Source organism: Pristis pectinata, chromosome 8 (genome assembly GCF_009764475.1).
Source record: "Pristis pectinata isolate sPriPec2 chromosome 8, sPriPec2.1.pri, whole genome shotgun sequence".
Lineage (NCBI taxonomy): Eukaryota > Metazoa > Chordata > Chondrichthyes > Rhinopristiformes > Pristidae > Pristis > Pristis pectinata.
Genome location: NC_067412.1, coordinates 66,873,648 through 66,945,736, shown reverse-complemented (window position 1 = coordinate 66,945,736; position 72,089 = coordinate 66,873,648). Strand labels below are relative to the sequence as shown.

Sequence of the window (72,089 nt, the reverse complement as noted above, 5' to 3'; positions counted from 1 at the left end):
GTTCAAGAACCATATGGTTGAAGGGAAGTAGCTGTTCTTGAACCTGGTGATTTGGGATTTCTGGCTTCTGTACCTCCTGTCTGATGGTAGCTACAAGAAGATAGCATGGTCTCTGATATGAGGAAAATTTTCTTGCAGTCCACCTTATCAATATTATATTATGTACCTCAGTCATGTTCCTCCTTAATCTCTTCCACTCCAGGGAGAACATTCCTAGCTTCTCCACTCTCTCCTCATAGCTGAACTGCCCCACCCCAGGCAACATACTGGCGAATCTCCTCTGCACCTTCTCCAGCACCATCACATCCTTCTTATCGTGTAATGACCAGAAATGCAAGCAGTACTCCAGCTGAGGTCTAACCAAGGTTTTAAAAAGTTGGAGCATAACCTCCCAACTTCTATATTCAATCCCCTGACTACTGAAGGCCAGTATCCCATATGCCTTCCTAACCACGTTATCTACCTGTGCTGTTATCTTAAAGGATCAATGGACTTGATCCAAGGTCACTTTATTCCTCAATACTCCCTAAGACCCTACCATTCATGCTGTATGTCCTAACCTCATTAGTATTCTTAAAATGCGTCACCTCACATTTGTCTGGATTAAACTCCATCTGCTTTTTTCAACCCATTTCACCAACATGGTGATACCTTCTGCAGCCTAAGACTTCCACACTATCAAAAACCTTGCATCATCCACGAACTTACTGATCATGCCTTCCACATCCACATCCAAGTCAGTCATGTATATTACAAACAGCAAGGATCCCAGCACCAACCCTTCTGAGACACCACTAGTCACAGGTATCCAATCACAAACACTCTGCAACTCCTTCCTATTGCGAACCTAATTTTGGATCAGTTTGCCAACCTGCTGTTGGAATTAACTCTCACACTGATTCTGAAGAATGTTAAGTACCTTTCCAACTTGGTACCTAGAGACCAGCCCCTTTACTTGGTATGAAGAATCAGCAAAGATTCTGGCCAGACTCCTGAACAAATGGTGTTAAATATTTGAGCGAGACTTGTGGAGCAGCACTTGTAGACACAAGTTCAGGTTTCTATGGTACTTTCTCTTTTCAGGACAACCGATCTGTTGGTTGAATTTAGTATTTTCTGTGGGATGTTCCAAAATAGAAGTGACTTTACATTAATTTCTTGTCTCTAATCCAAGTTCTTCAGTAGTGATGAAGTGTGCGAGAAAAGTGTACAAGAGGAAAGACAAAAAGAGTACTGTATCTGAGTCATCTAAGCAGACATTGGACCAGTAAGAAAAAGACTGGCTGAGAAAAGAACAGGAAAATAACAAAGAAAGATTAGCCAAAATCTGAAACAAGATAGAAGAAGAAGTTTCAAGAATAAATAAACAGCCAGGCAGAAAAATTTAAATCACTCAATCATCCTAACAAGGCAAGGGCAGAAAAAGGGAAAACATTGAATGATTTGGAATAAAGATGATGAACTAGAAATTGTATTGTGCATGAAAACATATGCTGAAATGGCACTGTATAAGGAACGTGGAGAATTTTCTTCTGGGGCAGGAAGGATGAAATTTTCTCATAAGCTGTGCAATTTCTGACCTTCAGCTCAAGTGCGTAGAGTACCTGAGCATCACAGTGGTGGGATTGTCCCCAAACAAAGGCTTACCTTGAATTGGAGACAATTTATGCATGTCTATATGGTTATAATGTAGGCTTCCTGATAGCAGTCAGGGAAGAATGAGCTCTTTAACTTGCACCCAGTCAAGCTTTCAACCACATTTTACAGCTGAAGCCCAGATGGCATCTTTAGCACATCATCATGTCCATTCTCACAGCAGCAACATAAAGCAAGCATTTTATGCTGATTGAAATCATTGTCATGCATCAAGTAGCCTCTGTGCATGGATTGGCCACACCCAGAGACCTGTAATTCTGCTTCCCATTCCCATTGCACCATTTGCATTTTGCAAATGATTTTGCTCTTTGAAACCATATGCTGCACCATTTAACTTATAGAGTGATTTGCTAAATGACTGCCAAGGACATTGATCTTACATCTAATTCAATTTGGAAATTTTAACCTGACTCAAAATCATACTGTACCTGATCTGGAAACATTTGAGTTCCCTCTGGTGAAAGTTTTTACCCGTTTCCCTTTGATAAGCATGAGTTCCTCAAAAATCATGAAATCGTGCAGGAGAAATGCATTTAAATGATGACATCCCATTAATTTTAGGATATGGAATCATAGCAACTACAAATAGGCTCATCCATTTTGTGCATATTTCATTAACATTGAATGGTAGAACTGCTCTCTGCAAACACACGTAAACTTTATTATTACAAGCATTTCTGAGATGAAGGGCTTCACTGCTAGTAATTTGGTGGATAAGGCCATAAATTTGGAAAGATTACTGGAGTCATAATCCTGTCAGACTTTCCCAGCAATTCAACACTGAACATTCAGTCTTACTCACAGCTACGGGAATGAAAGTAGGAGGCAGCGGGCAACACTGTAATGACTTGTGGCTATCACACAGTTACCACAAAGTCACGCTCAATTTGCATATTAGGAACCTGAAACCACTGGCAAGAATAGAGAGCCTGCACAGCCTGATCTTGTGTCATGTACTCATTGTCCCTTCTGCCAAATCAACAGTATTTTTTAATTGGTGTTAAGTGTTAGTGTGGTTTTTGTATGTAATTGGAATTTCACAACTCCAGAACCAGGTGAGTCACGAGCAGGGGAGAGGAAGGGGGTTTCTTAGATACAAGTTGTGTGATAGGTGTGTAGGTATTTTTAGAAACAATGACCTCACTGGTGGGAAAGTTCAAAGAGATTTCGAATGTCAAAGCTATTCATTTTCTTTAAAGCAAACGTACCTAATTTGCATTGTTTTTTTTTGGTGAATCATTTTGAAGCTAGTGGCAGACAGACTAAGAAAGGTTATGCCTCAACTATACAAGAAGTATTGTAAACATAGACATGTGCTTCCCCACAGTAACTGCGACCTTTTGGACTCAAGCTGGAAACATGGAACCACAACGAAAAGGATAAGGCTACAGCATCTGATTTATATATAATATATATTATATCATCTTCAGTCCTTTCCTGATGGGATGAAATTTTATTCAGATGCTATTTCATCAAATTTACTTGCTTACAACAAATCATTTAAGAATGACTGGAAATGAAATTACTTCAATCTCTGACGTGAACCCTCCCACATTTTGCAAGTACAAGAAACATCCTGTTCTCTGTTCTCTTCACAGTGTGTGCAGTCACATTGTTGCTATGAAATGATGTTGTCATTGGACATTTGTCATAAGGCTTGTGAAGGAAATTGAAGAATTACTGTGCCTGGGTTAATTTCATGCCTTGAATAACTTTTACATTTAAATTCAGCTTGTTCTGAATTTGTTGACTTCAGCCAAGAAAGCAATGAAGTTTGGAATCCAATTCCAGATCACTTTGTACATCACCAATTGGAAAGTGCATTCTGTGGCTAAACACGTCTATTCCAATGCAGTGCCAGCTAGGCTCCAAGAGGCTTCATCACTTTGAGTGCTCCAAAATGTTTACTACACATGTCCAACTTCCACCAACTGCGAATTTCCCCACTGCTACTTAATATGTGGACCACACTGCCGTCCCACCTCTTCCTACCAGGTTCAGTCATGATTCAGATTTAAAATTCTCACCCTTATTTTCAAATTCCTGCATAGACTTGCCCTTCATCATTCAACCTTTGTCTCTGTAATCACCTCCTAGATTTCATCTGTGCCATCAGTTGTGAAGCCCTTAGCTCTGGAACTCCACACCTCCCCAACCACGATCCTCTCTGCACTTTCACATCTCCCTCCTTTTAGATCCTTCATAAAACCCACCATGCCTTTAGTCACCTGTCCTAACCTCTTGCAAAGTATCTTGGAAGTTTTACTTAATTTAGTCCAACATATAATTGCATGTTGTTCTTGCTGCTGTTGTTGTCATCAAGCAAGCTCTTGAAGAATAAAATCTTTCTGTTGATCCTCAGGAATTGTAACTCCCTATGAGAAAACCAAATCAAAATCAGTAATAAACTTAAAGAATAGGCTTATAATCAGCAAATAAATTTTGACAGAGAAAATGATGATGCATTATAATTTGATAAGAAAAGTAAATAGCTAACATATTAAAATGTAAGATTCTAAGTGGGAGAGAGGAAAGGGACTTAAGAAAGCAAATACATAAATCATTAAAATTAACAACAGATTAATAAGGTTACTAAAATATAGCAAAGCATGCACTTGGGTTTGGTTCTAGAGTAATAGAATTGTGGAGTTATACCACAATTCTATTACTTTTAGAAACCTTGGCTAGAGTACATTCAAAGTATTGAGTGAAATTCTGGTCACCAAGTTATAGAAAGGATATTGAGGCACTGGAGTAGGGGCATACAGAGGGTTCCCAGGTTACAGAGGATCTGACTTAAGAAAATCAAACTTTATACAAGTTATCCCAGACTCTGCTGTCAGATAACAGTATTCAACTCTCCTCACCAGGAAACAATGTAGAGATCACCCATAGAAAAAAAAACAATGTCTTCTCCCAACTGTCCTTCAGGTAAGATCAAAAAAATATTAAATTGCTGATAGTTTTCTTGCTGATTATCACATTAGCTACCACTAACCCTTACACCACCCCCCCCCCCCCCCACACCACCCCCATTAGTCCACCTGGGCTGCACTCAGGGAGACATTTCTTACAGCTCACTTGCTGGTGACAACTCCTATCACTTACTCTCACCTACCCAGAGACTCCCTGAATGAGGATTTACACAGATAGTGTTGGAAGAGCAAGTTCATGTCTACCAAACAAGTATGAAGAGATGACCTAATAAAGGTCAATTAAATTATCAAAAGTTTTGATAGAGTAGCTTCAAAGGGACTATTTCCAAATATGGGGAAAAGCAGAATTTAGGGGGAAGTCAACAAAATAATGCAGAACTCAGAAGCATGTTCTTTATTTAGAAAGTGGGAAGAATAAGGAAGAGATTGCCAAAAGGAATGGCTGGAGCAATAATATGATGCATTTAAGGGGAAGTGAGAAGGATATGAAAGATTATAGTGATATAGACAGTGAGCGAGGATGGGAAGAGATTCGGGTGGAACATATAAGCCACGATGGACTGTTTCTCTGAGGTATATTCTATGTAGTTCTATGGATTAAATCAACCAGCACTAGATGGTACTGTGAATTAATACAACTTCCTTACATCACCATCCGTGTGGATTTAAATCAAGTTTTGATGATGAGATGATAATCTTTTCTGGGTGTTGGTTTCCTAAGCTAAGAGTATTCTCAACCAAATTTCTAAGAAATGCTCACAGTTCCAAATAATTGACAATTTCAATGCAAAGGATTGGTTTAAAAAAGGGAAAATATTACAATAATAAGCAATCTGGGTCTCTAAAACATGAGGCATGAAAAGTTACAGTGTCTGTACTGTAAGTAATTAGGAAGGCTAATGGAATGTTGGCCTTTATTCCAAGGGATATGAAGTATAAAAATAGGAAACTTCTGAAGCAATTTAACAGAATAAGAATGAGAACACATTTTGATTCCCATATTTAATGAAGGATATCCTGGCATTGGAGGCAGTGCAGAGGAGGTTCACTTGTTTGTTTCCTGAGGTGAAGGAGTTGAAGTATGAAGAAAAGTTGAAAGATTGGCCTAATTCACTAGATTTCTGAAGAATAAGGCATAATCTTAATGAAACATATAAGCTTCTGAGGGGGATTGGCAGGGTGGATGTTAAGAGGATGTTTTCCCTGGTGGGGGTAACTAGAACTAGGGGCCATAGTTTCAATAAAGAAGTTGCCAATTTAAGACAGAAATGAGAAGGAATTTCTTCTCCCAGAGAGTTATGAATCTTCGGAATTTTCTATCCCAGAGAGCTTGGAGGCAAAGTCACTTTCTATATTCAAAGCAGAGACTGACAGACATTTGAACTGCAAGGAAGTATGGGGAGAACACAGGAAAGTGATGTTGAAGATCAGCCATGTCCTTATTGAATGGCAGAGCATTCTCAAGGGACTGATTGGCCGACATCTATTTCTTATGCTCATATGTTCCTTAACTGATCCAAAAGACTCTTACACTGGTGCTCATCAAAAATAAAATTAACTCCCCCAATCTAAAATACTTCAACTTGACAAGACAAAGCATTAAAAAAATCTTATTGAAAATGTGTTTTTGTCATTTAATGCTTGACTCCAAAATGTACATCCCAAAGCTCAGATTAAGTTGTTATCACGAATGACATCACTTGACTTTCACGCAGCTTCACCTCAGAAGCCAAATTTTCATGAACATCAAATTTTTCTTTCTTCGATAAGTAGGTATGAAGCCTCTCCAACTCTGCTCCTCATTCCTTCCAACCCTCCAGGGTTCAGCCCACTGTTGAGGCAAATCCTTCTAGTTGTTCAAAAATAGCAAACCCTTGTATTCAGCTCCCATATAAGGAAGATCCAGGCTTATGTGGATCTATTGTAAGCCTGGGAGCACACTGAATGATAGAAGCAGGCTCACTTGTCACACCACTCTGCTGATGGACTCCACATGGATTCCAACAGGGTAGACTCACCTTACAAGGATTCTGCAGTATTGTGTTGGGGAATCCACCAATCTGCTCTCACACCTGTCAGGTCTAGCATAGGATAATACACCCCATTCAATTGTTTGAGTATTTTCATTCTGCAGAACTGGGTAGTGTTTTTGTTAAAGTTGTTTTACATTGATCTAACATCTTATTGATTTGTAAATGCTTCAAGTTGATTTAATTAACTTCAAAAAAAATTAAAAATTAAGAAATAAATTATTTACAGCAAATTTAATAGTTTTAAAATATCTCTGAATATCAGACATTTAAAAACTGTTTTAATATATCACCTGGCTCTGACAGGAGGTAAGTTCTGCCCAACTTTTCTTCTTGTCAAAAGTCTGAATATTCTGGGAACATATCTTCCCATGCACTACCTGAGGCCAATACACCTCTCAGATCTCAATCTACTTCACTGGACAGCTCCGTGGTGCTAAGTGCCAGCTTGATAGGCCCTCTATATCCAGCCCAGGTAAGTGCAAGCAGGCAGCCATCCAATCCAGCATGATTCACCCCAATCTCCTCTACATCTTGATCATATTTTGAGGGTTAGGCATCTGTGAAGCACTAATGTTCTGGTGAATTACAATAAATCACTTCTTACCAAAGTTATCATTGCTTTCAGAGACACTCTTGTGGTGATATGCGGGATTTCAATGTCTAGTTCATGCATGAAAAATAGTCATTGATGCAGCCCATTATCAGATAATGGATATGGAGCAATGCACTCTTTATAATGTATGGTCAGCTATGAAAGAGATAATTGACACTGAACCCAAAAGAAGCTAATAATTTGTAATACTGGCACTTTCACAGCTTGAAGGAAGTTAATAAAAGCTTCTGTAAAATAACATTCTACAATTCATTTTTGGGATTTGTGCATCCCTGGCCAGGCCAGCATTTATTGCCCATCCATAATTGCCTTTGAGATGCCTCCTTGAACCTCTGCAGTCCTCTGGTGAAGATTCTACCGGGATGGAATTCCAGGACTCAGACCTAGCAACAATGAAGGAGCAGCTATAGATTTCCAAGTCAGGATGGGGTGTGACTTTTAGAGGAATCTAAACATGGTTGTGTAACGGCAATGTCCAATTGAGGGGGTTGTAGCCCATTCCAGAGTTAACTGTATGGGGTGGGTCTGGGATAACACGTGGGCCAGACTGGGTAAAGACAATAGACTTCCAGCTCTGAACATTGTAAGAAAGAGAGAGAGAGAGAGAGAGAGAGAGAGGGAGAGAGAGAGAGAGGGAGAGAGAGAGAGAGGGAGAGAGAGAGAGAGGGAGAGAGAGAGAGAGGGAGAGAGAGAGAGAGGGAGAGAGAGAGAGAGGGAGAGAGAGAGAGAGGGAGAGAGAGAGAGAGGGAGAGAGAGAGAGAGAGAAAAAGAGAATGAAAGACTGTGACTGGCAGACACATTCTGGCCAATATTAGCTCTGCACCATTCTCTACAGTACGGTTGTTCTGCATTTGTGTAACCAAGATTACCACATTTTGCATCCTAAAAATTGAAAGGTGTCAGTTAAAATGCATTAGTGGGGTGATGTGTGCTGGACTAATGAAGTTCCTTCAAGGGCCTTCTGCCACAAAATTCAGCAGTGTAAGAGGTCTAGGGCATTGTGAGCCATTGAATAGGCCTTACATGGGAAAAGGCCTTTTGTTCATACATTCCACCATTGCAGAGAGCGTGTGGAAATCAGGTAGGGTTGGAGGGGTGTCAGCTGAGATGTCCAAGGTGGGAGGAGAGTCAGGGATCGGTAGGTGGTTTGGTTGGGTTTCAGCCATAAAATGGTAGTCAGAGGGGATTGATCTGGCATTTCAGTGGTGTGGGAGTGAGGGGGGTTGGGGCCAGAAGGCTAGAGATGCAGGAGTGTGGTGGGGCCAATTGGGCAAGGGATGCAAGCTAGGTGTGGGACACGAGGTAGAGCCTTCATGACTGATGGCAGTGTTAATGAGAGGAGGCTTATCTGGGTGCATTCCCAACTCCAGACTCTACAGCCTGAGCAGAAATTCTTTAAGTATTACTGAAACATTCCTGTGAAGGCCATCTATGTATGAGTGATCAGCACCGTCTGTGGGCCATGGTGCATCAATGAAAATTACAAAGTGGCACCCAAGCTTGTGTTACAGACCACTGGGCTTCACTGTGTGTGTCCGTCACTGCATAACTGCAGCAGATACAGAGGAACCAGAAAGAAAATCACAGACTTTAAACCACTTCTGGTAAGCCCTCAATTATTCTTTCTGATTGATTCTTTATCAAATTGTTTCAGTTTCTGGGCACGTATGTATTGGGGATCACAGCTAATAGAACATCTACTGCTGGGCATCTGGTGATTTTGCAATGTATAATGAATTGCAAACAAAACTTAGAACCGTTCTCTGTAGGATTCATTGTAAAAGAGGTTTTTCTGTGGTACCTTCAGGCAAAGACCCCACACTGATGATCTAAAATATAAACGATATAGCCCAGATTTAGCATTAAATACTGTCTTGGTAAAGGAGATGTGGCTCTTACCAAAGCCAGTGGGCTGATGCCCCCTTAAATTGCCCACCAGCATTCATTATCAAGCCAGCACAGAACCTGGATTGATGGTGCTTGGTCTAAAGCCTTCTTCTACTAGTGACTAGCCGATTAGGAGCAAACTATTACTGAAGATTTCAAGGATTACTGTGGTACAACCCACCTTTTACTGTTCAGTTGCTACTGAAGTTTTGAAAAGGATTTCTGGAACATGAGAGTACTTGGTCACGAGCACCTTAATCTGCTGAAAGAATGGAAGGAGGGCATGAACCATTACATTGCATCACCAGCCACTGCAGGAGAGAGGGACAGGAAGGCAAAATGGCAAAGCTACCATCTCCTGCATGTATGAGATCTCCTCCCCTATCCACAGGGATCTTCATTGCCATGTCTGAGATGGCATGCATCCTCCATGTACTTCTGTATCCTTTAGTACTAAAGCTTTCCTGCAACCAACCGCTAAACGTCAGCCTGATCACTGCACATCTTCAGTGGAAATTGCAGATTTTCCTCACACATGGTGCTCCACAATAAAACGGCATCTACTCAGTGTTTAGGTACTAAACTTGCAGTCTATTTTTGCAATTCCAGGCAAATTCATGTAATGCCAATAGGACTAATAGCAGAGTTACAACAAAACTTCAATGCAGCTGCGTTTTCATTTCTGTGTTGCCCCTTTCATGAAAATAATCCCTGGAAAGGGAAGACACATCCCTACATCATTAAATGGAAAATACAGTTCATAGTCTAGACTCAGAGAGTTGCAAAATTACATTGTTTAAGTATTAGAATGATGTTGTAGTGTGGTTTTATTAATATAATTTACTCAGTTTCTCTATTTGTCTCTTCATCAATTCTAATTTATATTTATGTTTTCACTCAATAATAGATGAGATTGATTTATCTACCCCAATAAGCTCTTTACAAGGTCCACAGAAGAACATACTGATTTTCATTCCCTACAAGGTGCTAATTGTCTCCATCACTGATAACTTATTCCCATTAGTATTGATCTCCATTATTATGTATGTGACAAATAAGGATTTTACACAAATATCAATACATTTCAATTTAGAAAGCAAAGCCATTAACATATTTATCATAAGAAATATCACCAATTGGCCCAGTGTCTCCAATGGGTCCAGATTTTGGAAACTAATTACAATGTGAGGCTGCCACTGTATTACATGAATCTACTCCCCATGTACAAAATGCAAACAGGGTACACGCACAAATAAATTTTTCCTCACCACATTTCTCTTCTGCCCTTCCTAAAAACATTAGCTTCTACCTTTACATCACCATCATCTCTCTCCACTGTCTAAACTACCAGATTTCTTGTCTGACATTCAGACACTTCCACGTATTTAGAAGGATTCCGTTGTCATTGGCCTTTGTCACAAACTCTGATCAGTAACTGTTGAATCCATCCCTCCCTTGGCAACTTTCTGTCTGAAATGGAACCAGATTGTTTACAGTCATAGTACAATACTTCACCCCAAGATAAGCTTAGAGTCATATATTACTGGCACTGCTAAGGCAACCTATTTCCATTTCCCCATTATCACCAATTCCATTTTTAACTCAGCTCTTCTCTTGCTGAAACTATCAATACAAGATTGTTACCTTTCAACTGGTTTATTCCGATGGACTCTTTGACAATCACCATTTTCCTACTCTTGGTCAACTCGAGACCATCCAAACTTGTGCATCAAACTGTACACCCATGCTGACCTGTATTGGATAAGTAATATTTTGGTTTTAAAATTCTCACCTTTAATTTCAAATTCCTCCATGCCTTCACCTCTCCCTCTCTCTCACATCTCTTACAGTTCTGGAACCTTATGAGAACTTGCACTCTACCATTTCTGTTCCCTGAATTTAATTGTGTCACTGTTAATGTCTGGAATTCTCCCCCAGAAACCTTACACCAGTCTATTTTTTCTTAAAACTAACCTCTTTGACAAAGCATTTGGGCACCTGCTCCAAAATCTCCTTACATGTTTCACTATCAGATAACATTTGAAAACACCCTTCTGCCTTCGATATTTAAGTTCAATAAAGGCCATTCATTTACTGATGACTGCAGAATCCAATTTGTTTTCTATAGGGTGCTAGACTAATAGCATCACTACACTATCTCACCAGTATATACAAGAACTGTTAAACAGCTCAGAGGCCAGTTGTATATATTTGGCATTTGAATTAATACAAAAATAATTTTGCAGGCACATTAACTTCATTTCCCTCTCCACAGAGAACAGAGTTAATGCTACTTGACCCACTGAGTATTTCCAGCATTTTTTGTTTCATTTCAGGGTTTCAGCATTTGCTATTCCTTTTATCTGCAGCATGAAATTTTAACAGAAAACATCGATATCAAACTGCTATTTCAAGTTCAAGAATCATCCTTCAATGGTCCGACTGATATTAGAAACTCAAAAATAAAATCGTCATAAAGAGACAATGAAAACAAAACAGATCTTGGAGGCATTCATAATGTTAGTTAGAAAGTTAAGCTCCTTCTTTGAATAAAGCAAAACACCACCCATCTATTTTTCTTAAAACCAACCTCTTTGACCAAGCATTTGGGCATCTGCTCCAAAATCTCCTTCTGTGTTTCACTATCAAATAATATTTGAAAACACTTCTTTATTTATTCTCCCCACCTTACCACAGCACAAGTGCATTTGCAGTTTTAATACGATATATTGTGAGAGTGGTACAGCATTAGTTACTTCCTGATGGTTAAGTCAAGTCCAGGGTATTTCTTGTTAATTACAAAATGTAATATATTTTGAACCAATGCCAAAATGCTGACCCAATGTTCCTTGAGAGTTCCTGTCATTAACTTGCCTTCCTGGTGTTGTTTTGCTTTCTTCAAAGAAGGAGTTTAACTTTCTGTAACCCTTCCTAAATTTAATCGGCTGTGATAGTCGTGTTTTGCAAACGAGTGGGAAACTGCAGTACTCACGGGACCATTTTGCAGGCATTAATTGCCAAATGCAGAATGAGGGTACTGGCTTTCTATGTGCTTTTGGTCTCTCGCCTGGTCAAGGACTCCTCAATGATAATTAGGAAGCACTACATTGCAGCAGTGGAGTTTAATTGGGATTACAGGAACAGCGATCTCCTATCATGGCGTGGAGTTGGAAACGCGAGGTAAGTGATAAAATTTGTTTTCATGCAATTTTAGTATGGTGTACCAATTACAATACTCCCCAATATCACAGAACGACTGGTTTAGATGGCAGTTGTCATTGAATTTAGCATTCTTCCCTCAGAGTTTAGGGACAGAGCAAGAATGGCTTGATTTACAAATTGACACTTCTGTTTTCCCTCTTTCACTGTCTTGTATAATTTATGTATAATTTATATTTTGTGTGTTGTCTGTACCTATGTGCCTGTGACGCTGCTGCAGGCAAGTTTTCCATTGTATCTGTACTTCACCGTACTTGTGCACATGACAATAATCCTGACTTGACTTAATAACTTGTTGAGGCATGTGCTCTAATTTCTGTTCTGCCCATCCAAGGAGTGCATGATAAGGCAGTAAATTAATATATTAATTATTAACCTCTTGCTCATACCTTCCTCTTTTTAACAATGTAGTAAGTTGTTTGCTAAACAGGCCATCCCCAGGTAATGAGCGGGTTCCGATTTTACAGACATCCAGAAATTGATTTTGTCCATAAGTCGGAAAATACACAAAAATCACTCTATATGGTAACCATACCTCCACAGTATTGTAATGAATGGCATCAAAAGCACATAAGAAAGTAAGAAAGCAATTACTAAAACAGGAGAGAATGAGGAAATTAGCTCTGCCATTTGTAGGAATGAATGTATGTACATACATCAAACTTTTGAATTTAATAATATTACGGGAGCTCTTTCATATGTAGGGATGTCCATAAGTCAGGCGTTTGTAACCCAAGATAGCCTGTATTTAAGTATTGCTTTCCTGAAAGGCATGGAACAGCAGGTGAAATGCAGTTCCGCACTCATGTCATAAGCCCTGATTACAGTCAACCATCTGTGGTGAGAGACAGAATAGGAGAGAGAACCTGGCTGAAACCTCTATCCTTGCTGTTTGGCTTTGAGGAATGTTTTTAGTGTCACTGGTTAATTGTAATGAAGAATGCAGGATTACCCAACAAAGGAGAACATAAATGAATGTATAAATTTTGTTTTTGTTCAGGCCACAATTTACATCCGGAACCTTTCCTCAGTATAGGAAGGCAGTTTTTATGGAATTCAAAGATTCTTCATTTCTCATACCAGAAGCAAAGCTGCCATGGATGGGTAAGAAATATATTTTCACGTGGGGAGAATCAACCTAGTATTACTTATCTGGCAATTTCTTTCTTCACTGTTGGTCCAAGCACTCATGGTTCAGTTCAATTAACCAATCCTACCCTTGTCTTTGATGGGCATTGGTGTGGGACATTTCATACTGATTGCTAGAGAGGGGAAATCCAGGCTGACCCACCCACTCTCTCATTCATAGCTCTGCTTTCATGGGATTGTGCTTAAATGTATAAATGCTGTCGAGTTGCATACATCAAACAGCTCAATTTTTTAGATCTATTTCACTTGAATTAAATTTATCTGTTTAACTAAAATATAGAAAGCAAAGAAAAGCCCTTTTATATTTATTTCTAATTTAGAAAGGGTCATTCTCAATAATTACAATGGGTGATACGAATAAGGCATAAAGAAAACTTTGATTCCAGTTTAGAACATATTGGTTTTTACAGAATTCTCTTTACTATTTTGATTTGATGTATTTGTTTGCCTCTTCCCCACCTCCCCACACCCACCAACCCTGATCACTGCTGTTTACAGATTGAAGACGATAGCTTTAACCTAGTTTAGTTAAAGTCAAGTCTGAAACCCTCCATTAGAGAGCAGGTCGAGCATAACCTTCTTTCCACTGTTTCCCCACAACCCCCCTCACCCATGGGAAATTGTCTGTGGCTTACCACATCAGCTTCATTACATGACATGATTGAAATGAGTAGCTGAACTGCAGAAGTCAGACTTCCAAACTGATATTGCTGTACTGTAATGCGAGGTACCAGCCAGATTTGTCTGCCATTAGTTGGGTTCTCTGAGTAGGCCCACTTGATAGTGCATTGCTTCTCAGTTTGGTTACAGAGTTTACTATACAGTATAACCAGGTGTGTGTATGCGTGTGTGTGTATGTATGCTTCTGTGTTTCTGTGTGTGGGTGTCTGTGTGTTTCTCTGTCTGTCTGTCTGTGTGTGTGTGTGTGTGTGTGTGTGTGTGTGTGTGTGTGTGTGTGTGTGTGTGTGTGTGTGTGTGTGTGTATGTTCATTCTTGAACACAGTGAAAAATTGCCTTCACAGTGCACTGAAATGTGTAATAAAAAAGGAACATGATCTGAAAATATTCAGCAGGTCAGGCAGCATCTGTGGAGGGAAGAACAGAGTTAATGTTTCAGTACAAAAAGCCATGTGGTCCTGACCTATTACTTACACTTAGAAATCTCCACAGAAGCTGACCCCATTATGACCTTGCATTGTGTCTCCCATTTCTGGTTCAATTTGACTCCCAACTTGTCATGGAAACTACTGCCAAGCAAAATAGACAAGTCTCGTACTATTCACAGTTAGTTACCATTTCAATCCATCAGATGACAATGTTTCCTCTCACAGCAGCCAGAAAAAACAAATTTAACAAACAACTTAAATATTTGTTTTGGTTTTTGCTGAAAGATGTCACGAATGGTCATATAGTAAACTGTGTTTTTGTTAACCTCTATTCATACCTTGTTGCCTAGAATTTACGTTTGACTCTTTTTACTTCCTCTCAGTTTTTGACCCTTACCCTCCCACCACCTGACCCAAAGATGCAAACAGCTCCTGGAGTACGGTTTCCCAGTGTGTCAACACCCTGCATGACTGGCCAATCTCTGAACCTGGGCAGCAGTAGTCTCTAGTCTCATAAAACAGAACGGGTAATATAGAAGATCCCAAAGCCACCTAGACACACATGCTTCCAGGAGTGGTCACTGAATGTGAACCAGGGGAGGAAACCTAATTCAGTTTGCTTCCCCAGCCCATTGGTTTTGAGGCAACCTGCAATGCTCAAGCTGATACACTGGCTGACATTTGCTTACTCAGAAGCAAACAATTTTGGAAAATTCAAAGTAATTCAATTTGAAAATAGTAGTACATTGAGGTATCAGAATCAAAATAAGTAATGACTAGAAATATGAGAGGATAAGCTAATTTTCCCTGAAAGATTTCTGATCAATGTGACTTCATTTTTATTGCAATTGTCCTATCATCATTCAAATGAAAAATATATGCAACAATGACCTTCTCCTTGTCTGGTCTCTGGATTGCATCCAATATCCCTTATGAACCTGAGTCAACAAAATAGATAGAGACGATCCAGATAGTACCCTGTTGTACCATCAAGTCAAGAGTTACTGTGTGGTACACCAAAGTGACTGGTGTCCCATAAGTTTAAGCTAAATAGACTGTTATCCGCCTGAATTTTGAGAAGTCATTTCCCTTTGCCTTGGACTTGGACAATAAATCTATTGTTCTGGATTTATGGCCCAAGTGGAAGGACAGCTCTATGCTCTTCCGACAAATAATAAATAATTTGTCAGGTAGCTACTGACCATGTGTAGTGTAAAAGGTCATGGCTGTCATGTGACCATGACAACACTGACCCCTCTGGCTGAGATGACACCATTGAGCACATGACCGAAAGCGACACCACTGTCAATCAAGGTTTGGCTCCACCCGACTAGGTAAACACCTTTGTCCTTGCTGGACCACTCGGATCGCTCTGTGCGAGCACCTTTGTCCTGGGCACACCTACCATAGGTCCGTTTAAAACACCTTTGGACCACCCAGCCCCCCAGCAGTATAAAAGTGCTCCATGTTTGTTTTTTTTCTCTCTCTCAGTCTCCGAAGATGTTGAGGTAAGCTGTGCACTACTTCAGGGTAGTTAGTTAAGGACTCCCGAGACCAAAGAGCCAATGTTTGTCCAGAATCAGGGTGTTCAAACATTGTATTGTTTACTCCTTGATCATTTGTACCCAGTTATTGTGTGTGTGTGTGTGTGTGTGTGTGTGTGTGTGTGTGTGTGTGTGTGTGTGTGCACCTCACCCCCTGTTGCGATTCCCTCCACATTCGTGATTACCTGCTTGAGAGTGTGTCAGTGTGAATTTGTTCCTTTCCATTCTGTTCCTGCGTCTGTCTTTGTAAATAAAAATTCTCCTTTTTGAAGTACAAAGACTGTCTGTCCAGACCTTCCAGACCTTTATCTTTAAGATACCAAAAGAACCTTTCTCACAACACCATGTTCCAAAGAAAAGTTTTCAGGCAGAAAAATCAATGAGAATATCTGGCATGTTCTATTGCAATAGATCTGAGTTGTGAAACAAAATCAGTTATCTTAGGTATATGGAATGTATTTCACACCATTTCTAATTTTGCATTGTTTACTTTTCTAGTTTTCTGATATCTTGATTCTTTGAGATCTGTGATGGCTCCTTTCTTGCACAATCCTCACAATACCAAGGGTATATCTGACATTAGCTTCTTTAGTTGAAGCTCACAGATAAATACTTGGCATATTAAAGGGTTTTCTTAGAGGGACTAAGTGGTACAACAGGGTACTACCTGGGTCCTTTCTGTGTGCTGTTTTGACTTGGGTTCATAAAGGATATTGGATGTAATCTAGTGACCAGACAAAGCAAATCAAAGCAATGCAGGTGTTCTCCTCAGACTTCAGTAAATGTGTGGAGTTTAATCAAATTCTTACTATTATTATAGTACTTCTTAGTGTTTTGTTATAATACAAGCAAGTGGTTCTCATATTATTGTCTTTCTAGGGATTCTTGGTCCCACAATTCGAGCAGAAATTAATGACAAAGTTATAATCCACTTTAAGAATCTAGCATCACGGCCTTACAGCATTCATCCATTTGGGATTTCCTATTGGAAGATGTCGGAAGGTGAGTCCAATTTTAGTTATGTGTTATGCTTTGAGATAATTGGCCTTCATTCGCACCAAGTGTAGAAGAGACATGGGGACTACACCGTAAAGTTCCATCCAACAAAACAAAGCACCCGCACCTATAGTGAGAAAATGATTGTGTTCATGTTCTGGAGTGGGTTTTGAGACCACGGTCCTCTGAACCTGCACTAGGCTTATGTTGAGAAGTAACTTTTCAATGTGATGACTGCATAAATAATTTAAAGTAACTTATTCAATTTGACAACAAAAATATACATATCTAAAACTGTGCGTAATTTCTCTACAAGGAACCAAGGAAACATCCCAATATTTTGTTTCCATTTTCCATTCTACAAGGGTTGGGTTGGATATTTTCCATTCTACAAGGGTTGGGTTGGATATGCAGTGTATAAATGATGACAAGCACAAGGTTCACCATATATTGCAAGAATATGGTTATGAGTGTCTGAGTTGTCATTGGTATTGGTATTAGTATTGTTATTGGTTTATTATTGTCACTTGTGCCGAGGTACAGTGAAAAACTTGTCTTGCATACCAATCGTACAGGTCAATTCATCACACAGTGCAGTTACATTGAGTTAGTACAGTGCATTGATGTAGTACAGGTAAAAACAATAACTACAGAGTAAAGTGTCACAACTACAGAGAAAGTGCAGTGCAATAAGGTGCAAGGTCACAACAAGGTAGATCGTGAGGTCATAGTCCATCGCATCGTATAAGAGAACCGTTCAATAGTCTTATCACAGTGGAGTAGAAGCTGTCCTTAAGTCTGGTGGTACGTGCCCTCAGGCTCCTGTATCTTCTACCTGATGGAAGAGGAGAGAAGAGAGAATGACCCGAGTGGGTGGGGTCTTTGATTATGCTGGCTGCTTCACCAAGACAGCGAGAGGTAAAGACAGAGTCCAAGGAGGGGAGGCTGGTGTCTGTGATGCATTGGGCATTAACTGTTATTTTTCCAGATTAAGTAATAAGGAACATAAATAACATAAATAACATAGTTAATGAGAATTTTTCCCCTCAGCAGAGGTGTCAATAATCAGAGGACGTAGGTTTAAGGTAAGGTGTAAGAAATTTAGAGGGGACAAGAGTAAGAATTTTTTCTCCCAGGGGCTGGTTGAAATTTGGAACACACTGCCTGAGGATATGGTGAAGGCATACACTCACACAAATTCAAGAGTATTTAACGACCACTTGAAATGACATTGCATAGAGTTGAGGGCTGAGTGCTAGATAATGGGATTAGTGTAGATATGGCCAGCATGGACACAAAAAGCCAAAGGATCTGCTTCCACACTGGATGACTCTATATGTGAAGGAACAAGCATGGAGAAACCTTTATGCTCTGCAGTAATATATTAAATCATTGAAACTTAATCCCTTAACAGTGTTAGTATCCAAGAACCATTGTTTGTCCATACGTAGCTCAGTAGAGTAAAGACACATGAACAGTGTGAGACGGAAAGGAGATCAATGTTGTGAAATTTATGAAGCCTAAGTACAATGTTGATGGACTGACTAAAGCAAATGAATATCCCAGGGACTGAGCAGGTGTTACGGTATTCCAGGAATAATGTCATAACTATTCATCACTACACTGCCTGCTTTCAGATTAAATGACTTGACGATACATAAACAATCACTTCCGTTCTTACTGCAATATAAAAGAACACAGATTGACACTCTTCCTTAAACAGTTAGGGAACATAAATACACTAACACTTCTAGATAAGCAAAAAAAAACAATCATTATTGCACCACAATGCTGTACTGCTAAAATACTGGAGCTAAATATTTACCTCTCCCCAGTCCCACAGGAATAAATGGCAATTAAGTTCAATGCAGTTAAACCTGTTGTTGCCACAGTGATGGAAACTGCACTTATATTCAGATCAAGATTGAAACCAAATTGACCTGAATGAGGATTACTTCATTAAAGGCCATATACAATGAATGGTAGGCCACTTGCAAGTATAAAGACATAGAAGGACCTCAGTGTACAAGTCCAAGGATCCCTGCAGGTGCACCACAGGTAAATAAGATGGTGAGGAAGGCATACAGGATACTTGCCTTCAATAACCGGGCCCTGGAATATAAGAGCAGGGAGGTTATGGTAGAACTTTATGAAACGTTGTGTTTGGTCGCAGCTGGAGTACTGTGTTACAGTCCTGGTCACCACATTATAGGAAGGATGTGATTACACTGGATATGGTGCAGAGGAGATTCATCAGGATGTTGCCTGGAATGGTGTATTTCAGTTTATGAGGAGAGAATGGATAGGCTGGGTTTGTTTCCCTTGGAGTGAAGGAGGATGAGGGAGGACATGATGGAGGTTGACAGAATTATGAGGATGAGACATGGATAAGGTAGATAGTAGGAAACATTTCCACATAGTAGAGATATCCAAAACTAGATGGCAAGGGCTTAGGGTAAGAAAAGGAGGTTTAGTGGAGATTGAGGGATTTTTTTTAATTCAGAGGTTAGTTGGAATTTGAAAAGCACTGCCTGAGGGAATGGTGGAAGCTAGTATTCTCTCAACATTTAAGAAGTATCCAAACAGGCAGCTGAATCACCAAGGCACAGAAAGTTATAGACTAAGTGCTCATAAATGGAATTAATATAAATAGATACTTGATGGTTGGCATAGATGTAATGGGCCAAGGGGCTGTTTCTGTGCTGTATGACTCTGATTCAATGATTACATTTATCTATTTAATAAGCTCACAATATTCAGGAATATTTCTCACCCCATTATTCATGGTGCAAGTATTTCAAATTTAAAATGATATTCAACATTTTGATGGTTTGGACATTTTGCTGAGTATCAGCACAGATTATTGCAATTCCTTTGCTTTTCATTTCCCCAAACCTTTCTTTGTACTGCTACTAATTAAAAAAAATTCTGTCTTAAGGAGCATCATATAATGACCATACTTCCACATATGAAAAGAAAGATGACATTGTGGCACCCAATGATGAATACATCTACGTCTGGGATATAAATTGGAATCTTGGCCCAATGAATGATGATTCTAGCTGTCTCACCTATGCCTACTCTTCACGTGTGGACCCTGTGAGGGATTTCAACTCAGGTTTAATTGGAGCAGTCCTTGTGTGTAAGCAAGGTGAGTGTGACTAATAAGCAGGGACAATATTCACATTATAAACTGTTTTGCTATTATCTTGTGCTGTTTTGAGTTATGCATTACAGTGCAGAGCAGTACTATTCATTATGAAATATTACTAGATAAAATTTCTTCAACAAAATCACTTCTTTTATCAGGGTGTGACAGCTTCAGATCCTCTATTGAGTGACAAAACTGAAGTGATTTCTGGATTTATAGTCTGCAGATATTAAAGTGTATTAAACTGCTACTTAAAGCAATTTTTAGATGAATATATCTCACTTATGTAAATGATTCTTTTTCTCTTTAAAACTTAAAGTATTTTTAATTTGAAAAGAAACATTTAAAAATTATTGTCTCTTCAGGAACGCTAGATCAACTTGGAAAGCAGATTAATCGACAAGAGTTTGTGCTTTTGTTCTCGACCATTGATGAAAGTAAAAGTATGTACCTTGAAACAGATAGAATTAAATATAGGATCCCTGGCACTCAGAAGACTAAAGGGCTGATGTACACAATCAATGGCTACATTAATGGTTCCTTACCAGGTTGGTAAAAACACCTTCCATCAGCCACTGATGATGGCAGAATTTTATTAATTTGTGAGATTAGAGTCAAACACAATAAAGTAAACAAAGTCCAATGGAAATAAGCAACTTATCGCAAGGGTGTTGGAGCACAAAAGTGATGAGTGATTTGTCATTTGTTTGTACAGATCTTTGGCCAGAATATTACCAGTGCACTGCGATTTGGACACTTTAGCTTTGGAGAAAGATATTGACCTTGGTAGTGTTGTGGCACACAGTCACCAGAATGTTATTGTGAATTGGCTGTTTTAATTATGAAGAGAAAGTAGTGAGTCAGGGAGATTCAGTGAGAGGATTTAGAGTCCATAGCCACCAATGGTGAAGATTGGGAAGTCTCAATGATGCAAAATGGAGGAACATGGAGATCTTGCTGATTTGAAGGACTGGAGGGGATTACAGAGTTAAAGAGGGATGAAGCTATGGAGGGTTTGAAAACAAGGAAAGGAATTTTAAAATTGAGACATTGCTTTACCAAGAACTAATATAAGTTAGCAAGGGGGTGGGTTGATGGATACAAGTTAAAATACCAGCAGTAGAGTTTCAGATGAGTTTATGTTTATGAAAGATGAGAAGTAGAAGGCCAGCCAGGTGTGCATTGGAAAGGAAGGCAAAATGTTACAAATATCTCCATTAGCAGCCTGGAGAGAGCCAACTGCTTTAAAAGTCACAGCCACAGTCACCTTCATAGCCACTGGTAATGCCGTCCTTGCCCTTCTCTGAAGTTGAAGTTGTGGCTGCAGTAAATGGTGCACATAGAGAAATGCAGCACTCTTAGATATTTGTTGTCACTGAGATTCACTTAGAGAATTTCTCCCTGAAAATACTGGATGGATATGGTTTTCTCCAGAATGTCCTTCTCATCCTCCTCGTCTTCCTCTTCCTGAAGCCACACTGCAGATATTCACCTTGGTTTCTCCTATAGTATCTCCCAAACCTGCAACCTCTATCACCACGTAAAGCAAGGGCAGCAGTGCATGGGAACACCACCAGCTGCAAGTTCCCCTCCAAGTCACACATCACCCTCATTTGAAAATATATTGCTGTTCTTTCATCATCACTGATCTACATACGGAAACTCCCTCCCCAATAACATTGTGGAAGTTCCTTTACAAGAAGGGAGGTATTGGTTCAGGAAAATGACTCACCATGGCCTTCACTGGGGCAATAAGGGATGGTCAATAAATGCTGGCCTTCTTAGTGATGCCCAGTTCCCAAATAAGTAAATAACTTATCCTGATCTATGTAGCATGGAGATTGTCCTAGTCAATATTGGTCAAGAAAGTCCAATTGGCGCATCCTTAGAGTAGCTGCTATGTTTTTAGCCTTGAACACAGCAGCTGCCACACTACTCCCTGTGACCTTGAAATAAAATAACCAAGGAAGGACCCAGAAGTGTCTTTTGTCCAGATGAAGGGTCTTGACCCAAAACATTGATTGTGCATTTCCCTCTACAGATGCTGCCTGACCTGCTGATTTCCTCCAGCAGCTCGTTTTTTGCTCCAGATTCCAACATCTGCAGTCTCCTGTATCACTAAAAATGTCTAGTTTTGTAACAACTGAGAAATCAGCCAACTAATATCTGGGTAGTTGGTGAAGCTTTTAAACAGTACCATTAGAAATGTCTTCATGCTATTTTAAAAACAGTTCAGTTGTGTGAGCTTAAGAGGGGGTTACAGCTGGAATTTGGAGCTCCAGAGTAGCAGTGTCCAACTTTTATCAGTGTAATATTGATAAACTTCATAATCTATCAGCCTGCATCCTTCTAACAGTCATTGACTGCATTCCACTGTACCAAAAGGATACCCTGCTTGTTCTGCAGACTCTGGATCCCCAAAGTCTCTCTAGGACTCTGGCACCAGTTTTGTTCAGAAAGGCATGACACTTTTACCCATCTTTTGTATCATTGTTCAGCATTTCTGAAATAATTTACACAAGATATAGATTGTAAACTGGGAAAGATAGGGAACATTTAGTAAATGTTTAGCTTTGTAACATGGTTACTGTTTATGGTTGGAAAACTTTGAAATTTCATCTCATGTTCAGCGCAATTTGACTTGGCTTCACTTGAATCTCAGCCTTCAAACTTTCAGCATCAAATCAGAGGTAATTCTGATCTTCTTTAGCAATTCTAATGGTTAAATCTTGATATTATAATCTGTCCAATTCATGCCTTCAAATGTTATCACTGATTTTCAGATCTGAATATTTGCAAAAACAAACATGTCAGTTGGCATTTAATAGCTATGGGCTCCACACCAGACCAGTACTCCATTTATTTTGATGGATATGGCCTTCTCCTGCATGACCACAGAGTTGTCTCGGTTGAACTGGCTCCAACTGCATTTGCAACAGCTGAGATGGTTCCCAGTTATGAGAATAAGTGGTTATTGAGCTGTCAAAATCCAAACCATCAACAAGGTAAGAGTAACAGCAAGATCATCCATGACGTCAGTGCCAATATGTGTAATGTCTGGTCTGAAAGGGAAGGAACCTCACCATCAGAACCCCTTTAACACATATAAGGAATTGTCAAGATTATAACTCTCCATCATGAAAAAGTATCTTGACTATGTAATTGCGCACTGTCCCTCTAGGTTTGGAGCAAGTCAAATGGCATTTAAAATAATGAAAGATCTTACAGGCATACTGGCAGTACAATGGTATATATGCATAAAGAAGTAGCTGTGGGAGTCCTCAACATCGACTCCAGTTCCCTTGAAATCTCATGGCATGAGATCAAAGATGGCTAGGAAACCCCTTCCTGTCAACCAGCTATCATATTCCTGAAGCTAATGAATCAGTGCTGCAGCATGTGGGAAAATGCACTGAAAGTAGCAGGGGAACAGAGTGTACTTTATGTGGAGGGACTTCAATGTCCATCACCAAATGTTGTTTGGTAGCACTATCACTGATTGAACTGGCTGAGTCCTAAGGGTATAGCTATCAGATTGGGTCCATGGGAGGTGGTGAGTGAGGGATAAACCCACTTCAGCTTGTTCTCACTAATCTATCTATGCTAATTGGAGTAGAATCAGAATAAATCCTGGTCATGATAATAATGTTGATTGTCAAACCAAGTTGATAAAAATCAGAATAAATCTAGATATTTCTAAGGCCCATTCTCTAAAGCCCACCTCAGTAAAGGAAGCAACCCATATCCATTTGCTGCAAGAGCTAGATAGCACTCAGCCATAGGCTGATAAGTGGCAGATGCTGTTTGACCATGGAAGTACCATTTCCAAAAGAGAGAGCCCAGCCACTTTTCTTTGGCATTTCCACAGCTAAGCACCCACTATAAGTATCCTCTGGGTCACCTCTGACCAGAAACTCAACAGGACTAACCATATATCACTGTGTCTATAAGAGAAGGGCAGAGGCTGCCTATCTTGCAGTGAGTGACTCATTCATGGCTTTTCCACAATCTACAAGGCACAAGACAGGGGTGGGATGGAATATTCTCCACCTACCTGGATGAGTGCAGCTCCACCAACTCCCAAGAAGCTCAACACCATCCAGGACAAAGCACTTTGCTTAATTGATACCCTGCACATCATCCTGATCCAGAAACGCTGTTACTCCATCACCACTGGATCTAAATCCAGGAACTCCCTCCCCAACAGTGCTATGGGAGTGCCTTCACCAGAACAACCACAACAATTCAAGATGGTGGTTCATTACAACCTTCTCAAGGACAATTAAGGGTGGACAATAAATGTGGGCCTTGTCGATGATATTCAGATGCCAGGAAATGAATAAATAAGACAAACTCAGGAACTCTTACTGGTAATTTCACTCAAGCATCATTAAGTTAGACAATTTGGGAAATAGAAACATTCTTTTGAGGCAAGGATTGTGACATAAAAGATAGAGTAGAGGGTTTGCTTCTCTGTCTTTAACCCTTTACTAAAAGGGTATAACAGGACAGTACAAAAGGAGGTAATGGGGAAATAAATTCCTGGATCAGGACCGTTCACTTGCTATCTAGAAATCCCTGGGCTTTATGTTTCACTTCTGAAATTCAGCGTTCCGGTCAAGTTAATGGACTGAATTTTGAAAGTGAAGTACAGAGCTACTATATTGCATGTCTAGTAGTTATATCCAAGAACAAATATATCTGGTATCAGACTGCATAATTATGTCCTGTTATTGGTCAAAAATCTTCTAGTCCACAACACTTAGATTCCTCTTTAGTGAGCATAATAAAGTTTCAATGTGAGAAAACTAAATTCTTCTTGGAAAATCTGACCTGCAGCTTCTTTACCTAGTGAGAACAGATGAACAATTTTTAGGTGGTGAGAGCATGCAAAGAATTTGAGGAGCAACATTTGTGTCAAGCCTCAGATCAGCCCTGTGCTTTCAGCAGGGATTTAGGCATGGTATTGAGCTTAGTTTTATTTTCCAAAATTTTCCAGGACCAAGTCTGATGCCAACTCTTTTAAGAACAAACACTGAGGTTTGACCTTAGAATTTTTTGAATGTAATTGTTTAACAAGACTTTGTATGACCCTTGTGTACAACTGAACAAGTCGGGTTAATTGATTTTTATGTTACCTCGCAAAGGTTAATAATGGTTTTTGGGCATTCATATGGCACAGGGGTCCTGTGTTACGGATATGCATCAAATGAGGTTTGCTTAATAGGGATGAGAGAAGGTTTTGCTTGCCAAACAAGAGATATGTGAAATATTTACAATTTCCATCTTTTCTACCCCTCTCTTGCAACAGCTGGGATGAAAGCCTACTTTAATATAGAAGGAATCTGTGAAGATGACAATATGTCCATTCAAAGAACGATGGAAACAGAAAAGATAGAGGATGATTCCAATGAAACATATGATGATGAGGAAGGAAAAGAACAGGACTTTAAGCTGTCAATTAAATACATGTTACGGACAACTGTTACCAAAAGTAGGTCAATGGAATGGATTTATTACATTGCTGCTGAGGAGTGTGATTGGGATTATGCTCCAACCATTCCAGATGATGTGAGCAGGTATAGTCCTTCTTGTCTTCATATATTCATTGCTGTGTCTGAAGTGCATAGTGATGTGACATTCTCTGAGGGAGTATTACTATTGGAGCTGAAGCCAGAGGACTACAACTTCTAGAACATTATTCTCAGCAATAGTTTCTTTTGCAGGAAGTGTGTCAGTGCTTGTGGGTCAGATATACAGGTTGTTCAGACTGGAGCATCAGTGGTCAGAGGATACTGGTAACCAGAGAAGTAACCCCATTGTGAGGAAATGGGAAGCAGCTGATGCTTCCTATCAGCTTATTCAATAAGTACATCAATGTAATATACCAATCATTATCATTGTTAACACATGAATTAATGACGAAGCAACTAGGAAAGAAGAGATATTGAGAAAATGATAATTATTACTCCATATGGGGGGAGATGAAATGAATGTAAGCCCTCATTCCTATAGGTTACTTTTGTCTCTATCTGAGAAGTCTGACATTGAGCAGGTTGACAGAGAAAAGGAATAGCCAACCACATTTGATCTCTGCCACTGAGCAAAGAATGCTATTGAATAAAATGTACCACAGACAAACCATTAAACAAAATGAATTTAAATATAAGGAAGTTGTTTGTGAGTGAAGGAACAGCTTGATGCTGAAACTAGCTTCTATATATTTCCATGTTTCTTTTTACTTCCAGAAATTTAAGAGCAAAGTATCTGGAAAAGGGGCCACACCGCATAGGGAAGGAGTATAAAAAGGCTGTTTATGTCGAGTATACTGACCATACCTTCACAGTTGTAAAACATAAAGCAGATTCACGGTCATCAAAAGGGATTCTAGGCCCAGTTCTACGTGGAGAAGTTGGAGATCGCTTTAAGGTAGAATGGTCCTATATATTTGGAAAGATTTTACTGGTAGTGGAATGGGAATGGCATAGAGTGCCCATCTTGGGTGCCTATCAAGTATGAATGGAAAAGGAATATTTTTTAATTTGCATTAGAATCTTATTTTTTAAGGAGTTACTCAAGGTCATTCTTCTCAGGAAAAATCCTTTGTCTGCATGAGTCTATCTGCAATGTTTTCTTCCAGATGTAAATTTATTCTGACAGTAATAGTTTGAAATGTCAAATGATTTATCAGACCAGATGGCTGTTACTCGAAATTATATTCTTGGTAGACACAAGAGACTGCAGATGCTGGAATTTAGAACAACAAACAATTTGTTGGAGGAACTTAGTGGGTTGAAGAGCATGTGTTGGGGGGGGGGGGGAGGGGGGAGGAATTAAAATTAGTCCTGATGCAGGAATTCAACTCAAAATTTCGGCAATTGCTTTTCCCCCACAAATGCTGCTTGATGCTTTGAGTTCCACCAGCAGATTGTTTGCTACTTTATATTCTTGCTACATCACATTCTGATATTGCCATATAACTCCCATTTAGTCCTAACAAGATGCTTCAGACACATGAGTGAATAAATGCTCTTTGCTGTTTTCTTGACATTGAAACAGCATTGTGGGTCACCATGACACTTTTTGAGAAAGTTGCAAGCTGAACGAGAACTTCATTTACAAGGTTAACAGAACAGTGTTCCTGGGTTTTCCTCTGAGTAGAAACATAGAAAAACAGACACAGGAAGAGGCCACTTGGCCCTTCAAGCCAGTTCTATTATTCAATGTAATTATGGTTAATCCTCTATCTCAATAGTATTTTCCTGTTCTCTCTCCATATTCCTTGATGCCTTCTATATCTAGATATCTACCTGTCTTCTTAAACACGTTCAGTGATTTGGCCTTCATAGCCTGCTGTGGGAGAGAATTTCACATTCACCACTCTCTAACTGAATGAATTTCTTCTCATCTCAGTCCTAGATGCATTACTCCATATCCTGAGACCGTAACCCCTGGTTATAGACAGCCACCATCCACCGCCACCTCCTCAGCCAGGAGAAACATCCTCCCAGGATCCTACTGTTCTTCTAAGCTCCAGTCCAATCATCTCAATCTCCGCTATGGCAAACACTCCAGATATGTTCTCACTAAGGGGGCTCTGTATATTTGTAGTAAGACATCCCTGTTTCTGTACTCAAAACCTCTTACAATGAAGGCCAATGGACTATTTGCCTTCTTTACTGCTTGTTGTATTTACATGTTTGCTTTCGGTGACTGATGTACAGAGACACCTGAGTCCTTTTGTATATCAACATTTCCCAATATATCACCATTTAAGTAATACACTGATTTTCTGTTTCTTCCTACCAAAGTGGATAAATTCACATTTATCCATTTAATTCTGCCTCTTTCATGTATTTTCCCACTTACTCAACTTGTTTAAATCACCTTGCAGCCTCATTGCAGCCTCCTCACAAATCACAATTGCATTCAGTTTTGGGTTATTGGCAAACTGAGAAACATTTGATTCCCTCATCCAAATCATTGATTTATTTATGACTAATAGATCCCAAGCACTGATCCCTGCTTTTGCTATGAGTCATTGCCTGCCACTCCAAAAAGACCCATTTATTCCACTGATGTATTGCTTGTTCCCACAATTGTCAGCATGGAACCCAGCAGGTACAATCTTTGCAGCCAGCTCTTAAAGGAATATATTATAATACAAACAACACTCCTCTGACAATTTAAAACACATTCAGGGACTTGTCCTCCATAGCCTGCTGTGGGAGAGAATTTCACATTAACCACTCTCTAACCGAAGGAATTTCTCCTCATCTCAGTCCTAAGTGATTTAATGAGAGCACTAAAAGCAGGAATCCTGTGAGCTTAAAGGGGGTGTGTGAACTGGGGCCACAGTGGGTTCAAAGGGAATGTGGGTACCAGGACCATGGTGAGTTTAAAGGGAACACTAAAACCAGCACACCAGTGAGCTTAAAGGGAACATGGGAGACAGTCCCAGGTGAGGGAGACTATTAACCAAAGAGATTTCCAAACAATCAGATAATTAGCATTTTACTATATTTCGTGTATTTACATTTTATGTCATTTCTTATGACATAGGAGGCCATTCATCTCAATGGGTTCATGCCAGCTCCCAGAGCAATCCCATTAATTCTATTCCCCTGCTTTTTTCCCTCTAACATGCCCATCAATTCCCTCTGATTTGGCCCCATTTCCCACACTCTATTTAAACATACCAGAGATCAGTTTGTTGCTATCCTTTTAACCTCATTGGATTCACTGGAAAATTTGTTATATTACTGTGCACCATCTAATTAAAAAAGTGAACTAAAGGAGTATCAAGGTATTAATAGGAGTGATATTGAATAGTCCACCAAAGTCTCTTGGGTGCCAGATTGTTGGAGTTTTATTGTGTTTACATATACTACAGCATTGAGGCTGAAAACTCAACTGCAAGTTGGTTTTGCATGTTGCACTTCTTTTGATGTCAGTTGGGGGGGTTATGTTAAGTAAAGCATAAAAGGAAATGGATCTAATGTGGATTGGGATTAACGTAGATGGGCAATAAGGCCAGCATGGACATGATGGACCAAAGGGCCCGTTTCCGTGCTATACAACTCTATGACTCTATGAATGGAAATTCCCCCAAAAAATGAAGAAACAAAGTTCCCAGGGCACTAAGTCACCCAGTAATGTGCATAAAGTTGCTCCATTGGGTTAAACCAGTTTTCAATTGGACACGTCGTACTTGTGGAATTGTGAACAGGTTCTTAGCCCATAATCTCCAAGGCAGAGATTCCACTAACACTGGGTCTATCCACACATCTGAATTTAGCATCTTCCCCACCAAACTGCATGTTAGCAAGGAGAATTGGGGGTATCCCAACCAATACATTAGTTAGGATTTGAATCCTTAGTCCGACCTCTAATCTTCAGAAGCTTCCAGCATTTTGCTCCATGCTGTAGGAACCTGTTGCCAAACACACAACTCTCATTTCCCACAGATCTTCATTTTGGTTAAAAATAATTGATACTTTTTCATCCTTAAATGAGGATCTATTTTCTTGTATGCAGATCATCTTTAAGAATCTTGCCAGCAGACCATATAATATTATTCCACATGGACTGACAGAAATAAAGATAGCTGGAGGTAAGAAGGAAAAGACTAGAGTGTTCCAATCAAAGCAATCTTACTCAAAGAGTACTGCACTAATTCCAGGTTCTCTTTGATCAGTAATAAGCTCGTTTTCCATGAATCTGTAAGTGTTGTAAAACGATATATTTGCTCCCCAACTTGGTCAAACACAGAGTGGCAAATTACCAAAAACCTTCAAATACATATAAAAGTGACACGGGAAGAAACAGCATGTCAGGTAAGAATTATAAGGATTCTAAACCAAATCATGTACAATTGTCTGGTAACTGGTCAGTCATACATGGGGCAGGAAGCCAGGCAGCAAAACGAGTCACCGGGAATATGGGTGCACAGTGATTATGTGTCTGAACTAGAATCCAGAGACCTGGAGCTGATGCTTTGAAGTTGAACCCTACTGTAGCAACTATGCAATTGAAATTGAAATAGTTAAATAAAGTAGGAATAAAAAGCTTGCACTAATAATGGTAACCATGAAATGATCAGGTTATTGTGAAAAGGAAAGGAAATCTGCCATCTTTACCTGGTTTGGCCTACAAACCATCCTAAAGCCATAGCAGTGTACAGTAAATTGATTCTTAATGTCCTTCTGAAATGGCCCAGCCAACCATATGGTTCAGATGTATTTAGGGATGGGCAAGATATGCTGGTCCAGCTAGTAACAAATAAATAAAAATTCCCTCCTGCCCTCTAACTGTAATTTGGCTTGCTCTATTAGTGTTTATGAAAACTCTATTTCATTAAGTACGTTCTATGACTATGCATTATTGAAGAGGAGTCAGCCATTGACTGTCATGTTCATTTATAGAGATTATCCACAGAATCACACATGGTTAACAAGGAACTAATCTGACTTGCAGAGTCAATGCATTGACAAAAACATTATTTTTGCTCTTCCCTCTACCTCAGCGTGGGAACACACTGTGACACAAAAAGCCTCATTAACTAAGAAACATTGCTCAAGTGAGAGAAGAACCCATCTAAACTCTTATTGATGAAAATAGCCTTCTTTGAGGGTATAATTTCCTTTGTTATTGTTCACACACAACAGGACTGTCCCTGGTGATGATTGTGAAATGCAGATTAGTCTCGGCATTATTTTCAAGCCAAAGGGTAAAGAATAAAGATTGTGCCACCTAATGGTGGACCTATTTTTACACATGCAGATTGTGCCCTCTGAAAATTTAAAATATTGCATAATATACTCTGGGATATACACTTCCTCTTAATTCTGCTTTATTTATACTCAAACTGTCTTTCTTGCTTCTCCCTTCAACAGTTCCATACATGGTTCCAAGATTTCATGGTTCCATGGTTCGAATAGGCTTCACTTGAGTTGGGCTGCGGACAAGTGTCCTAGCAATTATAATAACTAGGATTGTCGATATGGCTGTAAAATAAATAGAAGGGGAAAGGTTCAGGTGAGAAAACATTTGGAAAGTTAAAGTGAAAAGATAAGGCATAATACAAGTTAGGGAAATGGGGAATAATAAGCAAAATGTGTCAGGAAGAGGCAGAGCATACAAACATGAGTGTACCTCCAGTTAGGGTAAGATGACAGAAGACTGGTAAAAAAAGATTAAACTGAAGGATTTTTATATGAATGCATGCAGCATTCTTAACATTCTCAAATGAATGACAGGAGTGGAAATAAATGGATATAATCTAAGAGCCATTATAAAGACTTGATTGCAAGTTGGGAATTAAATATTCCAGAGATAGGCAAAAATGGAAAAAGAGGTGAGGTAGCCATGATATTAACGAATGAAAGAAAGCTGTAGAGAGGAGGGATCTTAGTTCAGAAAATCAAATAGAATTGATGTAGTTTGAGCTAAGAATCCTCACATGGCCGAAAACATTGCTACAATTTGTCAAAAGACAACTAAACAATATTGATCTTGTAGAGTATTAAATAAATTGGGAAATGAGAGTAACCCATGGTAAGGGTAACACAGTAATCATTGTGACTTTAATCTATGTATAGGCAAATTAATAGTGATAATATGACAGACAAGTTCATGGAGTGGTTTTCTAGATCAGTACATTAAGGAACCCACCAGGAAACAAACTATTTAGAATCATGTCTTGTGCAATAAGAAAGGATTAATTAATAATCATGTTGTTAAGGAGCCTTTATGTAAGAGTGATCATAATAAGAAAGAGCTTTATATTAAGATTGAAAGTGATTCAGTTTAATCCATAACTAGGACTGTGGATCGAAACAAAACTACAAAAATATGAAATGTAAATTGGCTATTGTAGTTTGGGAAACTGCTTTAAAAGACGCTAGCCAAGCAGTGGCTAACATTTAATGAACATGAGTATATTACAACTAACATCCCTTTAAGGCAGAATAACACAACAGAAAATCTGTGCCTTACAAAAGATATTATAGCTAGTTCAAAGAAAAATGTTATAGTGTTGTCAAGAGGAACAGTAAGTCTTGGGATTGAGAAAATTTCAGAATTGAGCAAAGGAGGACCAAGATATTGATGAAGAAAGAGAAAACAGAAAACAAGAGTAATCTAGCAAGAAGCATAAAAACAGACAGTAAAAGCTCCTATAAATATGTAAAAAGGAAAAAAAAAGTTACCATAGATCTCTCTCAAAAGCAGAAAAAAATATATTGGGGAACCAGGAAATGGCAGAGAAATTAAACAAATATTTTATGTCTACCTTAACATATGAAGATTTTAAAAACTCCCTGAAATATTGGTGAACAGCAGGTTTAGAGGACCTGGAAGAAATTAGTAAAGGTAAATAATTGTATTAGAGAAATTGGTTACGCTTTTACTCTCTCTGTAGTCTGGGACAATATTCTCTTGAGTTTAGAAGAATGAGAGGTGATCTCATTGGAAGGTACAAAATTCTTGTTGGACTTGACAGGGTAGATGCAGAGGTGATGTGTCCCCTCATTGGGTTGTCCAGAGATAAGAGGTAATCTTAAAGTAAGGGCTCAGCCATTCAGGACTGAAATGAGGAGAAATTTTTTCACCGGTGACTCTTGGGAATTCTCTACCAATGAAGGTTGTGGAGGCACAGTCACTGAATGTATTCAAAGTAAAGATCAACATGTTTTAGATATTAAGGGAATGATAAGATATGGAGTTGTTCCCGGAAAGTGGCACTGAAGTAGAAGATTAGCTATAATCTCTTTGAATTGGGAACCAAGTGAAGGATCTGAATGGCCTACTATTGCTTCCATTTCTTGTTTCTCTGAAGAGTTGAATATTGTGGATTAAATCTTACTACAATGAATAATTATTGGCAGTTGGATTTCACAAATAGAATGAATAGTGTTAGACATCTTAGGTGCCCTCAGTCATATTCTGTGAGTTATATAATCTTTGTTTGGATTATCTCTTCAGGTCTCAATGTAAGAAATCATGCCGTTCAACCCAATAAAACAGTTACTTATTTCTGGACTGTGGCCAAAAGTGATGGACCCACCAGCTCTGATTTGGGCTGCCTGACCCGATTTTACTTCAGCAATGTGGACAGGGATCGTGATATAGCCTCAGGGCTCATGGGACCTCTACTGATCTGTGCAAAAAACATGCTTGATTCCCATGCAAGACCGGTGAGGAGAAACTCATTATTAATAATTAGCAATTACCAACCTGCTGTTTGCAGTCTTTGATGATATTATCCAATATGTAGCTTCAATAATTAAGGAAACAATGGAGAGATGCTGTTTGTATTGTTGTCACTGAGAAACAGGCTTATTTGTTTTATTTTGTATCTATTGCATTTGAAATTTCACTGATAACAAACAGGAGGGTGGAACAGAGATGGGCAGTAAGTGTTGGCAGTGGCATAACAAGTGCCTTATGTCTGATCAAGGAGGTGAGGTCAGTCCAAGGAAGGCTAGTTCCTGATCCTCTGAGCAGCTGAGGCACCAGATCTTCATACAACCTATTTACAAAAGGTAGAAATACTGAGTATCTCTATCTATTGATCACTGCTGAACATTTATTCCTGTGGAGATTATCTGATGACAATTGGTTCACATAATTAACATCAAGCAGCTTTCCAGTAGGAACTGTCAAGGCACATGGATGAATAATAAATGGCATTGATGTGGTATCAAAAGGCATTAGTACGGATGGAACTGTGTATGCTTTAAAGAGATGGTGCATTTAAAAATGGAGGAAGAAAAATAGAAAGTCAGCAACAATTAAAGATTAGAGTCTTGCATATAAATATGATTTTGAAGTATCGGAAAAGTCCTACTTCTTCATGGATAGCCCCTCTGGATCAAGGATGACTTGCTTCCACTCTGGTTTTGAAGTGGCTAATGAGGCCAATGTGGTGACCTCAGACTCTTCCACAAATGGGGCAGGAGGGGCTGACAGGTAGGTGGGTAGTTTGTGAGGTGATGCAGTCCTTCTGCTGTTTACATGGGGCTTCGTTGTGCTCCCAATGCATTGCCTCAAGTTTCTTAACACTACCCTAAATAGCCCTCCTCCACATAGAACGTCATGGACCAGAGATTCCCAGGAATCAGTTGGGGTGTTGCACTTCTTCAAGTAAGTGTGAACACGTCCTTGTGTAGCAGCTGCTACCGCGATGTGAAAGCAAGACACTAGTCGGTGGGATGCAGAACAAAAACTGATTTATTTTCCCGCCTTGCGCTGGCCTTTAAAGAGGAACGGTTCCCGCCCACCGAAAACAGAAATGACGTATGCACTACGTCATCAAACTTTTCCTGCACCGGGTTCTCCCCGTCGCTCGGGGAAGACGAAGGCCCAACGCCACCTTGGGCCTTGCCGCTCCGACAACGCGTGACCCGACCGCCGAGCCAGTTCGCTTGCTCGGACAGTGAGTCACTACACTTGAATCTTTTTCTCTGTCCACCTGGTTATCAGCTCCTAGAACCAAACTCGGAATAGTGTCTGTTCTGGAAGTCAGATGTTGGGCATGTGAGCGATGTTGTTAGCCAGCATAGCTGACTAAGTGTAACAAGAACTTCAGTGCTGGGAAGAGGATGCTGACTTTGTTTCCTTTATCCTTGTAACGAATTGGGAGTATTTGTCAACACAGCATTGGTAGCATTTTTCAGTGTCTTGAGATGCCTGTTGTAGATAGTCCAGATCTCAGAAACATAGAGGGAGCTGGGATTACTGATGCCTGGCAGACAATGAGTTTCATGCCAGGTCTGAGGACTTGACTTTCAAATATCTTTATCCTCAATCCAGCAAAGCCTGTGCATTCAAAGTGGCAATGAATTTCACCATCAATGCCTATCTTTGCTAAGAGGTGCCTCCTAAGATATGAACTGGTCCATGGTTTCCAATGTCTCACCATTAACCTTTATCGATGGAGGTAAGTATAGTGCAGCAGAGACAGGTTGATAGATGACCTTGGTCTTGAAGATGTTTAGCATAAAGCCCATCCTCTTAAATGCTTTGGTGCATGAATCAATGATGTCTTGGCTATACAGAAATGTAGCCTCATAGTTTTTATTCTGATATACAACTGGAAAATCTAGCAGTGACTTAACAGGCTGCAACATGGACTGATAAAACATCTGACCAGGAAGGCTCAGGTACAACCTAAAATATTAGTTTGGATAGATATTCTGGAATTTATTTGTTACTTTGAAGAGCATGATTAAACATGGGTAATTAAACAAAGGATTAAATTAGTAGGAGTTGAAACAGTACATGGTTATGGTCTGCAGAATCAGCAGGAGTGTTGGTTGGAAAAGCTGTTTTTATTACTTGGTCCAATTTCAGCCCATCAGACAATTCCTTAAGACATTTTACTTTGAAACCAATTTTCAAAGTTAAGCAAATTTTTCTTTATTTATATTTTTCATTGTTTTTTTTTCTTAATAAAACTAATTCATTTTCTTCAGCCTTCTCTTTTCTCATATCAAAGCACACCCTTTTCTCCTACGTCTCCTCCCGATGGTGATGAAATCAAGATTTATTATACCAGAGTTATCAGAACTCGCTCTTTCATTGGACCTCAGACCAAGCGTTTCCTTGTCCCCTGTACTTTTGTCCTCTTTCCATAAAGCACAATTTAAAATCCTAGCTCTACATTGCACCCTTTCCCAATGAACCTAATGTGGACAATACTTACTATGGACTTTAGTGCTTCAACTAAATGTGATGTGTTTTTGCAATGAGAAAAACATTTGAACATCCATTGGGACAAAAATAAAATATATGTGTCATTGGACTGCAGTGTAATAAAATGTTTGTTATAGCTTTACAGTAACTGTAATGTTGAAGCAATCAATGGAATTGTAATGCAATTCTCCTTAGAGAGTGTAGTTTTACACAGCACAAGTGACTCACTCTGTACTTTAGAACTTCAAGCTATCAAGTCACATGAAAAGCAAGGTAGTGTATCTTATCTATGACAAAATTGGCCCCAAATATCCTTCTTTTATTTTTACCTGCTTCACAGGTCAAGATTGACAAAGCCAAATATCTTTACTTCTCCGTGTTCGACGAGAATAAAAGTTGGTACATAAATGAAAATATTGAGAAATACTGTGAAGACCCTTTGCAAGTGAACCCAGATGATCCTGAATTCTATGCTTCCAACTTAATGCACAGTAAGTGATTGTAACATTTAAGTAACAACCGCCTTCCAACCAAACCCCATTTAATATATGCTTACAAGAAATATAGGAAGCTTGTATTTGACTTAAATGTCAGCAGTAATTTGGCACAACTGAGTAAAGCAACAAACCAGCTCCCAGCTTAAAAAGGTCCCAATTAACAATAGAATGGTACTTAGGGTCTAGTTTATAGGTACCTTTATTTAGTCGCTGGACCAGACATTTTAACTGATGTCAACAGATTAACTTGTACAATCTTAAATGCGATGGATGTTGGAAGTCTAAAATGAAAACAGAAGATGATGGAAATGCTTGGCATGAGTAGAGAGAGAAATGTTTCACTTAATGAACATCAGAGATGTTTGATCCAAATTGAATGGAATGAGCACACATGAGACGAAACATGAGGTCAAAGACTATATGCCCTTTTTTGTTATGTAGATTAGGCATAAAATCTAATATTTTTGGTATAAAACCAAAATACTGCAAATGCTGAAAAGTTGAAATAAAAACAGAATATTCTGGAAATGCTCAGCAAGTCAGCTTGACTAAGTTTGATTGTTCATAAAACTAAAATAGTCATAGAGTCTTACAGCATGGAAACAGGCCCTTCGGCCCAACTTGTCCCTGCCGACTGTGTTGCCCAGCAAGCTAGTCCCATCTGCCTGCGTTTGGCCCATAGCCCTTTAAACCTCTCCTATCCATGTACTTATCCAGATGGCTTTTAAATGTTGCTAATGTGCCCACCTCAACCACTATTTCTGGAAGCTCATTCCAAATACGCACCAACCTTTGCGTGAGTAAGCTGCCATTAATGTCCTTTTTAAATTTCTTGCCTCTGATCTTAAATCTATGTCCTCTTGTTTTAGCACCCCCTCGCTGGGAAAAGACTATGTGCCTTCATATTAATGATCTTATATACCTGTATCAGGTCACTCCTCAATCGCATACATTGCAGGAAATAAAGTCCTAGTCTATGCAACCTCTCCTTGTAACTCAGGCCCTCAATTCAGGCAACATCCTGGTAAATCTTTTCTGCACTCTTTCTAGTTGAATAACATCTTTCCTATAATGAGGTGACCAAAACTGTGCAGAATACTCCATGTGAGGCCTCACCAACGTCTTATATAACTGCAACATAACTTCCCAACTCAGTGCCCCAACTGATGAAACCAGCATGCCAAACGCCTTCTTCACCACCCTATCAACCTGAGATGCCAGTTGCACTTGCACTCCAAGGTCCCTATGTTCCATAACCATTCACTGCATAAGTCCTACCCTGGTTTGATCTCCCAACATGCAATACCTCACATTTATCTGGATTGAAAGCCATTTGCCAGTCCTCAGCCCACATCCCCAGCTGATCAACATCCCCCTGTATTTTTCATAACCTACACTGTCTACAACACCAGCTATTTTAGTATCATCCGCAAACTTACTAACCATGCCTTGTACATTCACATCCAAATTGTTTATATAAATTACAAACAACAAAGGTCCCAGCACTAACCCCTGTGGCACACTACTAGACACAGGCCTCCAGTCTGAGAAACAACCCTCGGCCATCACCCTCTGCTTCCTACCACTGAGCCAATTATGAATCCAACCACCTACCTCCCCCTGGATCCCATGCAATCTAATCTTCCAGACTAGCTGCCATGAAGGACTTTGTCAAAGGCCTTGCTAAAGTCCATATAGACAATATCCACTGCCCTACCCTCACCTACCTTCTTGGTTACCTCCTTGAAGAACTCCAAGAGATTTGTCAGACATGACTTCCCACACACAAAGCCATGCTGACTGTCCTGAATCGGACTGTCTCTCCAAATATTGGTAGATCCTGTCCCTCAGAATCCCATCCAGCAATTTACCCACCACTGATATCAGACTCAAAATGTCAATGACTTTTCTGCACAGATCCAAACTTCCCTCTCCAGCATTTTCTGTTATTATTTGTATTATAAAATTCGACACTTTCATCCATCTTTATGGATGTGTGTCTGTGAATTTTATCATGCAGTAAGACCATATACCTGGGCAGATGTGGGATATATGTTTGCCCAGGCTGGTATTTCTAGAACAAGAGGTCACAGTCTCAGAGTGAGGGGTTGTCTATTCAAGACCAAGATGAGAGGAAATTTCTTCACCCAGAGGCTAGGTACTCTTTGGAAATCTCCACCCAAGAGGGCCTTAGCCACTGAGTGTATTCAAGACAGAGATCTATAGAATATTAGATATTGATGGAATCAAGAGATGTGGGGTTATTGAAGGAAATTGGCAATGAGGTAAAGATCAACTATTATCTTGCTGAATGCTGGAGCAAGCTTAAGGGGCCAAATTGCAAATCCTTGCTTCTATTTCTTATATTAACATACGTACTCTTGACATAATGATTTTTGTGTTATCCTATACTATTCAAATGTATGTATGTGCTATCCTTAAGATATTGATCTGTGTGTATCTTGCTATTTTGCAGGTATTAATGGGTTTGTATTTGAAAATGTCCCCAAGTTGAATTTTTGCTTGAATGAAGTGATTTTTTGGCATGTAATACTTGGTGCCCAAGAGAAGTTCCTTTCAATCTACTTCCATGGACAAACATTTAAATATGATGGGGTGTATGAAGATGTGTTAACTCTCTTCCCATTTTCCAGTGAAACAATCCATATGGACATGGATAACATTGGTGAGTAATGGAAATTTTAGTTCTACTTTTAGAGGAAAATGGGACAGGGAGCCCCCATGGATCACTGTGGTTGTGATCCAGGCAGTTATGTCCTCTAGTGCTCCACTGGAGTTCATAGGGACAGCAAAACAAAGTCGATTGTGTAGAAAGCAGCCAGCACAATTATCATTTTGGTTGTACCTCCAGGATTCATCTATCACACACATAGCCAGAAAATTCAGCAATGACCACTGAAGAGAGCCAAATATGGAAATCAAAAGTGTCACACAAAAAGGCCTTTCTTTGGAGTGCAGTTAGACCACCTTAACCAATGGGGCTATCTGGCAACTAACATACCACACCCTGAGTCAACTACGTGAGAACTTCTAGCACTGGAAAGCCCAGCATTGGCTATGTACAAACTCTTCCCTGATGGCACATAATTATAAGTTTGCTCTTTAAAAGCCAAGTCATCAATAAAAATAGAAAATGCTAGGATAATCACTAGGTCAGGCTTATCTGTGGAGACAGAATTAATGTTTCCTCAGAACCCAGTGATGACGACTCATTGACCTGAACTTTATCAATGACCTCACAAATTCCAGCTTCAATTGAAAATTAGCACAAATGGTGGGTTCTGCCACGTTCTCAACCAGAGTTATCACAGGTGATCATCCACAACCCCCTCTTTACATAATATTTCTGTTAGTAAATTGGTTTACATACAAGTACTCTCATGGACTCTTTCTACATTATTACTTGCTGCACAAATCTTAAAAAAAGGTAATTGTTTTTATTCTACAACATTAAATAGTAAGTATTCTTTAGATTTCATTTTTTTTCAGCAACCTTATTTTTGCTCAGTGGGGAATTTTTTAACAATCAGATTTAATTGTATCAATTCATCAATTGAATTTGGCACTCCTAGTTACTGGAAGTACAGAATGATTATTGCTAAATTATATTGGAATGTCAGTCTGCAAATAGACTTTCACATAATCTAATAAAAGTTCCAATATCCTTGTCTGAGCAACTAATAATAAACTGTACGTTTAACTGGAGCTTCATATAATCTTGGCATTTTCCAGACAGAATAAGCCTGCTGTATATATCTTCACTGCCTCATGATCTGGTATTTGTTTCCTTAAATTTTCCCACTTTCATTTGATCTCTTTAAGGCCATCCTTAAACTCATGTCATTGATTAAACATTTGGTGACCACCTCTAATACTTCTAGCTTAGTATGGTCTACTTAAATTCCTGGGGAGGGCCTTAAAATGCATTTCTATATGGAAACTGCTATGTAAATGCAAGTTTCTGTTGCTAAAGATTTACCACTGGCATTGGTTATGGAGTATTTAGATAAATAATGTTGACATGCCACTGCAATAATCCATGTACCTGGCTTAATTTCTGTATTGTTGAATGCAAAGAAGTGAATCTCCAGCTAAAACACTTCTAAAATTGAAATTGGCTCATCAGCAGTCTCTTGTGTCTCCTTGGTTACACTGAGATCAGTTAATTTTAAGTTAATTTTAATTTTCTTTACATGTTTATCATTTTACCAAGTTGTCTTGTTATTAACCTCCCAATCTTTAGGTTTGTGGATCCTGGAACCTCTCAATCGTCATTACCAAATTCAGGGCATGAGGGCAAAATACAGTGTTCGTAACTGTGACAATGATCCAGATAACTTCGAAGACTTTCTTATAGATGTTGATTCAAAAGAAGATGATCCTGACCTGGCACGTGGAAGCATACTTAAAGATGAAATAAGAAGATTTGTTTTCAAACCACGTGGATTCAAGGAACACAGCAAAAATCTAACAGACTTTTACGAAGCAATTGATATGGAGGAAAAAATGAATGGTACTGATGATAAACAAAATATGACTGGGATAGATCCAGTGTGGTCCCATTGCAGGCAAGGGCAACATCATACCTTAGGGGGACAATTAAGGAAGGTAAAGAAAGAAATTCACTTTCTAAATGATGGGATCGACAAACATTTTTCCAAATACCATGATGATCTGAATCAAACAATTAGAAAGGACTTCTATGATACACCTGAAATGAGCAAAAATCAAATCATAATAGAATCTGAAAAGATACGCAATAACTCTTTATTCTCCCAGCTCAGCAGTGGTAATAAACACAGTAGAAATGAGGATATTGATGAGTTAGTTAAAGCAAAATTCAGCACAGATAACCTTATTCGGTCAAACAGAATGAGAGAGATAACATTATATGACCTTCTGAAATCTAACCTGACCTCTGCTGGTATTAAAGGAAAACTAGATTTGCTGTATGCAAATCAGACTCATAACAAGGAAGATGATTTATCAAACAAACTGAAATCCAATGAAAGCCAGAAGCTGGTGGATGGGGTTACCATGGACATCAACCCTCTCAAAGCAAATAAATTTGAACAGGTGTTTAGCAATGAAACAGGGGGAATGAAATTCTGGGAAAATGAAACAGTGGCAGAGTTTATGGAGTCTGAAGAAATAAGACCTAATCAAACATCATTTGACAAGAACTCAACTACCGAGGCTGAATTCAATTCTATACAGGATGAGGAAATGTTGCTTGATTATGATGACTATGAAGAAGAAGCCTACAGTGGAGCTGGTGATAAATCCAACTACAAAGGTATCAATTTCAGAGAATTCTCTAAAAGTGAGCTATGCCCAGAAGAGGTTCCAAGGCACATCCTACGAACATTCAGTTCGCAATCTAAATACTATTACATTGCTGCAGTAGAGGTGATTTGGGATTATGAAGACAGTAAAACAGATGAAGCTTCCGAGTACAGGTAAATGTTAATTTTGCATAATTAGAAACATAGGAAAATAGGAGCAGGAATAGGCCATTCAGCCCTTTGAGTTGCTGTGTCATTCAATATAAACAAATTCAATACCCCTTTTCAGGTTTCTTCCCTTATCCCTTGATCCCTTAAGCCCTTCGAAAAATATCTAACTCCTTCTTGAATATGTTTAATGCTTGGGCTTCAGCTGTTTTCTGTGGTAGAGATTTCCACAGGTTCACCACTCTGGGAGAGGAAATTTCTCTGCGACACGGTCTCAAATGACTTACATATTGTGCTTTGACTGTGACACCCAGCCCTGAACTCTATGGCCATTGGGAACATCCTTCCCGAATCTAGTCTGTCCAGTCCTGTTGAATTAAGATGCAAGTACTAAATAAAGTAACATATATATAGCTATAAATAGATTGCATTTGTAGTGTTCTTCCTTCAATTGTACCAACAAACAGATATTTTTAAAAAATAGAATAGTCTGCTTTCATATTTATTGCTGTAAATCATTTTGATAAGGTACTTGCTAGATGCTAACTGTCCCTTCTCCTGAATGGTTAAGCCGCATTTGGAGTATTGTGTGCAATTCTGGTTGCCACATCACAGGAAGGATGTGCAGGCTTTGGAGAGGGTGCAGAAGAGGTTTACCAGGATGCTGCCTGGATTAGAGGGTATGAGATATAAGGAGAGGTTGGACAAACTTGGATTGTTTTCTGTGGCGCATTGAAGGCTGAGGGGAGACCTGATGGAGGTTTATAAAATTTGGAGACGCATAGATAGAGTAGATAGTCATTCTTTTTCCCGGGATAAAAATGTCAAATACTCGAAGGCATAACTTTAGGGTGAGAGGGGGAAAGTTTAAAGGAGATGTGTGGGGTAAGTTTTTTTACACAGAGAGTGGCGGGTGCTTGGAACACACTGCCAGGGATGGTGAAGAAAGCAGACATGATGGTGGCATTTAAGAGACATTTAAACATGCACATGAACGTGCAGGGAATGGAGGGATATGGATCATGTGCAGGCAGATAGATTTAGTTTAATTTGGCATCAAGGTCGGCACAGACGTTATCGGCTGAGAGACCTGTTGCTGTGCTGTACTGTTCTGTATTCTATGCTTTATGTTCTTACAAGCATCCTTTGGTTCATCCCTAAATACAAAAAACAAATTAGCACAAGCTCCTAAACAGGAAACCTTGTATGAATTTGTTGCAGTCAGTATTGGAACATGTGATTGCTGCACAATTCACTCAAAGCCATGCAAAGGAATGGATGAAATCGATAGATTCTATTGCTAAATATAAGTTCTATACTTACTGTTTTTTTTAATGTATTTTTTTATATTTTTCATTTTCAGAAGAGAACGATGGCTGTTTTTTAAAAGCTTTGCAATGGGTGGTCCTCAGGAGTTTTGGCAGTGTACTAATGTATTTGAGGGAGAGTTGTACAATCTAGCCAGTTAATTATATTATCTCTGACCAATATAATATTTAGTAACCATGAATCCTTTCAGATGTTAACACAAAGGGGGCAAATCCTTAAATAGTTCACACAATCAGTAAAGAACATACTTGCACTTATATTCAGTCTTTATTCACCTGAAGACATCTAAAGTTCTTTACAGCCAATCAAATATATTTGCAGTGTGGTCAGTATTGCAACGTGTGAAATGTGGCCACACTGCAAACTCCCTCAAACAACAAACTGAAAATGACCAGGTAATTTGTTTTTAATGATGTTTGTTGAGAGATCAGTATTGGCCAGGCACTGTAAAAAAAACTCCTTTTTCCAAACTGTGTCTGAGGTGTTTAAAAGTCCTTCTGAAAAAGCATAAGGAACTTCAGTTTAATATTTCAGCCAAAAGATGGCATTTTCAGCAAAGGAACACTTTCTCAGTACAGCCATTATCTCTGTGCTCAAATTTCCGGAGTACAACTCATTAAGCGCGTCTCCCAGTGGATGATTAATAAAGGTGCAAATTCTCAACAAATGCTCACCTCAGTTTTTGCATGGGAGAGATCAACTACTAGACAAAAAGATAACATGGTCAGTTAGAAAAAAAACTCAATTGTTTTCAACTTATTTATTAAATACTTTGATATGTGAATAATTCTGTAATAATACTGGTGATTGAAAGTTGTTGAGCTCTACTCCACAGTCCATTGTAGGGAACTCTGTCATAAGGTTACTTTCTTGACTGAGGATTGTTTGGAGCTAAAGATCTCAAGACTCACTGAAGCAAATCAGGTAAAACATGAACTCAAAGAAATATGTGGAAAGACTGGTAAGGTTTCCAATTAAGTAGTATTTTAAGTTTGTGGTGGGTAGTTATGCTATGTATTGTGTATAGAACTGTATTGCTGCTATTTGCAGGATATTCATGATACTTTATAGAAATGACTGCATTTACAGTTATTAATGCCTCAAACTGATGCAAATATCATTACCTCAATATCATATCCAACATGCCAATGTCATGTAGCTGGAGGCAGCAATCACAGAGGCGAAAACTTGGCAGTAAATTCAAGAAGGCAGTGTTTATCCAATATAAGGACAGTATGTTCAAATATCCCGTGACCCGTGGAGAAGATGAAAAACACTTGGGCATCCTCGGACCTGTCATCAGTGCTGAGGTCAATGATATCATTGTGGTGAGTCAACTACTTGAAAAGAATATGTAGATTTATGAATGAACTTTTGTAAATTGATCACAGAACTAAGATATTGCCTCAGGATTATGTTACACATTAAACTGAACTTCAGCAGAGCATGTTCCAATTAGTTCAAATCTAGATACTTCTGTATCTGCAATTTTTTACTACAATATTAAATCCAAGACATTTCTTCTATTTTGAACCATTTCCCCTTATGCCTTTTCCTTCCTAGTTCCAGCACTCATTTTCTTAGTACCTGCTACAAATCACCTGCCTGCAGTCTCACTCGTGCAACAACCTTCAACTTTGTTTAACCTTTGTTTAATCTATTTCCATTGCACTGCCTTAATATTATCAGAGCACCACTTGTATAAAATTACCCATTTATAAAAATCTAGATGCCATCAATCAATAATCACTTCTTGTGGTAGCTCTTAAGCATGGAGAAAGTGTGGCAACACTTGTAAAGATGCTTACAGATGTCCCAAATATATCAGTCTTCCAGTGACTTTTCTTCATTGTGTACATGGTCAGCCATGGGATTGCTCTGTTTGCTACTTGCTTCAACTAATTTGAACTAAATTTCTTATTTCCAAATGCACTGATCCTCTAAATGGCACCAAAAATGTCATGATATCTTATTATGGACAATAATTCTCATATCCAAGATACTCAGTGAATTCCAAAGATCAAAATTTGCAGCTGTGACATCAAGTTTTAATAAGAAATTAAGTAGGGAGATAATATAATGCAAGAGATAAGTGATGTATTTAATGTGAGTCAACACGAGGGCAGAGAACAGTCACTTGTTAATGCCCAATGCAGATAATAATCACATACTAAAGTCAATGTTCTAAGTTTTTATTGGCATGCTATAGCAGAAATAGAATGATGGACAATCACAATATTTGCCAGCTAACTCTACTTAAATGAATTCTCTGTCCCAAGTTGTGGACCTAATTTAATGAAACTACAACTATAAAAGAATGGTGCTATGATCATTATTTATCATTACAAGATTTTGTGATTTGTGTGCTAATTCAGGAAAATAGGAAATGCTTCTGGATTATCACTTTTACAAGAAAACAGAACTCAATCTATGAACTAAGATTCTTTTCAGATAGAAAAAACACATGAAGTCTAACAGAGACAAAACAGCAGAGTAAAATGCAATTTTGAAAGTTGTCCTAATTCTTGATGTAAAATTTTATTCACATAGGTAAAGTTCAAGAACATGGCCTCTAGACCTTTCTCTATTCACACTCATGGTGTGCCACGTGAAGTACCAGCTGAATATACATATGAGGAGGAAGAGTTAAAAGACTGGCCAAGAAAGGAAGAAGATATAGTTTATCCAACTCAAACAAAGAACTACATTTGGCGTGTAACAAAGGGATCAGCACCCACTGATATGGACTTTGACTGCAGAGCCTGGTCATATTACTCAGATGTCAACCCAGTAAGTCCATCCAGCTTTGCAGGAAGTTTCTTGTTTAATTCAACTGTATACAGTATCAGTTAGTATTCCAGCTTGCATTTATGGGGGAATTCAAAGTTTCAACTTCAGACTCTTGAATTAACTTTAACTCAGCGAAACTTCAGCTCCCCATATTAACAATTTAGCATATTAACAACTCCCCGTATTGCTTCACTTTGTAATTTCCAATGACATGCCACATTACATGGAGTAGGCTGCAATATCAGAGTCACATTGTGCTGTTTTTCTAATCAGGAACGAGACATCCACACAGGTTTGATTGGTCCTTTAATCATCTGTAAAAGAGGGACATTGCACAAGATCTCTTATGGGATATCAAAGATTCAGGAATTCTCTTTGCTTTTCATGACTTTTGATGAAAACAAAAGCTGGTACTTGGAAGACAACATCCGTATGTTCTGCCAACCTCCATGTTATGTCAAACGAGAGAGCACTACATTTCAAAACAGTATTAAATTTCATGGTAAGGGCCTATCATTGACTTCAGCTTTTGTGAAATTGTGATTGTCTTATTCCTGACAATGCCCTTGTCTTCTAAGATATAAAATCATGCGGGAAAGGCCCAAATTCTTAGTAAGCAAATACCATATTATCCTTTATTCCTTGAAGGCTAGAGTTAAAGGGAAGCTATGCAAAGTCCTGGTTATATCATACCTGGAGACATTTGTAAAATTCTTGAAAGTTATGCAGAACCTCGATATTGTCAAATATTAAGTTATAATGAACAGTTACAGAAGTTGGGCTTATATTCCCTGAAATGTTGGAAGGTTAAGGGGTGAATTGATTGAGGATTTTAGAGTTCTGAAACATTTTGCACTGGTGTGAAGTCCAGGACATGAGGGACATTGACCTTATAATCAGAGCAAGCCCATTCAAGAGAGATGTTATGAAATATTTACAAATGCAGAAGATGATAGAAGTATAAAACTCTCTCCTCCAAAAATGCAGAAAATTAATCATTTTAAATCAGAGATAGATTACCAGAAGATTTGAATACAGGAGTAAGGACATCTTATTGCAATTGTATGGGGCCTTGGTGACACCTCATCTGGAGTATTGTGTAAAATTTTAGTCTCCCCATCTAAGAAAAGTTGAACTTTACATAGAGAGAGTGTAGCAAAGGTTCACTGGTTTGTTCCTGGCATGGCGGGTTTGTTATAAGAGGAGGGATTGAGTTGAATGGGATGATATGCTCTGAAGTTCAGAAGAATGAAAGGAGATCTCACTGAAATGTGCAAAGTTCTTAAAGAGCTTGTCAGGCTGCATGCAGGGAATGTGCTTCCCCTGGCTAAGGAGTAAGGACCAGGAGGCAGAGTTTCAGATAAAGGGTAAGCGGTTTAGGACTGAAGCAAGGAGAAATTTCTCTGTTCAAAAGGTTAACCTTTGGAAGTCTCTACTCTGGGGGGACAGTTATGCAATGTTCATTCAAGATAGCTATAGATTTCTCAACATAACAGAATTGAGGGATATGGAGATATGGAAAATGGTACTGATAGAAGATCAAACAAGACCTTAGTGGTAGAGTAAGTTTGAAGGACTGGATAGCCTACTCCTGCTTCTATTTCTCATGTTTTTAGATAGCCAAGGATATTAAGATTTTCAGAGCCGAGTTGGACAAATAGAATTAGGATGCAAATCAGCCACAAATTAATCCCATTGATGGACAATCTTGAAGATGTCTACTGCTCCTTTGTTTGTAATTACAAGTGATCATTGTGGTGAGAACAACACCTTTTCTAGTGTGTGTTGCTGTGAGGCGTGAAGCTCAAATGGATCCCTGGCATCTCATAGCTATGACGTCATTGTTGACTGAGCAGCCAATCAAATTAAAAGATTTTCACATAGTTTGACTACACAGCATTTAATGTAATTTCTAAATAAATCGCACCTTCTTGGGTTGAAGGTACAGAGTAGCTAGCAGATAAGCGTTTATTCCCATCATAATATGACCACCTTACAACTATATTTCATTCATCATTGTTTAGTTTTCAACTACATCAACAAAACAACTTCCTAAAATATCAAAAATCATTATGTACATCTGCAACCAAAATAAATGAATCTTGATTTTTTTTTACAAAGGCAGAACTTTTTAAACAATAAATCTATCTCTTTGTCCTTTGAGTTCTTTATTTTGCAGATGGTGAGGATTAAACTATTTGGCATGCACAATGAGCAAATAGCATTGGTGCCATCGTGTCCACAATAAGTGACAGAGAGTATATGAAGGAAGATGAAAAAAGTGATCAACCTTTTCAGATTATTTGTCAAATCACTTTTTATAAATATCACTATTTTAACTTGCTTTTATAATTCCTTTAAGATGATTGTTGCAAGTATATATTTTTTCCTAATTCTTTAGTGCAGACTAATAAGTTTCTCACAGCTTTGATCAGTTATATGGTATTGTCACTTTCTGGCCACCGTTAATGATCAGATCGTGTAACTCATCCTTACCTCAACTAGCTGCATCATCAAGCAGTCTCTAAAATAAACAGTTGATTGAGTTACAACTTCTACTAGTCGGAAGACCCTTTTGTAACTCCTCTCAGCATTTGGTTTTGAGAATCCTTCTAGTGGATGCAGGTCAGAATGGGGAGGAAATTCACTAGAATGTTGCCTAGTTTGAAGGGCTTCAGTGATAGAGAGAGATTGAATAGGCTGGGTTGTTTTACTTGGAGAAAAAGAGGCTGAGGGGTGACCTTAGAGAAGTACATAAGAATGTGACAGGCACAGATAGGATAGATAGATAGATAGATATTTCCCATGGTAAGGGGATCAAAAATAAGAGCATAGGTTTAGAGCGAGAGGAAGGAGTCTTAAAGAGGATTTGAGGGGTGTTTTTGTTTTCACACAGAAAGCAGTTGATATTGGATCACACTGCCAGAGGAGGAGGTGGAATCAGACATAATTATTACATTTAGACAGAGACATAAACAAGCAAGGCATTGAAGGATACAGCCTAAATGCAGGCAAATGGGTTTAGTGTAGAAGGGTAAAAAGGCATGGATGTGGTGGAACTGTTTCAGTGCCAAATGACTCTATGGCTCTATGATAGGATTCATCTTATAAAGAATTAAGTAGCCTGGGATAATTTGAAAGTGGCAAAAATCTCCATAGGGTTATGGTGCATAGGGTAATGGAACAAAACATTAACATAAGGATTCATGATGATTCATTTGTTTAAAAACTAGCTGCCATGGCTATGATAAATGTAGTTTTCTCTTGGATAAATCTCAGTGTAAAGCTGTCCACTAAAGCACAAGACTTCCCCAAAGGTCCCAGCCATCCCGGATTCAATTGTATCTTGATAGTCATTTTTAGGGCTACTGATACTGTCTTTTTTAGAAGTAAAGCTATTCTACCATACGTTCTTAGTTTATTGTATTCACACTTCTAAACAATGATTATATAATAAGTCAGTAACTATTAAATTAGACATTGGCCAAGCATTATCTCTAACAAAGAAATGAAGCAAAGAGCAAAATTAAGTATATGCAAGGGCAAAATTCTCGAGACATTGATTGGCAGAAACCAGGATCCCAAAAATACTCAAAGGAATCCAACGTATTTCCTCCACAGCCTCTCAAGTGAGAGAATTAAGTTTTAGCCTTGGCCTTGTAGAGTGGTCCTTGGGGCCTTGTGAATGCCTAATCAAGACAAGCAGAGATTAGGGTGTCTCCAGCCACTGGAGAGATTATGTGATATTTGGAGGTTTGATGTCAAACAATACCAAAGGACAGTGTGGGGTGCGCCTGGGAATCTTGATAAGGAATATGGTCTTTCAATTATCACAAGAAGGGATGATAAATGCAGTTAACAATTTTTTCTGTATGCACTTGCCATGGGATGCCTCTAAGGGCAACCTCCTCCTGATCTTGAACAGACTGCCAAATAACATAATATTGTGTCTGATTTTGTCACATCCAATCTCAAGGGCCTGTCTCCCTGATTTTTGATAAACTTGGAGCATGCACCCTACCAGAATGGAAGAAACTCTAATGATCCAATTCAATGGCAATAAGTAAACTTACTGGTGGCCAAAGGCAGAATAGTAATGGTGTGAGCTCTTGAAAGTTTTAACTTGCGGAACCATTGACTTTAGCTGTAGTTTAGAGCCCATCCAGTAACATATCCTTTAACTCTTATCTTGATTTCCCCCGCAGCAATCAATGGGCATGTGGCAGAAACATTGCCAGGTCTGGTAATGGCACAGAACCAGTTAGTTCGTTGGTATCTGATAAGCATTGTTGGATCTGCTGATATCTATAGTGTGCATTTCCATGGACAACCTTTTATAATGAGAAGAACCAAAGAGCATAGGATGGGAGTTTACACATTACTTCCTGGTGGGTATTTCATGATAAAACTTTTAACTTTCAAATCATTGCCATCTTTAATGTAGCCTCAATCTTTTCAATGGTACTCCCTGACATCCCCTTATCCCTCATGATACCACATACTGATACACCCTGTGCTTTTGACTTTGGTGTACACCAATCTGCACACAAATGTCTCCATTCCTAGATTAGACAGAAAATGGATTACTTCTCTGATTTAACAGATTATTTGCCCTCTTCCAAGTACATCAGATCTCATTTTGCGCATTGAGTAATACGATGCACTGATGATCCAGTGCTGAAATTTGGGAGCATTTGGTTTGCTATCTTTTATCATTTTTTTGATAAAGTTTTATCAGATTTCTGATAATGGAACTTCAGGAGTTTGAGTGGAGGTGTGAAAGGAAGGGTTGTTTCTTAATGACCCACCTATGAATTGGCAACCTTACATATCAGTAACAATGCAATGAAATTCAGGTTACAATGGACTCTTGGTGCCCAAGTGCCAAGGTGGAGAGGGGAAAGTAAATTGGCCCAGGTTCCTACTTTTGATCACAATTCGGAACCCAAGGATAAAGATATGCAAATATGAACATCAGAGTGTAAGATCAGTCTTTGCTACATTAGCCTATTGACACTCAATAATAAACAACTTGGACCTGTTGTTGAGGGGAAATGAGTATCCATACCCAAAAGAGGAGAAAATCTCCACAGGAGAATCAAGTTAGTGGAGGGAAGAAAATTGGCAAAATTATTTTGTTATTAGCCAGTAAGTTTGATTTTTGTAGTTACCTCCTTTATATTTATTAATTGAATGAAAATGTTTAATGTGCTCATTATCACAGGCTCCTTTGGAACCATTGAAATGTTTCCAACCAAAGTGGGCTACTGGCTTTTGGACTGTGAGACGGCTGAACACCTGCAGGAAGGGATGCGAGCCATCTTCCTAGTCTACAACTCCAGTGGGTATTATTTTCTCTTGTTAGCCATGGATACGTGGAACAAATTAGGATAAATTAGAGAATGTTAAAATAATTAATACATTGGCAAAAGAATCTGCATTATTTTCAGAGTCAGAATCAGGTTTATTATCACTGTCTTATATGACGTGAAATTTGTTGTTTTGCGGCAGCAGTACGGTGCAAAGAGATAAAATACCATAAATTACAAAATAAATAAATGGTGCAAAAAAGAAGGAACAATAAGGTAGTGTTCATGGGTTCATGGACCATTCAGAAATCTGATGGCAGAGGGGAAGAAGCTGTTCCTGAATCACTGAGTGTGGGTCATCAGGCTCCTGTACCTCCTCCCTGACGGTAGTAATGAAAAGAGGGCATGTCCCGGATGGTGAGGGTCCTTAATGATGGATGCTGCCTTCTTGAGCAAGAACGAGATTGAGTACAATAAACTTGCAAAATAACAACACAGTATTGCTTAAAAATTCTTGCTTTCTTCTATTCTGTCAATTTATTGTTCAGAAACTAGCTAACCCAACTCAAATTGGTATTGAAAATATTGGAAAGAGTCAGCAGGTCAGGCAGCATCTGTGGAAAGAGAAACAGTCGAAATTTCAGGTCCAGGTCCTTTCCAGTTCTGATGAAGGATCCAGACCTGAACAGTTAACCAGTTCTGTTTCCACAGACGCTGCCCAACCTGGTGAGTGGCTCCAGGCATTTTCTGTTTTTATTTCAGATTTTCAGCATCAGTAATTTTTTTTCATTTTCGTTATCTTGATTCAGTACATACACTCCAAAGCAGATGAGACTTCTGTAGACACTGATATTATACAGTGATCTTCCTTTCCCCTTTTAGACTGTGGTAATATACCATAAACTTTCATTCAAGTGAAACAAAATATGACTGAAAATATGAAGTTGTCTGATGGGGCTGCAACATGAATGCTCGTCTCCTGGGTATTACAATTGTTTTACCAGCCTAATGCAGCAGGACAATTTTATCAGTTCTCATTACCCACACTACAGTGCCTCCCTGATAATTAGTATTCCGCTTAGCGTCAGCTCAAGATCAAAGGCAGAGCTGGGACTATTTGAAGGGTATAATTTTGTCCACAGATGTTTTAATCTAAAATGCCAATGTTTAGTGGTACTAACAAATTCTTTATCAAAATATGATTTTCCAATAATCTTCAAGCCAACTCTCTCAATACTGGAGGGAACAGAGATCTTAAATCTCCCCGGTGAGGTGAGACAATTTCCAGATATAAGCCAGTGAAACAAATTTAAATCACATTCTGAATATAAGAGTTTCTTATCACCAAGAAAGGCATAAAGCAGCACATCAGTGTTCAGACTGTAATTAATCTGACAATGTTATTCATGTTTTAGATTGCAAAGAGCCCCTGGGCATAGAAACCGGAAGAATAGCAGATTCACAGCTCACAGCTTCCGGCCACATAGGTCAGTGAACATTAATTCTCTATTTTTAACGAGATTGAATTCCTCAGCACCTGGGAAGTGCGACGATAGTGGTGTTTACAGAAACTAGATGGGCAGTTCAGAACTCGTGAGAAGCGGTTTAACCTTAGGTGACTGCACTCCAAACACAGAATCACCTGAACCTCGGTCGCTATGCTGCATTATGCAGAAACTGCTTTTGTTTGTGCATGTGCAGAGGCTGAGACCCAAGTCATTGGTGACTCATTCCTTGAGCAAATGAGAAGATGGGCCTTACACTCAACATTGACAAGACAACCTGTCTCCACTAGACAACACTGACCACTGCCAATAAAGATTCATGGCGTGACTCTAGAAAATAGAGGCAATTTCCTATACCTCGGGAGCTCCTCCTCAGCAAAGGCAGACTTGGTGGTGAAAGTCATCAACGCCTTCATTGTGCCAGCATAGCTATTGGTCAATTGAGGTAAAAGGAATTTGAAGATAAAGACCTCAGATCTGACGCAATACTTCTAGTAACACAATGATCCCCGCCCACATGAAAGATATCACCAACACCATCTCTGTAAAAGATCATCCAACTTCACTGGAAGGATAATGAACCAACATCATTGTTCTCTTATCATTGTTTTTATTCATTGTTAAGCATTATTCAAAAATTAAATGTGACAAAGTTATTTATAATATATTGCAATCCAGAATCAGAATCAGGTTTATTATCGCTGTCTTATATTACATGAAATTTGTTGTTTTGTGGTAGCAGTACAGTGCAAAGACATAAAATTACTATAAATTACAAAATAAATAAATAGCTCAAAAAAAAGGAATAACGAGGTAGTGTTCATGGGTTCATGGACCGCTCAGATGTCTGATGGCGGAGGGGAAGAAGCCATTCCTAAATCATTGAGTGTGGGTCTTCAAATAAGTAATAAGATCCAGATCATATCAACTCCTGGAATAAGAAAGTTTTCCTCTCATCTCCATTCTGTCTTTTGTTCATCACTTTAAATTTCTGTCCCTTGTCCCTGAAACTGCTAATGGGTATAACTTCACTCTATTCACCCTACCGAAACCCATCACAATTTTGTACCTAGCTACGCCACCATTCTGTCATGTAACTGTACTGCCTCATTACCTGGAAACATTGTGGGAAATCTGGTGTGAAATTTCTCAAAAGCCTTCATATTCTTCTTAATGTCTGATGCCCAGAATTGCTTTCAAATTGTTTTACACAGGGCTCCTCTGTGCATCCATTTATGAAGCCCAGGATTCCACATGCTCTCTACTTTTGAAGATTTGTGCATGAGCAAACCTTCTCCAACTCTGTCATCTTGTTCCTATTTTGAAATTGTACCATTTAACATTTATGTTTTAGGAGATGTATCACCCCACATTTTTAGGTATTGCTTTCAATTGCTGTTGCTCGTGTCTGCTTAATAATAAACAGATATGCAAATACATTTGCCCATTCACAAATATGAAGATAGAAGATGATCAGCTAATAATAAAGATAACTGGAAATAATTTACTTCACTAAAAGTGCAAATGCATTTGTAATTCTACAGTGGAATCATGGATGTATATTCATTTCCATGATTATACAGGACACAGCAGTGTTCTTGTTCCTGTGATCAAGTCAGAGCTCAGTATGATGTTATATAACAGTCCGTGCTTCAAGTACAAATTGTTTTATATGTCACTTAATATCTCTTTAAAAGGCAGGTGGTTATCTAACCCTATTTCATGATCTTTCTCCAATTGGCAAGTTAGGTTTGATAAAGAAGTTTAGATTTTCTTTGCTGGATTTTATAGGGAAATGGACACCTCAATTAGCAAGGTTGCGCAACTCTGCATTCATCAATGCGTGGCGGGGAAAAGGAAAACGACCTTGGATTCAGGTATAATTGCTGACAGTAGAATGTGCAGCATTTATTTATTTATTTAAGCAATATTTGGACTATTATGATGAACCTGCAACCATATCCTCAATTCATGACACCTGTTTGCAATTTGTTATTATAGATTATACATAATATCACATTGCTAATCTCATAATACTAGATTGCTAATGCTCATTGATGCTACACCTAAACGGAACTGCTTACTTTAAAAATAAGGCCAAATATTTTTCTCTTTTTTTAAATGGGAGCTTGAAAAAGCCAGAGTCGTTGATGCAGAATGCCATGATCGTTTCATAGAAAAAAGAACAATGCATATCCAGCTGGAATGATTAATCTGTTAAACGCATGTAGAACTATTTGTTACCTGAGATTCCTTTAACCATGTATTTGCTGGTCCACCACACATTTCTGATTGCAAGAACAATGATGAAAGTGATCACCATTTCTAGTCTTTTATCCACACCAAAATGTTCTCCTCCTTTCGTTTCTGTAGACAAGTCACATTGTGTAACTTGAGACATAACATTTATTGAAAGAAGTAAACATGTATTGGCAGAAGTAAGCATTTTCTTCATCCTTTGTGATTCAATTTCAGTGGAAATTTGGGAACTCACCGTGAGTTGTGATTTTCCTCCAGCTCCTCCATGCATCTGATGCAGAAACGCATGGAGGAACTTGAACAATGCACAGTAGGGTCCAAATCCTGAGCACCTCTTTGAGGACATTACTGCACATATGAATGGCCCTGCCATTCACAGACAGCTTACGAAGATATGAAACCTCTCAGCACTTTGGAGGCCTGCTTCAGAAACAAAGGGGACGTTCCTAAGCATGTCCAAATCCTGAGCACCTCTTTGAGGACATTACTGCACATATGAATGGCCCTGCCATTCACAGACAGCTTACGAAGATATGAAACCTCTCAGCACTTTGGAGGCCTGCTTCAGAAACAAAGGGGACGTTCCTAAGCATGTCCCAGCCCTTGGGATCTTGGGACTGGGAATCCACCTTAGAAAGGACCACTCTAAATAACGTATTTATTTGGCTCTCCCTCAGACCTACCCCTGTAACAATTAATCCACTGCCCTAACACAAACCACCCCTCAAAAACCAACCTTTCCAAACCAATGCACAGCAGCTGACCATCGTTCCAACATCTTTACTTACCTCCCAGCCCAATAACCAACTTTCTGATCCTGGCCAGACTCCAACCCTTTAGATCCACAACCTTCTTTCTCCACCTCAGCTCTCTCTCTCCTTTGACCTAGTCACTAAGTTTTAGTGGCAGACACTAATACAAAATGCTCATTGTCCTGCCACACACTGATAGTTCAAGGCCTCTAAACATACACCATTTTGTTTCTAGGCATGTTACACTCAGTCATACAATAATTAAAATAATGCAAGCTAAGACAAGTTGTTCACAGAAATATCTGTTGTGTTTTTAGAAAAGCAATTCCAACTAACTGATTTTCACTCTTCAAATTACAGAACTGATGAGCTTTGGAAAGATATTTCAAGGCACATTTTTTCTTTAAGTAAAAGTTCATTAACAAAAACCAAAGAAATCAAGGTGTGCTTGAATTCCCAGACATGCATGTCCTATGCCCACACTAGTGTCTCTTCAGTTTATGATGAATCTTAAATACTTGCTGCTGCCTTACACGTAAATAGTTTACTTGGATTTAAAACACTTTGACAATATGCATCTTTCAGATTCTTTAATGACTTCTAATCATGTGTTTACAGGTTGATTTAAAAAAGACAATGTTAATTCACGGGATAATTACCCAGGGAACACGCCACTATTTTAGGCATTTCTTTGTGGATTATTTCTATATCTCCTACAGTCTGGACACCTATACCTGGAAAAATTACAAAAGCAATACCACTTTAGACACACAAGTAAGTAACTTTATTGTTTACGGCAAAAGCAAATTGAATTGATGCATTGTGCCACACTCACAGGCAGCTCAGATTGAGTCAGAATTTCACAGTTCCCAAATAATCATGGAACTTAATCCCTTTTAAAGTGGTCTTTCTGTGTAGATCTGCCATATACACAGAGGCTAGTGATTGAATGCTGATCATATTTCACAATCAATCACATACTGCATCAACATCCGTTTTCCAGTTGAATGTCTAAACTTTTCCCTTGTTAGCTACACAAAACTAATCAGAGGTTTCCTCACTTGAAACAAGATATCAGTTAAAACCCTTTCAGTATGGATAGACCAGAGAAGAAATGAGAGGCTAAATGAAAATTTTACACTTCAAGTGAAGTTGTTAACAACATCTCCACTTCAAATCATTTTAAAATATTGTTGTTATGGCAATACCAGAATGGACTGGATCGAACAATTTTAATCTTAATAACAAGATCTCTAATTTCATAATCGTTTTTCCTTATGGTACAGAGGGAACATGTTCTTTTCATCGAGTCTATGTTGCCTCACAAAGCAATCCTATTCCCCAATTAATTTTCCCTGTAACCTATTCTCCCCACATTCCCATTAATTTTTCCACCCACCTACACTACAGGCAATTTACAGTGACCAGTTAACTTACTAACCTGCACTTATTTGGGATACAGAAGGAAACCAGAGCATCCAGAGGAAACCCACAGTGTCATGTAGAAATTCCACACAGACAACACCGGAGGTTAGGATTAACCCAGGATACTGGAGCTGTGAGGCAGGAGCTCTATTAGCTAGACCCTGTGCCACTAGCAACAACCCTAAGTGTATCTTACACGCAAAGTTTGACATCTTGTTTTCTTAATTCCAGATATTTAAAGGAAACGTTGACGGAACCGGACAAGTGAAGAATTATTTCAATCCACCAATCATAGCTCAGTATGTCAGGGTATACCCAAAACCAAGTGGAGGACCTCTGGCACTACGAATGGAGTTGCTAGGTTGCGATGTGCAGAGTGAGTTCATTAAGGAAAGATGATGATTAAAAATATGAGGAAAAGAGTGTCAGGCATGTTGCCAACCACTGAAAGGTTAAGATTAAGAAGGAGGGGTAGAAGACGGGGAGATGGTTATCATACACTAGACTACACTTGCTTGTCTCGTGCACATAAAAAAGTATTCAGTGAAACTTGAGTGGATTTTCTTATCTGACCCGTCCTCTTGGACAAGGCACTGTGTGTGTCAAAGGTAAACCCATAAAGGAAAATACATTTTAAAAAAATGAATAAAAATAAAGCTCCAGACAAATGAGTAATGATAATGGTATTAATAATAATGATTATTATTTATAAAACTTCCACTGAGCTCTTTAAGATTGACTCATGCTAATTTTAATCTTATCAGATAATGAGCCAAGGTAGTAAATTCATCCAAGTTAAAAGAAGGTTTGACTCCACATAGATACAAATCTTATTTCTTAATTCAATAGATGCAGAATGATCAATATGGAGAATAGCACTCCAGAGTTGTGTGTTGACCTTGCACCAATAAAGTGTTTTAAAATGGGGTTTTATTTTCCATGTAATGAGGATTCTCTAATCCAGAAAGAAGGATGAGATTGAAGGGGGTTGGGAGGGTGTGGGGCGGGAGAAGAGGGTTCTCTGCTCACCCTGCTATCAATTCCTTGTGTAATACTATTATGTTTCTTGTTCCCATTCTCTCTCATATTTTTCCTTTCGATACCACTCTTCTCTGCCAGATATTATTAAATTCATCTGTGCTTCACTGTCCCTCTTTCATCTCATGGCCATCTTCCTTACCATTGGGGCTAACTGCCACCTTTCCCACGCAATCTGTTCATGTCCCTTATGCCAGGTGATGCCATTTTTCTTCTCTGAACAGGCTATTCTATTTGAAGTAAATTTAATGCTTAGCTCTAATAATGTAACATGTTAGGGCAACAACATCGTCAGAGTCTCTATGTTGCAATGTTGTAAATTCCAGAGTTTTCAAATTTATCATCTCAAGCTGACTCATTATGGGAAGAAAACAAGTCAAGCCAGCCATATCACCTGTAAACCTAGAGAACAGCTTTGGCTGTTAATCCTTCTTGTTTCAACTGTTCTCATGGAATTAGTAAAATGGCATCAACAGAAATGAACCACAGCCAGCGCTGAACTCTGACCAGGGCTGGGGTTACGTTAAGGTAGTCCCACTGTCTACACTAGTGACAGAAACACAATTAATTATTTAATAATACAAAAACAGGAAGTTGTTAGTTCTTTCCAATGTCGTAAGATCTGGATTGGTTTACGTTATTCATTGACTTCTACCTCACTGACATTATTTCTCCAAATAGTATAACAATGTTCCTCCATATGGTGGGAGACCAGTCTTTGAGACATTCTATAGATCGCATGGCACTCTTTTTAAAACACTACCTTGACATATTGCCTAATATTTTCATTGGTTGTAAAGAATAGTTGTGGAAGATTAGAAAAACTATGGATAACATTAAAACAATTAAAATGTACTTAATTGTGTTTAGAAAAATAAGCTCACCTGAATACCTTTCCTACAAGTTTTCCTACTTAGCAAAAATTCTACATGGCTCCAAAAACAATTGCGTAAAGTTCCTTTCAAATAGTCAACCATCTTTTTGTGATCAACACGAATATTTTGTTCACTTAATCAATTAAAAACAGCATGGAAGAAACAATGTTCAAAGAATCTTTGTTCATGATTTAGGGACACAAAAGATATTTTTGCACCTGGATTTCTAAAATAGAGCAAACTTTTACGTAGAAGGTTTCAATGGAATTTACCCAGTTGTCTCCACAACATAACATTGCATTTCGGTCTTTATGTTCCTCAGGTTGTTCTTTGCCACTTGGAATGGAGAATGGGGTAATTAAAGATCATCAACTCAGTGCCTCCTCGTTCTGGGTTAGCTTGAGTGCCTGGACCCCATCATTAGCTCGCCTCAACCAAAAAGGGTTCACTAACGCATGGGTCCCAAAGGTACAACAAAATAATTACTCAAATTAATTACCCATTCATGAGTTAGTATGGTGGAATCTTATGATTCCAGTATATTACAGAAGGATCGTGTTTCTGCCTATAATATTCAGTTTTGATAATTTTTTAAGTGTCAGAATTTCAATAGACAAATTGTGAAATTAAAATTCTACATTTTCCACACAGAGGAACAATCCACATGAATGGTTCCAGATTAACTTTCTACAGAGAAAAAAGATTACAGGGATTATAACCCAAGGTGCCAGCTACCTGAAACAGCCTATGTTTGTGAAGGAGTACATTATTTCATACAGTGATAATTGTAACAGCTGGACTGTAATTAAAGATAGACAAAGCCTGAAAAAAAAGGTAAGTTTTGAAATTATTTATACTAAGACACTTCAAATCAAGCAATTAAAAACTACTGCAATGCAACTATAATTGTCAATCAAGATTGTTATTTTTAAAAACTGGATACATGTTCTGTTTGTAAGTATGAAGCTTTCCCTACTACATCAGCACCCTGCCAAACCCAAGGGAGCCTTATCTACTTTTTTCATTGACTCTTCCCTCTCCTTCACACAGTAGAGATGTGAATGAGCCCAATTTAATGTGTGGAAATAAACCTGCATCCCAAAAATAACTCATAGAAGCAGGTTCTACCAAAGTGCCAATTTCTCCATTCGGCTGTTTGCTGTTCATTTGGTCACTTATTCAACAAACGTAAATGAGTTTCCATTATTACACTTACTGTTGAGAAACAGAGGACTGCAGATGCTGGAACCTAGATGAAAAACACGATGATGCTGGAGAGACTCAGCAGGCCAGGCAGCATCTGTGGAGAAGAGCAGGCAGTCAACTTTTCAGGTCAGGACCCTGCTTCAGGACTGAAGATAAGAAAAGGGGAAGCCCAGTATATAGGAGGGAAAAGCAGAGCAGTGATAGGTGGATAAAAGAAGGGAGGCAGAGTGAGCACAAGGTGGTGATAGGTAGATGCAGGTAAGAGATGGTGATAGACAGGTGCAGGGGAGGAGGGGAGAGCAGATCTACTGGGGAATCTGAACCTGAGGGTCCTGACCCAAAACATTGACCGCCTGCTTTTCTCCACGGATGCTGCCTGGCCTGCTGAGTTACATTTACTGTTGTACGCTTCATTGAACCGAAGGACTTTGGAATGAGACTGAGTACAGAGCAATACAAACCAGCTGCAAACTAGATGGCATCATTCAATCTGAATTAACTCTAATCTGACTACATTTCCCAACGTTATCATCATGGCATCCACTGCTGAATCATTCCCTCCTTAGCTGCCATGTAATGAATCTCTCGGGTCCCTATTTCAAACCAAAAAATAAAACCATTTTCTGCCCATCCCAGTCTAAACCTTGCTGCTCCAATATTGCTTGTTAGCATAGAGAAATCTCTGGGCTGAGGAGAGCTGTGTAGCCAAAAAACAAGGAGCCAATTGGAGATGTGCTATAACAAATCAGTTCTCTGCAAAGTAGTTGGATACCTGTGCAATGTCTTGCACCTTATGAACAGCATAGTGAGGGAGGGAAGACAGGACAGTAAAACACCTGAGGGTGCTATAAAGAGGTTTCTTTTCCCTAGTAAGATTCTTCTGTGTTTGTCTCTTGAAAATTCATCTCATGTTTTTTGACCAGATGCTGATCTATATTTAAATTGTTCATTTTGCAGATATTTAAAGGAAACGTGGACAATAATAGCCAAGTTCAGAACACCTTTGATCCTCCAGTATTTGCTCAGTTTTTAAGAATTATTCCACAAACTTGGCAAAAAAATATTGCCCTACGTATTGAAATATTGGGATGTAATACAGAGCAGAGATTTTAAAGACAAAAATAAATATATTAAAAAGATTTGAATAAAATGTAATAATCAATAACTGATCTTCAAGATTGTCTCCTTCTTGTGTTTCATGTCATTGCATATTTTTAAATGTGGCACTGTTGTCCAGTCTATTGATCACATTCATCTATCTCTTTGATACCAAAAATTATTATGAAATATTCTTGTAGATAGAGTAAATGTTAAAGAACGTTCAAAGCACTGATTAAACCTTAAGTAATAATTTTAAAAATAAAATGATCCTACAAGTACCCAGACTTTGCAAAATCCCTCCTTCATAAGTGTGTGTTCTTTAAAGAAGTCAGCACAATAAAGTATTCCCAGGGATTTGAGACTGGGTTGGTGTTCCTACATTTCCTCAAGGGTAACCTGTCTGATGATATCTCACCCTCTTCAGCCTGCATGAACCATACATCCCTCTTCTTCTTTGGACCTCAAAGGTGTCAGTGCACACTAAATCCAAACACTTGGTTTCATATTCTTTAGTAAACCAGAGGGCAAATTCCTGAAGGGTGCCTTGAGGTGGGGTCATTAGGATTATCACAACTGAGTTGCTATAAGGGTAATAAATGATGTGCATCCAATCCATCAACTGAGTAGTTACTGGAACTCCCATATAGATCAGAATGTTGTTCAACTGTCAGATCAGTTCTTCAATTTCTGCACGTCTTGGGCTTCTCTTGTGGAGAAATGGGGACAAGCAAGAAAGTTACTCCTGGCCCAGTGTCCAAAGCTTTTATTTGTGCTTCAGCTTTTCTAACTGAATCAGAATCAGGTTTATTATCCCAGACTTATTTGACATGAAATTTGTTGTTTTGTGGCAGAAGTAGAGTGCAAAGACATAAAAATTACTATAAATTACAAATAAATAGTGCAAAATAAAAGAATACCGAGGCAGTGTTCATGGGTTCATGGAATATTCAGAAATCTGATGGCAGAGGGGAAGAAGCTGTTCCCTTATCATTGAGTGTAGGTCTTCAGGCTCCTGTACCTCCTCCCTCATGAAAGTAACAAGAAGAGGGCATGTCCCGGATGGTGAGGGTCCTTAATGATGGATGCTGCCTTTTGAGGCACTACCTCTTGAAGACGTCCTCAATGGTGGTGGGGTTGCTCTGCAGCCTCTTGGAGCCCGCATACCAAGCAGTGATGCAATCAGTCAGAATGCTCTCCACTGTACATCTATAGAAATTTACAAGAGTCTTTATGACATACCGAATCTCCTCAAATGCCTAATGAAGTACAGCCACTGGCATGCCTCCTTCACGACTGCATCAATGTGTTGGGCCCAGGATAGATCCTCAGAGATGTTAATGCCCAGGAACTTGAAGCTGCTCACCCTTTCCACCGCTGACCCCTTAATGAGGACTGGTGTGTGTTCTCCTGACTTCCCCTTCCTGAAGTTCACAATCAATTCCTTGGTCTTGCTGATGTTGAGTGCAAGACTGCTGTTGTGACACCTCTCAACCAACCAATCTGTCTCATTTCTGTATGCCTCTTCATTGCCATCTAAGATTCTACCAACAAAAGTGGTGTCATTTGGTGAATTTATAGATGGTGTTTGAGCTGTGCCTAGCCACACAGTCATGAGTGTAGAGAGAGTAGAGCAGTAGGCTAAGCAGTATTGGGAGCTTGAGATTTTTGGATCAGAGGAGACCAAGTAGAACTATGGAGTTCATTGAGTGGCTTAGACCAGGTGAATAGGAATGACCCACTTTCCTTAACAAGGAGGCCAGTAACTACAAGACATATCTAACAGAAGATTTTGAGGACAAACATTTCACTCAGAGCATGATGGAGTGTGGAATTCAAAATGCTCGTCACCTTTAATGAATATCTGGATGTGCACTTGATGAACTGTAACCTAAAGTGCTGGGAGGTGGGTGATTGGAAAGAAAATGGGATTAACCTTAAGAGTTTTTTTAGGCTAACATTGATGTGACTGGCCTCCTTCTGTGCCTTAAATTTTAATGATTCCAGAGCATTATTTAGTCTTTATTAAAAAATAACTAGCTCAAATTAAAAAAACGATTGTTAAGCAGACTATCCAGTGCATGATATCAATTTTGCCAACAAAAACCTAAGGATTCTTCTGGCTTACATATTGCCAGTCTTGTATCTAGCACAAACTAATCAGGAATATCTCTCACAACTGGTTTAGTTCTCAATCCATATATTCAGGCAAGTCAAATGTTCAAAGGTTGGATTATGTTTAATATCTCTTAATTTGGCCGAAAAAATGATGCCTCCTCCAAGCAGCAATCACAGATTGGAATACGGCTGCCCAATTCACATCTACTCAGCCACTGACATCATCACTCCCAGGCAAATCCCAGAGTGGGAATAAGTACCTTTTAGTCAGTCCCTCAGGATGGAAGATGACTCACTTCCACATATGGGACAGGAGAACAGAAATAGTTCGAGAAAAGTGCCACTCTCTCTGTTAATGCACAGGTCTTGCACTTTGAAGTTTAAGTTTGATCCTCCAGGTTAGTTACTGTTTGGTAGAACATGTCCCTCCCATTGAAAACTTCCTCCCCAGCGCTGGGTTGGATACTTTGTCCCTTTGTGATGCGCCATCCTGGAGTTCGGGGGCTTTGTGACGTCACAACGATTCGCGTCCAGAGAGTGGCGGTTGGAACTCCGGAGCTGGTTGCAGTAATAACTGCAGTAGCTCTGTAAAATCATTGCTGCTATGCACACCTGTCCCTTGGTCAAGAAGCGAGCAGAGTAAAGAACCTTTGCCTTTGAATAATACAAAGTAACATTGTTTTTAATTATCACCATTGAGGCTAAAACTGGAAAGGGACAGGAAAACATTTCTTCCATTTGTATTTAAAAACAATGTTGATGTGGCAATATCCATATGCTCAAAACTACCAGGAAGCAGCTATAGTTGTTAGTTTTGGTCATGTACCTTTGCTGTGGGTTGTCATCATTGGATTATCTTCAGTGTCAACAGTAAGCACATCCTGTTTAAAATGTGAGAAGGTTTTCTTCACCCTGAGGCACATTGATCGCCGGATCCAGGTACATCCAAATGAAGTGGCACAGTTTAACCTCATTAACGCTTTCCTGCAAGGGAAGAAAATGCCTCCTGTTGCACAGGACGTGACCATCACATATAACATTGATAAGAAATCGGTCGATGTTAAAGAACTGTGTAAGTGCTGTAATAATAACACTGAAAAAATCTCGAAAATGTGACTGGTTCAGGATCAGCCCACATGAAACTGTAAAATGATAATAATGTTGCCATTGTTTCAGATTCTTAAGATTATTGAACAAATGGAGACCAAATATACTTTAGACCTCAGTTGCTCAGTCTGCACTATAAATTCAGTTGTGTAAGATAGAGTTGGCATATATTTTACTTTATATCTGTCGCTTTGGTGCAAATACGTAAATCTCTTCATTTTATTTTCTTTGATCATATAACTGTGCAGAATTATAGCAGAAATGTGCATGACATTAATCAGGTTGAGTATGTCTAGGTCTGAAAACTAACTCAAATTCCGTGCAGTACAGTGCCCATTGTGAAAAAGAGTGCTAGAATAAGTTTGGAACAATAAAATATCATCACAGAACATTCAAGACAAGTCGAGTTTATTGTCATGTATACAACATGGTGAGGTACAGGTACAGTGAAAAACTTGCTTGCAGCAGCATTACAGACAGGTACAGAATATAAATTATACAAAACAGTGAAGAAATAAAAAAAGTCCGCAAAAACAAGACATTAGTGCAAAAAAGCACAATCAGACACCAATCCATAGTAGTGCAAGAAGTGTTACATTACTGAGGTAGGATTAGGGTTGTGCAGGTAAGTTCAAGAACCTGATGGTTGTAGGAAAGTAGCTTTTCCTGAACCTGGTGGTGTGAGACTTCAGGCTTCTGTTCCTCCTGCCTGACAGTAGCAGCGAGAAGAGGGCATGACCCGGATGGTGGGGATCCTTCACGATAGATGCCACCTTCTTGAGGCACTGCCTCCGGTAGATGTTGTCAATGGTGGGGAGGCCTGTACCCATAATGGACCAGGCTGTGTTCGCTACTCTCTACAGCCTCTTGCATTCCTGTGCATTGGAATTCCTGTACCAGGCCATGATGCAACCAATCAGGATACTTTCAACAGTGCATCTGTAGAATTTTGTTCGACTATTTGGTGACATGCCAAATCTCCTTGAACTTCTGAGAAAGTAGAGATGCTGGCACACCTTCTTCGTGATTACATCTATGTGCTGGATCCAGGACAGATTAACCAAGATGTTAATACCCAGGAATTTGAAGCTTACTCTCTCCACTTCTGACCCACCAATGAGAACTAGCACATGGTCTCCCAACTTCCCCTTTCTGAAGTCAACGATTAGCTCCTTGGTTTTGTTGACATTGAGTGTGAGGTTGTTATTACGGCACCACTCAACCAGATGTTCTATCTCACTCCTTATGCTGACATCACCGCCCATGATTCGACCAACAGTGGTGTTGTCAGCAAATTTGTAGATGGTATTAGAATTTTGCTTAATCACACATTCATGGGTGTAAAGAGAGTAGAGTAGGGGGCCAAGCACACAGCCTTGAGGTGCATCTGTGTTGAAGATTGTTGAGGAGGAGCTGTTGTTACTGATCTGCATTGATTGAGGTCTGCCAATGAGGATGTCAATGATCCAGTTGCCAAGGGAGGTACAGAGGCCCAAGTCTTGGAGGTTGGTGATAAGTTTGGAGAGGATGATAATGTTGAACGCTGAGCTGTAGTCGATGAATAGCAACCTGACATATGCATTACTGTTGTACAGATGATCCAGTGAAATAGCATCTGCTGTTGACTTGTTGTGGCAGTAGGCAAATTGAAGGGGATCCAGGTCTTTTCTGAGGCTGGAATTGATTCATGCCATAACCAACCTCTCAAAACACTTCATTACAGTGGATGTAAGTACTACCAGACAGTAGTCATTGAGGCTGGCCACCATGCTCTTCTTTGGCACCAATACTATCGATACCCTTTTGAAGTAGGTGGGAACCTCAGACCGCAGAAGTGAGAGGTTGAAGATGTCCTTGAATACACAGCCAGTTGATCTGAATAGAGCTTCAGCCCTCGGCCAGCTGCACCATCTGGACCAGCACTTTTCGTGGATTTACCCTCTTAAACTTACTCCACCCATCCTCAGCTGATAACTTGCATGTTAATTATTTTAAGTAAGTAAGTCTTTTCTTTAATAACTTCAGAAGGAATAAAAACAAATCAGTGTCAGTGAAGAAAAAGTATGGTACCGAAGAACAGTTGCATATATTTGCTGTGGACTGCAGATATTCTGTTTATAATTTAGTTAAATATAAGCTATAAAATATTGTTAACAATAATAGAAAACACTTACATTTGTTAGCTAGTTCAATGTAATTGTAGCCTACTTAAGATAAATGACATATTAGTAGGGTTCCAAAAACCACAGCTTTAATTTTAAGTTTTAATCCAGCAACAAGAAAAGTTTTTTTTTCTCTTTCCCCCCCCCCCCCCACATGGATTTAGGGACAATATTTTTATTCAAATAAAGTTCATAAATAAAAAAAAGTGCTCCAGAGGTAGATGATATAGTCCAGGTCTTTAGTGATCCAGAATGCCAGTGGATGCTGGATGTCCCTCCAGAATAGACACCATGTATGAATGTAGCAAAAGAAGAGGGTTGCATGAATTTTGTGATGGATTGCTGCTTGCATTTATTGATAGACACCTTGCCCAACCCCAAGACCTTCTTGTGGGCAGCCAACCAACTCCACTTCCCTGACTTTAACCTTCACCCCAACAGAGAGTCCAAAGATCAGGAGGACCTAAAACACTGCTGAGAATTGAGAAGCTCATTCCGATAATGAAAGAGTAGTTACAACCTCTCACATAATAAATAGGCACGGAACACATACTCAACTTGACTGAAGAAATCACAGGTGACGAAATGTTTTCTCACAAAATGTCAGCATGTTTACTTGTAGCATAAATAGGCTGGCAGTTGGCAAAGATGGCTAAATCTGAATTTCCCATGTATATGATTTAAAGTAAGGGCTTGCCTTCCATCAGCTGGAGAAGATCACTCAGACAATCCCAGACAATCCCATCATATTGGAGAAATTGAAAGGGATATTTAATCAAGTAAGTAAATCTTTATGAAATATATTGTCATTTAAAAGTATCAAAATTTCTGCTTTCATATCTTTTGTTTGAGGTAGGTGATTTGATCATGGGAAGTAGCAAACAGGTGCTCATCCTTCCACTCTCACGCAAGTATACGAGGGATAATTTGGATTTTTGCCTCATAACATCTTTGCCTCATTGCCTCTCCAAACACACCAGATTGAAATCGCTTGCCCATAGACCTGCATTTGAAGGTAACCATAAATTCTTCTGTAATGAGACATGATCATGCTGATATTCTTAAAGAAGAGACACAAGAGACTCTGCGGATGATGGAATCTGGAGCAACACCCATAACGTGCTGGAGGAACTCAGCAGTTCAGGCAGCATCTATGGATGAAGAGTCTCGACCTGAAACATCGAGTCTCGACCTGAAACGTCGACTGTTTATTTCCTGCCATAGATGCTGCCTGACCTGCTGAGTTCCTCCAGCACTTTGTGGGTGTTTTTCTTAAAGAGGAGGAGAGTTTCTCTTTGCCGAACTGTTTTTGGATTAGACTGATTCATGATCAGAAATGTTAATTTCAAATTACTGAACTGTTTAAACTTCACATTTATCATCAAGGATCCTCACCATCCAGGTCATGCCCTCTTCTTGCTGCTACTGTCAGGCAGGAGCTACAGAAGTTTGAAGTTCCACACCACCAGGTTCAGGAACAACTACTTTCCTACATCCATCAGGTTCTTGAAACAACCTGCATAACCCTAATCCTACCTCTGCAACAGAACACTACGGACCACCTCTTACACTACCATGGACTTGTCTCTGATTGTGTTTTTTTTGCAACTGTGCCTTTTTTTGATATTTATTAGTCACATGTACATCGAAACACACAGTGAAATGCGTCTTTTTGCGTTACTGAGAATGTGCTGGGGCAGCCCGGAAGTGAACCGCTCTTCCGGCACCAACACAGCATGCCCACAGCTCCTAACCTGTACGTCTTTGGAATGTGGGAGGAAACTAGAGCACCCGGAGGAAACCCACACAGACACAGGGAGAATGTACAAACTCCTTACAGACAGCAGCAGAATTGAACCCAAGCTGCTGGTCTCTATAATAACGTTACGCTAACCACTACACTACCGTGCCATCTTGTTTTGCACATTTTTCTTCACAGTCTGGTATAATTTATATATAATTTAAGTTTTGTGTGTTGTCTGAACCTATGTGCCTGTGATGCAGCTGCAGGCAAGTTTATCATTGGACTTGTACCTCACTCAACTTGAGCACATGACAATAATCTCAATTTGACTTGATTTACTAAATTAGCTTTCAGTCAATAGATGCTAAACTATTGGGGATTGGAAAACATGGCATGTTGGACTGTTTGAAAATTATTTAAAAAGCCAATATATCCACCATCATTTTATTAAGTTTTATAGTGACGTGGACAAAGGGAAATCAAAATTCGCTTAGTGTTTGTGAACAACAGAACAATTTCAATTTTAGCACTTACTATAGTATGAGACTAGATACAGCTTACACACTTGCAATACTATAAGACATTCTTGTTGCACAGAGGCAAAAGGTAAAATATTATAAACTGATTAACAATCTAAAAATATGGGCTCAGCTAAAATGCATATTTAAGCATTACAGAAACGCAGAGTAAGATAAGATAAGATTATTTATTGGTCACATGTACATCAAAAAACACAGTGAAATGCATCTTTTTTGCATTACTGAGAATGTGCCGGGAGCAGCCCACAAGTGTCACCACTCTTCCAGCGCCAACATAGTATGCCCACAGCTCCTAACCGTACGTCTTTGGAATGTGGGAGGAAACTGGAGCACCTGGAGGAAACCACGCAGGCACGAGGAAAACATACAAACTCCTTACAGACATCAGTGGGAATTGAACCCGAGTCGCTGGTGCTGTAATAGTGTTATGCTAACCGCTACACTACTATGGGCTGCATAAAGTGTGTGAAGACAACCAAGATCCCATTGAGGGAGAGCATGCTCAAGGAGAAGCAGCAGCGCAACCACACAGGGGGCCAGGAGCCAGAAACTGGTCATTCCATGACTTGCGTTATTCTCTTTCATCGCAGAGCATTTTTAGAGGAAATTAGTCTGGAAGTCAAGTTGTATTACTTGCCTGTAGTTGAATACAAATAAAAGGCTACATTAATTACAGTAATAAAGCTTGTAATAACAAAAAGTCATTTGTGCATGAATCGTCTACAGCTATTTTCACCAGCCAACTTCTTGCTATGAAGAAAACTACTAAATATTAAAATATCTGCTCAGAGGGCAGAAAATGGGATTGGTTCAGACACAATTTTATTGAAAGATGGAGGAGACTCAGGAGTCAATTAAGTTCTTTCTCATGTGCAAATCAAATGTGACTTTAAGGATACTCTTGTCTTACTCTTACATAGATGAAGGATTTTAGCATCAGGGAAGGCAACATGTTTCATTGGAGAACACTACGGCATCAACAGCACTGCAATACCTCGGAGTAAAAGCTCAGAGGGAATTCTATCAGTTGATTCTGATCCAGTCTTTGTCAACACAGACAAATGCTTTACTACCTGGTATTCTTAGCATCAACTTGTCCAAGATTAGCTAACTCAGGCATTTATTGAAGATCAAGCTTCTAAGCATCTCAGTTTATAGGTAGTAGCACCAAACTTGACATTAAACTAAGGCAATTTTTTAAAAAAGATCCATTCATTATGGAGTAAATTATGCATATGTCCACACACAGGAATGGCATTGTAATCACTTTATTATTTTCCCCTGTGCTTCTTGAATAAGCCACTTAACGATTCAACTTTTTTTGCTTCCAGCCTCAAATGACCTCACTTCTGTAAGAAAAGAAATCCAAAAGTTATTGAAAAGTAATTTTAAGAATAAAAGTAAGTTCATACCTTCTTATTTCTAAATATTTTAAAAACATGAGAATGATAATACTTCTAATTAGTTATTTAATGTTACCTTGACAATTAATGCATGCAGAAAGAATCATGATCTCAGTTGTAGTGAGGTGATGTGCACAGCTTGTAAAGAATCCTGTTATAGCAGGTAAGTTCTTAGTCATGTTTATGGAGAGAGTGCAACAGTAAATTAATTTGATAGTACAGTGACCTAGATTTAGCGAACTAATATTCAAAGCCAAGGAGTGAAGGCAAGGAGATTCAGTAACTTGTAGTTGTAATGTGCAGGAAAGCATCTCCTTCCAGTGCAAGTGGGAATATTGGAGGGGAGAGTAATTGCTTTCTGATGACTGACATTGGCATTTGAATTGGCATTGCTCTGGAGTGGCTCACCTAATCACTCACTCTGTTACTGAAGAGGCAAAAACAGACAGGCCATACCTAGGCAACAATATGTCAGTAGAAGAAAATACATGAAAAATCAGATAGTTGTTTTAAAAGGCTTTGTGCCTCTAATACTCACACAGCAATTAACAATCTCAGTTCAAGATTACTCACCTATTTTAAATAGAACTAATTCTAACCAGCCCTAACCTAACCAAAACATTCTTTCAGCCTAACCTAGCCAGATATTGACACTTCCAACCAAACCAGAATCCACCATGAGGGTGAAGGATAATTCATAAATCAGAAATGCTACAAATACTCAGGAGGCCAGGCAACATCTCGGAGGTGGGTGTGGGTGGGGGGGGGGGGGGCGCGGGGAGAGGGAATTACTTATATTTAGGGTCAATTACTTTCATTGGAACAATTTTTATAAGGGGTTTCATTGGAAATATTAACAATGTTTTTCTTTCCACAGACATTGCCTGACCTGCTGTGGCATTTTCTGAATTTATTTTAGGGAGTGGTGTTGAAGGGAAGCACCAGAAAAAATGTGGGATCATCACTGGGTAACACTAGTTAGAGAGAGGCTCTGTTAAAAGATTGCTGTGTATTCTCTCAGCCTAAGGATATAGATGATGAAAGTTTAGAAGAGGGAAAAGGAGAAAATATTATTTAATACTCATAAAAAAACAAATCCAAGCACTTTATTATAATAAACTTTCCTTGAGATAGAATCAGTATTGGACAGAAGACTAGAGACCCAATTACCACAAACCTGTGGCCTTAATAAAGATGGCTAGCCCGAAGCTAAGGGCATTCTGATCAATACTAAAGAGATGAAACTAAACCAACTCGCCAAATATTCAGATTATACTGGAGCTTGTGTTCAAAGCAGATCTGTTTATATAAAGCTGGAATCCAAAAGCTGCACCTCTGCCCAATATTGATTCCAGCCTACACCTGAAATAAGAACAGAAAATGCTGGAAACACTCAAATGGTCAAGCATTATCTGAGGAAAGAAATACAATGTATGTTTCAGGTCAAGGACCCTTAGAGATTATGGCACCTGA

At 39.0% G+C, this 72,089-nt stretch overlaps 1 protein-coding gene across 1 annotated transcript; it reads left to right on the top strand.

The window, feature by feature from the left end:
- Nucleotides 1-12,066: 12,066 nt before the first annotated feature.
- Nucleotides 12,067-61,761, top strand: f8 (coagulation factor VIII, procoagulant component). The gene is made up of 25 exons (XM_052021690.1): nt 12,067-12,305; nt 13,345-13,448; nt 17,023-17,145; nt 20,078-20,290; nt 20,656-20,838; nt 23,074-23,295; nt 25,602-25,869; nt 26,539-26,719; nt 29,828-29,903; nt 33,275-33,486; nt 36,327-36,477; nt 38,960-39,169; nt 40,748-41,963; nt 44,446-44,614; nt 45,837-46,076; nt 46,350-46,578; nt 50,282-50,464; nt 51,301-51,417; nt 52,801-52,872; nt 54,682-54,767; nt 56,520-56,675; nt 57,558-57,702; nt 59,562-59,707; nt 59,891-60,073; nt 61,403-61,761. Exons 1-25 carry the CDS (start codon nt 12,154-12,156, stop codon nt 61,556-61,558), a joined length of 5,193 nt encoding a protein of 1,730 aa, XP_051877650.1. The 5' UTR covers nt 12,067-12,153; the 3' UTR covers nt 61,559-61,761.
- The last annotated feature ends 10,328 nt before the right edge of the window (nt 61,762-72,089 follow it).

Excerpts from the sequence above, each read along its gene's own strand:
- f8 (XM_052021690.1), top strand. The coding sequence starts at position 12,154 with ATGAGGGTACTGGCTTTCTATGTGCTTTTGGTCTCTCGCCTGGTCAAG. Across the intron at positions 39,170-40,747 it reads TATGGACATGGATAACATTG|GTTTGTGGATCCTGGAACCT; the intron begins GTGAGTAATGGA and ends CCCAATCTTTAG. Across the intron at positions 56,676-57,557 it reads ATACCACTTTAGACACACAA|ATATTTAAAGGAAACGTTGA; the intron begins GTAAGTAACTTT and ends TCTTAATTCCAG.